At 42.2% G+C, this 72,089-nt stretch overlaps 1 protein-coding gene across 1 annotated transcript; it reads left to right on the top strand.

The window, feature by feature from the left end:
- Nucleotides 1-17,840: 17,840 nt before the first annotated feature.
- On the top strand, nt 17,841-67,888 carry vipr1b (vasoactive intestinal peptide receptor 1b; the record flags this gene model as incomplete). The annotated part of the gene is made up of 13 exons (XM_080855697.1): nt 17,841-17,897; nt 28,562-28,652; nt 32,045-32,155; nt 45,880-45,983; nt 48,224-48,321; nt 54,367-54,502; nt 59,369-59,522; nt 59,755-59,815; nt 59,967-60,039; nt 61,969-62,060; nt 63,098-63,227; nt 65,737-65,778; nt 67,700-67,888. The coding sequence occupies 13 exons, from the start codon at nt 17,841-17,843 to the stop codon at nt 67,886-67,888; spliced, it is 1,338 nt and encodes a 445-aa protein (XP_080711823.1).
- Nucleotides 67,889-72,089: the final 4,201 nt, after the last annotated feature.

Raw genomic sequence — 72,089 nt, 5'->3', positions numbered from 1 at the left:
CACTACCTAAACAGTGCAGCACTACCGAAACACAGGATGTTTTGTAAAAAATTAAGTATATTGAGTAATCAACTAAAATGTTATGATACTGATTGGATTAATGTATGTTCAATTTCATCAATGAACAACTCTGGAATCAATATGATCAGTATTTAGCATTTTACAAAGAAATATTGCACTTAGATTTTGATGAATTGTATAAATTGAACTTGAAAATTTGGTAAAAAATTCATTTTTATGGATTTCATTGTGAAAACCTTCAAGAAATATTTGTAAAAATACTCTTCAGAGAAGGGAAGGAAACACAATCTGAACAGGTCAATAATAATACTTTTTTACTATAGTAAATGTGATGTTTCGGTAGTGACAATTTTTGGAAGAGGAAAAACATTCCAACACATTCTGAAAATACAATATAAAAATTGACTGTTCTTTTACTAGATAAGTGTACTTTAGATATGGTACAATATACATACGGACAAAGTTTTGGGAATAAAACATAAAAAAAATCCAAATATTTCCGACCTGACTTTGCACCAATTCGGTAGAATGGCCCATATATATATAGATATACTGTATGTGTGGGTGTGTGTGTTTGTGTGAGTGTTTGTGTGTGTTTTCAAACCCCTGAAAAGCTAATGACCTTGGTAGTTAGCACCTTTCTCTACCAGCTGAGGAAAGCTGTCAAAGGTTTTCTTTATTCCACAGGTAACTGACATGAAGCAGGCAAACACTGGGACACGTGTAAGTAATCAACAAAATAAAAAGATCATTCCAACCATATTGTAGTATTGTTTCTATTGTGTCATGTAATGACTGTCTAAATTATACATCCATCACAGCCCAAAATGACAATACTACATTGCCATTATGTGTTCGGACATTTTATATTTTTACATATATGTGTGTGTGTGTGTGCATGTGTGTTTTCAACCAAAATTCTTCTTGTTCATTCCCTGTGGATAAGTGCCATGGAGCAGTCAAACAATGGGGCACGTTTAAGCAGGCTAAGGCCACTTTATCACTGCAATTACTCAAAATAAGAACAACAAAACATCACGTTGAAGTATTGATTCTACTGTGTCAGGTAATGACTTTACAAAACGTACACATCCATTATAGCCCAAAATGACAAGACAACACATTTTTTGCTCTCTACTCCAAGCACTGACTATCTGATACAGCAACATCAACCACCAAAGCTGATCACAACCTAGTATTTTCTTCGACACCACAGTCAGTCACCCCCTCTGACTTGATTGAGGCTGACATGTTGCTCAGAAGATGATATAGATTGGGAGAACCACAACCACGAGAAGTGCACAGCATCATCCTGCTTCCCATTATCAGGTTGACAAGCAGCATGAGCAATCTCCCAGCCTAACAGCCAAGCCCCGGGACCGGTCACTCCATCAGAGCGCTCGTTCGCTCGCCGCGTGCGCGCTGTGACAAACAAGCATATGATGAAGACCGCTTCACCACCGGCGAAGTGCTTAACTCCACTCCTTTTGCCACTTCACTAGCCTCGCTTCAAACACTAAAGAGCATCACCCAAAGAGAGGGCCGCAGTAATAGAAAGATGTATTTACGGGGGGTAAGTTTCATAAGAGTGTTCCATGAGAAAAACACACGTAATGTAAATTATAATGGAACCCTGGGCTCCTGAAGATATGGCAGTAGAATGATAAAATAAAGATAAAGAGGTTTTTTTTATTGTTTTTTTTAAATATTTTTCAATATTGGTCCACAACTCCATAAAGCCATCTCCTCAAACTGTAGGCAAGAAGAATTAGTATTCATGCCTTATAGAAGTGTTTCCCGAACTACGGAGTTACAGCAAGGGAGGCACAAGTTGAGGGAGACAAAAAACATAACGAGAAACGTAAACAACCAACTACAGGTCAATTTTCTTTCATAGTCAAAGGGCGGCCTGTCATAAATCGTTTGGGAACTACACTCTTATGCCATTATATTCATTACTTTAACATGACCTAGCATGCCAAAGATCATTATTATCATCATTTTTCGTGATAGCTTTTACCAGAAGTACCAATTTAAAACATCTGCATCGTAACAACAGTAAGTAAGGTGAGGTAACACCTCTCTGAAAAAGCGGTTACTACATCCTTGTCGAAACATTAACGTTTCAATGCTTTTCACAAATCAAGTTCGACCGCTTACAGTGTCAATCGCATCATGGATTTCTCCTAATTGTGAGGTAAGTTTGGGTCACCTCGCCTGGTGAGCGGATGCACACACAATAGACACGCGTGTCCTTTAAGAGGATCCTCATCGGGGACACACACAATAGACACGCGTGTCCTTTAAGAGGATCCTCATCGGGGACACACACAATAGACACGCGTGTCCTTTAAGAGGATCCTCATCGGGGACACACACAATAGACACGCGTGTCCTTTAAGAGGATCCTCATCGGGGACACACACAATAGACACGCGTGTCCTTTAAGAGGATCCTCATCGGGGACACACACAATAGACACGCGTGTCCTTTAAGAGGATCCTCATCGGGGACACACACAATAGACACGCGTGTTCCTTAAGAGGATCCTCATCTGGGACACACACAATAGACACGCGTGTTCCTTAAGAGGATCCTCATCTGGGACACACACAGTAGACACATCCTTGTAGGGAGCATCAGTATGTGGGAGTGGGACAGTGTTTCAGTAATGTACCCTGTTGCCTTCGCAGATGGTGACTTTTGAAGGTAACCTGCTGGCCCCCAACCCTAACCTAAGCTCCAACACCCCAGTCTCTTGTGTGGCCATTGCTCTATCCTGTAGTGCCGTGTGATAGCTGGAATGGATATCCTACACGCCGCCTTTAGCAGTAATCACCCGCAATTTTCCACCTCATAGGGATCAAAGAATGAGGCGTCCATGCTGTTTTCAAGCTGTGACTCTTGGAGGGCTGAAGGTGCATAAACTCCTGTGAAATTGCTGATGAACAAATTAATTCTGGGTTTATCTATACGTTTATTTAAACACCTTTGAGCAATGTATCTGTATCTTCCACGAGGGCTCTTGCAGGAAGCTTGTGGTAAGGGACATCCTGTGCTCTCAACATACAGTCTGCAAAACCTATGTAAATATGCAGTCTCCAGGAAATGTTTTTGTAAATGTAAACACATCTGAACAGAAACTTTGCAAAACAACTCACTGTTCAGGTGAGCTATAGCTTCCGCAGGTCTTACATGAGCTTGCAAATAAGCTTTCAAGATATAAACTTATAAGTTCATTTCATCCAACGAATCGAAGTCATTCATGCCATTCAATGGTGTAATTTCCTGTGTATGGTGTGCACACAGCACAGTGAGCTACATTCCCCTGCACAGCAGGAGGTGTTAAGACCCCCCACCAAGTCAAATTGCACTAGGACATAGTTGACACAAAATGTCTGGCTCTTCCATTGCCGCAACATACCCACACGCAATGACCGCATTAAAGCTAATATCAGACTACTCTCTTTTCAAATCAAAAATATGCTGAACGTAATAAGAATGTGTCCCTCTGAATCCCTGTGTATTACCTGGACAGGTTATGATGCCTGAATTATCTTCACGAGAGCTGTAGTGGATGCTTGGCACATTATTAAGCCTACCGAGCAAAGGGCGCAGGGGACCTGGAAGTGAAAGGCAGTGTGGCATACTGCTTAGCTATATAGTCTGGAGCCCAGAAACCTCTTTGCACTGACGTACTGTTCTGAAGCGCACTGCCAAATACTCTGGTCTTAATTTGGATTGACACAGGACAGCGAGTCATCTTTCCTTACGATAAATCTTTTGCTTGCTGAACCAATAATGCAAAAGTCAAGTCGGAAAGTACCTCTTGACAGTTTGATGGAGTTCACCTCCCAAGAACAATTTATATAAAAGCTTTCCTTGGCCAGACATCCAAACAAATCACATGATGTGAATCCCAACCTTTAAGCCCCGCACTTACTTTTCTATTTCATTCAGGACAGAAAGTGGGTTACAGGTTAATGTGACCTGCAGACTAAAGTAATGTCAAATATATATTTTAAAACGGAGAGCATCTGGAGTTTGGATTCCATCGGTTTGGTCTGCATGATGACGCCTGAGCACATCGATGTGGGTTTTTATTTTGTATTTCTATGGTAACATGAAAAGAGGATTCCAGACATCTTTCTGAATACACTTCCAGGTGGGGAATGGAGGCACTTCTTAATTTCATGCAATTTAGGACATGTCCATGTGTTCGGTGTCTCTAGCTCTCCAGACCATACCTTCAGATGGCGTTTTTCTCATTTAAATACTGATAACTGTGTCCTTAGATGAATTTTAATTTAATTCAAATTGCTGTTGAGAGTTGGAGGGCATGAATGTATGCATACTGCAACTGGAAGTCATGCTACACACAATCTCATTAAGCTAATGTATGTCTCTATAACAACATGATGCACTTAGTATTTCGTAGAATTGTTTTAATTAACCTAGCCATCATCTTAATTTACCAACTTAATTAACCAAAAGGTGTCACCCTAAGATAAAGCCATCTTGAGTGTTTGTTTGGTACAGTGGGATTTTCCAATTTCTTGAAATGTTTTAATTTTATGAGGCCCATACAAAGTAGACAACAGTGTGAAATGACCCATGAAATGTCACAACGTTTTAATGCTCAAATCCTATAGCTGTTTATTCTATCATGTGGTCAGATAAAGAAGAGAATCCTCTCATCCTTGTTGCTCCACATTCTCCAAAAGTAGAAACACTGAACCATATAACAGTGGGTTGAGAGCACCTGAGTATATACTGAATAATGCATATTTACATTTACATGTATTCAGATACTCTTCTACAAAGTGACTTACAAGTGAGGTAAAACAGTTAAAATAAGTTAAAAGAGACCCATTTAGAATAAGCAGAACAATCCTAATTCCAGCCAGTCAGTCTGACACAGCTGGCACATAGCCTACCCATTTTTTATACTCTGTTCTATTTCTTTTCTCCCTATTTCACCTTATAAAGCACTTTTCTATTCATAGAGTACTCAAAGCGCTTTACATATTAATGACTCAGACATCTATCCATTCACACACCAATGGCGGAGGCTGCTGTGGCACTAGGGGTTCAGTGTCTTGCTCAAGGACACTTCGGCACTTGGTGAGGAGGATTCAGGATCCAACTAACAACGCTGTGATTGCTGAACAACTCCTCTACCTCCTAAACCACTGTTGCGCATATACCCATACAAGCATACATACTATGCATTTTAAAGTCAATAAAACCCCAACTTTTCTTCATTTTGTGGCTGAGAAACCAGGATGCCAGTGCATGTTATAGGGGAGAGACCCTTTTCCATCACATCTTTTCTGTATCACAGAACCAATGCAGTTCCTGCACAGTGAAGGCATTTGTCCCCCAGTAACTGCTGTGGCCTTCATTATGCATTTCATTGGGCAACCACTGCCAAACAAATGATGATGAAAGGAGGTCTAGCAGGCTATTTCTACAAATCACAATAAACAATGAACAAAAAAGCCTATCTGTAATATTCAGAATTGTCCTCCCCACCATTACTATAATGTACTTTGTGTTTCAGGGACAACAAATGTTTTTGTTAAATTTCCTCTAGCAAAAGTTTTAAAGCGAAACTGATCCAGACCTCGCTTGTTTGATGTCACAAGTCTCCATATGGGTCAGGTCTGCTGGGATTGCTGGAAGGCCAAAAAATTTAAATGCTACAGAAAGAGTCGACGGGGACCACCTGCCTGGTCAGTGCATTTTGTCTGGTCAAAGCTACGGACGGTATGGCGTGTTTTTTCTGTGGTTCCAGGCCATCCTCGGCATGCGGAGTTCAGAGGTAGTTCAGAGAAGCGGAGGGCTGCTATCAAGAGCATCGCTCTCTTGAGATCTCCTCCGCCTTCAGACAGCAACTCTAACTGATCCGAGTCGCTTTTGGCGCTGCACGTGGCAATGTCAAAATGTGTCTTTATCTCTCTGCTTATTTCCTCTTTTTCTATCCCTCTCTGTCACAGACACACACACAGACACACAGACTGTCTTTCCTTCTCTCCCTCTCTCTCTGTCGCACACACACACACACACACACACACACACACACACACACACACACACACACACAAAGAAACACAAACGCGCTTTCCTTCTCTCTCTTGCTGTCCTTTGATGTGACAAAATTGCCAAAAATGACTAATTTCCCCTTTGCATTATAGATCTTTCATAGACCCTGACTGAACTGACTGATACTTACAGGTTTGGGAGGAAGATAAAGACAATCTGTGCCTCTGTAGCATCAGCTGAAAGTGTTTCAGAAATCTGTACTCTGCATTATCACAGGTGGCCATCGAACACTCTGTACCTTCTGCCTGGGTAATATCAAATGCACCTGAAACAGACCTCGAATCCTCTTGTCATTCAAATTGTTTGCGAAGATTTATTTTTTTACGACTTTATGTGCAACCTTTACGATCTCTCAAGCCCTAAAGTGCTATGGTTCCCGCTGGCAGAGAATTTTGTATTCGTGCAAATGAGCAAGGAGAGCCCTACCCTGACCTCCATGGCTAGACAACGATACAGACGTGTTCCGTGATGGGAACACCTCCTACTTCACTCCTCGGCGTGGGAAAACAGAATATTTACACCGTAAACTATGGATAATTTGCTTTTATAGTTTCCTCTTACGGTGTCTGTGAGTTTGTGGAAAACTGGCTGTCCAAGCAAAACCAGTAGTCTGGCTTAACTCGCCCCCTACTCCCACTTGTTTTATTAGACAGCATACTTAATGAGTTACTCTCCCTCTGAATACAGATTCCCACCAACCTCATCAGAAGTCCTTTAGCACACTTTTAGGGGTGATTATCTCTCTACGTAGAGCTGGAAGGGGATACAAGTTTAATGGTGAAAGGGGATATATAGTATATAGTATAATGATGGGCATAATGACCACAGTAAACTGCGTGCTGCACACGTTCTGTTTGACTGGAGTCCAGTAAACAGTCATAGGCGTAAAAAGCAGCTTGAAACTGACCATTTGGCACTAGTGATAGTTTATAGTTTGAAGTGTGTTTCTTTGACATGGACATAACAGTAGCATTGGAACAATTATGCTGGAGCACCAGATGCACTTTGTTTAGTGTTTGTAGTGCAACACTGATGTGCAACACCTGTCCACGGGAGGCTTTTAAAAAGTGAAATATATTGTTTCTTTGGAAGAGATTGTTGGGCTTCATGCTTGCTTGCTGCTATATTGCAGGTTCATTAATGCTTAGAGCAAATTAATTATTGCAGTCACCATTAAAAAACAATTTAGCAATTTTTGGGGGGATGAGCAATTGCTGTGTCATCCTTACCGTATGTCATAGTAGAGTTGCTATAACACCTCTTTAACAGCTACTAGAAGCTTCCTTACACCATAACGACCTCCTATACAATTACTGGTACTATTTTAACTGGAACCACTGTTTTAGTCTCAGTGTGTGTTTATACAGCAAGCTTTTCCCAACATCCTCTTTCAATGTCTTCAAGCGTGTGAAATTCATAATGTCTCGCCTCTCTCTAAATATGTCGCAGAACAGCAATGACGTATTGTCTCTGATGTCTAAAGATAGCACAATTGATTGTGATTGTTGAAACACATACCAGACATACACTCAATCTCTGCTATGCTTTCAGAATAGCCTATTATGTGAGATCAGAGCTTGCGGGAAAGAGGATTTCATGATTTATTGTCTCAGTTGAAGTACTTTAGATCTGACCACAAAGCCATTTTTTCTGGCAGGCTTGGCCAATTTTTCCCCTCTATGGGATATTCCTGACATCAGTAATACCTTATCTCCATGTCATCACTACCAAAATTTACGGATTTACCTTATTTTAACTGTGTTTATTAATACGGCGTCATTTTATTAAAAAAGGCCTCGAATACTGTGAAGACTGTGTTATTGTCATGACGTTATACAATAAAAAAAAAACTGAATTGAGTTGAATTGAATGACAAAAGGATATTATCTCTCATGTCCTTTCCACCACAAAAAGGCCTACAGATATACGATTCAGCTGAACATAAATATTCATGCATGCATTGATCTACAGTGTACACATGAAGAGGAACTTGTGTGCGCACTGCGAACGGAATCCGACTTGCTATTTACAACAGACTACCGATGCGAGAGCTGCCAAGAACCACAGGTGTGAGGATTTACCTGTCAGTTGTGTGTGTTGCTCAAGAAGCCTCTCTGTGTCCGCTGCCCCCAACCACCGCCCCCCGACCCCACACCACACACATACACACATACACACATACACACACTCCTCCCTTTCCTCCACACCTGTTGAGAGGATGATCTGAGCGAGAGGGAAGGAAGCCGTGACTAAAACCCTGCGGTCCCTGGACTTTTCCCAGCACTGAGCCACCCCAGCAGGACGGCACGGCGCTGCTTCATCTATCCGACGCTGCCTATACGCAGGCTCCTGTGCCCTTTATGAAGGCCATCTTCAGCTCGTCAGAATACCAATTGCCCATCAACAGTCCTTTCAGGTGTTTTTTGCACATATTCAAAGGCAGACAAATACCAGGGGTGTTTGATCAGTGTAATGTGATTTTAGGATAAACACAATACGAATAACGACGAGTGAACTGGCTTGATTATCAAGTTAACTACTCTTGTGTTGTGTCCAACCTAAGACCTAACCTAACCTAGGCCTTCAGTCCTGCTGTTGGCTATAATAGGCTGTGATGGACCGTGAGTTGAGTCCTCCTAGCAATGCATCTGAAATCAAACACAGGAAAGACAAGTGACAAAATATGGTTATTTTACTCGTGTCTTTTTACTTCCCGACAGAGACTTGTTCCTCTGCATGCTCAGTGAACACTGCCACCTTAGCAGGTAGTTGTCAGTTACGGGAGCTGGAGGTGCAGAGTTGATCATGGCACGACATCACACCTCCGCTGACACGGCTCTGCCGAGCGAGTGCTAACACTCCATCTGCCATTTTCCTGGAAATTCCCGAGCATGAAGTGGCACCCAATGACAGCACTGTCAGAACACTCGCACATCACCTGCTTTTTCCCCTAGCCTCTCTGCAGCCAAGTCCCATATTTATGTGCGATCTGTGTGACCTTGCAGTCTTCATTACACAGGTGGCAGTTGGCTCTGGGAACTGTTTGACTCTGATCCTACCTGGCAATGATCCGTCCCTGATCTGGCAATTATCAGGCACTAATTTGCCCGAATCAGCGGGACCAGATCCTGCTGTTTCAGAGTCAGCCTGCTGTAAAGTAATCTAATAAATCCTACATCTAAGGTGACACTTTTGCCCCAGACAAGCCATTTCCCATCATTATTAGAGACCACCATCCTCCACCATCGGCTCACATGCAGATTGATACTGATTAAAAACAAAAACACCTTGGCAAAAACCTTCAGCGCATTAGAGCCAGGGTATGCGACACTACAGAAACCACCAACAGTAAAATACATTTTGAAAGTACATAACTTTTCTTCAGACCCCTTCAAAGCCATTCTTCCAAAACAGATTAATGCACACTGACACTGCCAGATTAGTCCATGAGAGAGAAGTGCAGTGAAAATGTGTCATTTTACATATCCAACAAACGTTAGTTCAAGTCTCATTCACATGTCTCATTCTCACAACTACAAAAACACGCAACTGAGCTACATCACCACATTTGTGAAATGTCCTGTTCAAAGTCAATAAAGTCTAACATTTGTCTTTAGTTATACACAGAAAAAGATGTTTAATTCCTTGTGCTATTCACTGGGGACTTCCCACAGTGGCCATTTCTCTCACTGTCACATGCAAATAGTCATAGGAAGACAGGCAGGTACACCATCCGATTCTGATTGCACAGGCTTTTTACTGCTCTGCCACTGCCACAGATGACGGATTTTTATCTTTCACCGCCAGAGCATTTGATTTATCCATCTCTGTCAGAATGTTAAGAACATTTCAAGAAATATGACAAAAAATGCTTCTAAAAGAAATCGCCGACTCTACCTTTAAAGTTCCTCACTCAAATTACCCGGGGGCCGATGAGCGTCCAGTCTGGTAAGTGTAGGGCCAGATTTTTTGCTCTGTTGGCTTACCTAACACAATACTGTAGATACCACTTTTGAGTGTGGCAAATGTACCATGTGTGATCAGTGGTACAATGGTAAGTGTTTTTGACTAACAAGTAGTTGACCTGAGTTTCAATTCCTGGGCATTGCAAGATGCTCTTTGGATAAAGGTGTTTGTTAAAGTTGCATTTTTGGATCACTTTGTCTTATGAATAGCCCACGACTTACATATACAGCAGTAATTGTTGGAAAATGTCAACATTGTATATTTTGCCTTCATACATGCACATTTCAAAGCAAAGGCTGTACTGCACCACTTTTACATAGTTTGTAACAAGGCTGCAAACAAACAAATAAAGCAGAAAACTGAATAAAGTTTCAGCATCAATCAGAATTATTTTATTATATAAAATAAATGTGTTCATAATAAATATATTTCAAGTGTATAATTTAATTTGTCAAAATACAGCATCTTTCCATCTATAGTGATCTTAAATGAATAGTTTACTGATATGATGATCATTGATGGTGCATCGTCTATCTGTTTATTTTCTCGATAATGACCGCCGGACTATACATTATCCCGCTTATTATTCGGTTACTTGTCAAAACGATAGAAGATATTCCTCTAAAATACAGATTTTTAATGATTTTGTTGCCATTCCTTGACTTCCGCTAAGAAAAAATAGTTCTTCACGCAAATAGAACTTCAAAGTCTCAGGTTTTGCGTAGCAACCCATTACTTGTTGATGTTAAATGACTGAATTACTTGCGGAATGATATGAACGATGTAAATATGAAGCACAAAACCCGTTGCCAATAGCAGCTGTGGGTGGCCCATTGAAATCAATGGAACTTCTTGCAACATTCTGGGCCGGATCTGGCCCGTGGGCCGGGAGTCTGAGACCTGCTCTACTGGCATTGATTAAACCCTTAAAAACTCATATCTGTTTCTCAAAACTATATATTTAGAAGCTTTATTCATGAACAAAATCCTTTCATGGCCTTAAAATGGCTTGGGTGCAAAGTGCCTCTTTAAGTTTGTGCATAATTAGAACTATGCAAATAAGCCATACCTCGTCTGAAGGCTCTGATTTTGGTGTAGCCTTATGCTAATGGTAAGTAAAGCCCCACTCCCACAGGTTGAAGGGACTGGTTCCTTAGGTTTGTGACGTATTAAACCCAGGCTGTCTGATTCTGTGTCATTGGTATACCATAATATCATTGATTTATACACTGCAGTTCCAAGCTGGAAATACTCAGCCATGGCGCTGACTACATATTTCGCACATGATATGTTGTGTATCATATAAAAACACCATATGTTAACGAGGTCAACTTGATTTTCACTGGAGCTGGTCTTTAAGCATGACTTGGCAGCATGTTGTGTTTTCGCCATGCTATTAAATCAACACAGATGGTGTCAGCTTCAACAAAATAAATAAATAAATAACAACGCGGAACAAACACTTCAAGGAAAAAGTGTGAGGTATGTAGGTACGTAGGTGTGCCCGCAGTAAAGGTGATGAATATCAATGCGCTGGCATGCGCGACGGGTGGGGATCAGTGTTTTGATTCCTTGCCGTGCCTCGTCCCTGGCTTTGCAGGAGATTTGGCTCTTTTGCCTCAGGCTGGAGGAATCACTTAGATAAATTCACTCACGTTCGTAGAGGAGCCTCTGCACTATGCAAAGCCCCTCTGATACCTGCAAGAAAACAAAAACAAACGAAACGAGACCACACGTTCCTTCCCATTACGCAGAACCAGAGTCTGTGTAGAGCGCGGAAACATCACAAAACTTAATTTGTTTTGGAAGAGGCATGTTTGCAATACACAGCCTACATGTTTGTCACACTACAGAGCACAGCACCTTGGACATCCGTAAATAAAATCCCCAAAACAAGATAGCAACAAAAACAACAACATGTGTAGGGCATAGCTCTATCCTGGAGGAGATGGGGGGAAAGGTTGACCTTAAGAACCTCCTACGTAGTGGAGGATGCAGGATAGCTATACCAACTGCACTGTGGACCACATGAATAACACAAAAGGAAGAAGGCAACATGTGCTGCCTTAGGGGAACCTGGTGAAAACAAAAGGCCTCACAGCTCCATACCCTTTGGGAGAGACATATATACTAACATTAATAGCTGACCCACTATAAATAAAACGTTGACATTCAACAGGAGCCTGTGTTGAATAGAAATGGGAAATCAATTAATAGCAGGCTTTCACTGCAGAAGTGTTCAGAGAGACTTAACTTCAGACAGGAACAATGTTCACAGTTTGGTTTTCCAATCCGTACTTATTTTCAGCCCATTCACTGTAGCTGGAGTTAGACTCAATAGAGAATAATAGTTTTTCTCAAACTGACCCTTTTTCTTCAGTTTCAAAAGCAATTTATGTGCCTGTATGTATGTCTGTTCCACTGCCCAATTGTTTCTTTAAACACCCGTGGTTAATACTTCTTGATTGCCCACTCAAAATGATATTTGCCAACTTCAATAAAACAGAGAATCACAGAGACCCTTTGTCCTTAGCGAAAAGTTGTTCTCCGTCACGTTTGAAAACAGCTCGCCGAAGCTCACGTCTTCACAGGGAAGCAAACATGTGCCGCTTTGATGGTTTAACGCGCAGACCGTTGCTGTGGTGAGCTTTGAATGAAGGGTAGCATGAGACACTCACAGAAAAAGCTGACAAAAGGAGGTGGCTCCACATATATTTCTCCACACTGAAAGTATCCTGCTGCTAATCAGGCATTGTGAAGGTTACGATGTTGTTCGATCTGTGTTTGCCTCCCCACCAACCCCCATACACTCGGAAGCTCCCTGCGTCCAGCCGTAATCACCAACACTTTACCCAAGCTCATTTTCTTTTGGTTGAGATTGTTTACCGCCACCACATGTCTGAGTTTGGACTCGGTGTTTATGGGTGATTCATGGTTTGGCCCACATCAGCGAGAGACCATGTGTCTGGGGCCTGTTACACGCTAGCGTTTAGTCACAGACCTGTGTTATTGCAACCCTGGGAAACTGGTCCAGGGAATAACAAGCACCAGAGTCTGATGTTACGGTAACAACAACAAATTGTCAACAATTTCCTCTCGGATTGTTTATCAACAACTTCTTGCTATTACAGCTCAACTATCTTTTCACCTTCCACTAAAGGGATATTTGCTTTGATTTTTGCTTGGAAGAGAAAGGGGCTTTGTTTCTTTAAACCCTTCCACAAAAAACACCATTCTAGCAGTGAATAGCCTTCTTATTCAAAAATCCACAAGAATTATAAAGAAAGGACTCTCTTGTGGGGGTCAATCAAGGATATTTACACTGCTAATGAAAGTATAATTCACAATTCGTACTTCCACATCGTGTGGATTAATCTTATAGCCAAAAGTTAATCTAGTCCATTGAGAACCATGCCAAATTTACACCGTGCTGTTATCCTTAATTAACCTAATGAGATTACATGAAATTCCTCATGATCAGGTTGAAAACTCATGCCTTCCAGCTGCAGTGTGATACATTTTTCAGTGGAGAGGAAACACTATTTGAACTGTAGCTAGTGGCTGGATATTTCAGCTCCATCTTTTAATCTTCAAATATGGCTCTTCTGTTATTATCATATAGGATGCCTGATGTTTAATTGAGATATTCTATGAGTACATTTTAATAAACGCATTTAGTTTATCTGAGATAAACAAATTGAACCCACAACCTTTGTAACACTGACACTATAATCCAAAAGGTGATTCATAAAAAAACAACCATTAATTTTGAAGCACTCACTTTCAATTAAAATGGTTTTAATTCAAATCTATTTTGTGAAATGGCACCCTGTTGAAGAGATTACACAGTGGTCAGGTGTCAGCTTGATTTACTGATCAGTTTCTGCTTCCTCCTAGTTGCTTCAAAGTTTAAGACAGCTAAGAACATAAAGAAATGTCTCAATTACTGTCATTTGAAGAGATTTAAAGTGTCAAAGAATTTGCTGTCTTGAGAGTGATGTTCCCAACCCTCCAGACAGTTAGGAAAGCACTTTTCTCCCCGCTCCGAGGGACAGTCGAGCTGAGAACTCATCAAAAGTTTCCCCAATGACTCTGAATGTATTTTTGTCACAACTCAAAGTGGCACCGTATTGGATCCAAGTGTGGTGCGGAAAACTAAAAAAGTGAGGAATTGTTTCCACTGTGGAGTGTGAATGAGCTGGCAGATGACCTTAACCCTTCAATACCATGTACCTGACACTGAGAAGTGAAGGGGTGGACAGACATACTGATACATCCACCTCTACAGGGCAAAGGGTAGAGGTATAGCCATTACGATTATTCTCTCTGACCGAGTGACACAATGTGCAAGGACAAGGGGAAAAGGCGGCAAGGTGATGGCTAGTGGCTATGTAGAAGGTGATTCTAGAATTGACCCGGTTCCAGATCAGGCCCTCAGCATAACCTAAAGCTTATTTTATTAACTTCTCAATTTTTTAATAATCTACTCAATTAAACCGTGTGAGTACTAAGTCACATGCGATTACACCAGTAAAACTACCCACATTATCCAGAAATAGAACAATTTAAGCAGAGGCAAAATAATTTAGCTTATTTCATTACATGACCAATATTTAAAAGGGGGTGTATCTGCCAACAGACGTTGGAGTTCTATGTTTAATTGAGTTCCTTCAAAGCAACACCTATTCTGGTGAAACTTCCAAATTATTTCATGTTGGCCATCCCTCCCGTGCAAGAACCTCTGTCTCCTTGGGTTTAAACCGTTCTGTTTGGGACCGAAATTAGTTGTTTGCTCTATTGTAGAACAATTACTGAGCTCCATGTGACAGTTTATAAGATAAGGTCAAATCATTGTGATTGGCTAATCAAGAATGACTTAATTGCTACATCCACTAATTACTGAACCCATTTATACTTAATTGTGCCCTGCTTTGTGTCAATGAACTAAGCAAGAATAGGTATGCTCGTCTATTACATAATGTGCAGTTGCTGATGCGTGAAACACGTTTGCGCTGCTATGAAATTAGGGTCCTTCATCAACAACTTCATTGTGTGTGTTCCTGATTGCTCTCTGGCATTAAAAACCACAATGTGGATTTATGTCTAAACATGAATACTCAAGCAAGCTGCGTGGTACCTCAACTGTATGGTATGCAATGTCTACTGACAAGGAGTGGATTTAGCCAGACAATCCCTTTGATTTGCTTTTTAAATGCACTCCACCTACCACTGTACTGTAGAAGTTGTTATCATATAGCTTATTTTTGCTGTGCTCAACTTGAGGCTTGTTCATGTCATCTTGATGAAAGAATGGATATGGAGGAGTAGAGAGGGAGGAGAAGGAGGAATACAAAGCAAGCACTGGGGGAGAAAAAAGAGAGAGAAAAAGAGAGAGAGATCTTGTTTAAAAGGCATTTTAAACTATTAGCAATGCCTTTTGTACAATGCTCATGCAAAGGAACAAAATGTCATGGCTGAACTGGGAATTTTGCTATAATTTAACTAGAAGAGTCTTGAGCAGGGGCATTTTAGCAGCCAGCACTGCTTAACTAAATGGATGTCTTGTCTCCTTGATGATGTTTTCTATTTTAAATCTATTTTAAATTTTAAAAAGGTGAACGGCCTCCATGAACACAAAGAGAATGCAAAAAGATAATAAAAACAATGCTGCCTTACATTGCCTTGACCAGCCCTGCTTTGTTTTGTCTTGGAAGGCCTTTTCAAGACCTGTTTTGGATAAGAGAGAGGGTGTGCATAAGGACTGTATTGAGAGACAGGGACTGCACACTAGTATGCAGAACAATGTTATATTTCTCCCTCTTTCCCTTAAATGGTTAAAGTTGAGATAGCCCCTGCTCCTGTCCAAGCAGTAGTCAGCCAAAACATGATGGGGGTGGAGTGTGGGGGAGGTGGGCAGCAGGTGCATCTCTGATTGCAAATCAATTGCACGTATTACTCTGCTGAAGACATGTCATTTACTGTGACATTGCACAACAGCTACAGTCCAGTATGAAATACCCAATATGTCAATAGGAATCATTGATTTCTATACCACAGAGGCATGTCATATTGCCAGAATTCCAAAACAGACACAGGAAACTGCATTATTTTAATCTTCAGCAAAACAATCAGTTTGATGTGTACATGTCTAATACGTGGACACAACACAGTAGGTAGGAGTGTGCAACAGAGAATCACATACACTCGATTACCGATAGCACACAGACTCAAAAACAGAAAGAAAACACATGCTAAAATACATTACATTCGAAAAGCGAAAATGAAGCATAGAATTAAACACTGACATTCTCCCCACCCCAACACAGACACACACTGCATCATGGGGCGAAACACACCACATACAACATTAAGAAGTGCACCATCCCTTTACGCGCCGTAATATGCTCTACTTTTCATGTGATCTCTGAATGTAATTTTCGGAAAGAATACATTAGTTTGTGAGGCATTATATACTACCCAGAAGAAACATGCCAAATCCTCGAACGCTCCTAAAATGAGAAGAAAAAAATATATCCCATATTTGTATCTGGAATATCAAATCATGGATGCAGTACATTTAGAGACCAATATGAGAGCATCACGTTACAAGCAAGTTAAGGCCTTTTTATGTTTTATTTAGTCTTGCCGCTTCCGATGAAGAGTTTTCTTATATCCAACTAACCATAGAGAAACTGGAGGATTTACATTATAAAGGATTGTTTAGCATTATTCTGATTAATTCTTGAACTTCTAAGAATCATTTAAACTGTAGACTACTCATCGTCATGCATGCAACATTGTTTAAAGCCATAACTTATTATCAACCGAAATGACAGCGGAATGGAAAACTGCACCTGTGTGAATTAGGTAGGCATTTATACTTGAAGTATTTATTAGACTGAAGGATAACGTTGAAATGTTGTGATTACACAAAGGGTTGAAGTTAGGTGATGCTATCCATTTTAAGCAGACTATGCTAAACCATAGCAGTAAGAGTTAAAAACATGTAATTTACGGTCATTGTTTTGCAAAGACAAATGGCGACACTAGCCTTCTCATTATTCCTTGCGCTAAACCGGTATTATGATAGAAAACGCAATGGTGCAATCGCTGATTTGAACGACGGTTAAAACTGATATTCTAAATATACTGATATGCTGGCTAGACACTATTTTTTAGAAGGCTAAATCTTAGGCCTAGCGAAGATGCTGCGCAGTCCCCTATCTCACTGTTTGCTTCATTTAACTTGGTCTTCCCCGACTTCAAACTCCAAAAAGCCCAAAGGAAATGTTAAGTAAAAGTTAATAAAATAGACTGCTATTACGGATTCGTCATTAGGAAAACATAACCTGGGAGTAAAAATGAGCGACGAACTGAGAACAAACATACAATGCACATGCTACTAACCTCAAATGTATTCCCAACTCTACGCTCTAATTTGGAGATGAGTGTGCACTATGGAGCGAAGTGATTGGTTAGCAAGCTGTCATCTTGAACATGCCCACTGGATTTCTGAATGGGGAGGGTATGGTAAACGGAACATACCACGTTCGCGTGAGAGACGCGCTAGAGCACAACTTCTGATGCTCACGAAGGTGTGAGGCAGATTCTCACGAGAAAAACAGACTTCGTGTAACCTTCAAAAAGTACTTGCTCGACAACTCACTATAGCTTGAAACTTTGGCCACGCTATTACATGGTCCCTCAGTCTACGGTTGGCGGCGCGCTCATCCCGAAAACACGCTGATATGGATGCTTCAAAACTGATGATAATTGTTGCCACCTTAAGCAGCATACTCTCTGTCGTAAGTACAATACTAGTCTGTGATCTTCTGCCTGGGATACATTTCAGTACTTAATGGACTTTTATCGCTCGGTACCTTTGTGTTTTAGCAGACTTTCATAGGATAACGTGAGAGCGCACAGCTTTTTGCACCGCGATCTTTGCATTTGAATATGAATCAAATATATCGTTGGAGGAAAGTCTATTTAGGATTTCTAACATCGTTTTCAAATGTGGTGGTTCTATGAAGATATGTTGTTGAAGTAACTAACTCATCCTGAAATATGGCTCTGTTGTTCGATGTCAATGTTTTATACTAGTATAGCCTATATATATAACAACTATATATAGCTCATGCTTACTTGAATTGCTTTTGCAAAGCATTTCAGTGTATGTTTAAATGTATTCTTGGGACCAGATCACAGTACTAGAGACACTGAATCAGGTTGTTCTTAAGAAAGCGTTGTGCACTGGCGCATTCACTACCAACACCTCCAATAGGTGTGTCGGTATAAACTTATAGTCTAGGAGGTACATAAAACAGTTGAGTATTGTCCAAATACATTATAACGGCGTTTTTTATTGCCCCAGTGAATACTTGCGACTCTGGTCTGCGTCATTTGGTGAGTCATGAATTTTCATGAGGTGCCACACGTTTCCAAATGGTTTAATTCGTCCGAGTCTCATTTGATGTAATACAAATTGATCGCATGTCAGGGTAGGTGATGTTAAGAATTTCTGACCCTAATGCTTGACCTCAACAGTGAGCCTTAGGGCCAGTGGCACAGGTTGTCTCTCTGAAATAACCAGCTGCAGTTCAGTTACCCGTCTTAACGACTCTTCGGAGGCGTTGTGCTTCTGCTGAAATGACTTCTACTGCCTGAACGCCTCATTGTTATCTATAAATGCGCTTACGATTAATTTTCCTATTGTCTCAAATACGCATATTAAATGTTTCACCTAATGCGTGCAGTTGTTGATTAAGTCAGCCAAGTCGTGCGTTTTGTTGTAGTCCCTCTGTACACAATTTTCTGTTGTGAGATATGAAAATGGCGCTGAAATACTCAGTCAATCCAGATGACAGTAAAAAGTTTGAAAAAGACTATGAAATGTTCACTATGTTACACGCTGGTGCACACTGGGATATTCTCTGCACATAAATGCATTATGAATAGAAAATGTGCTTACACTTCTCCAGGAATCTTAACTTCTTTTGTGTGTGGTTAAGATCAGCCACTTATTAAAATCAAATGTTATGCACATAGAATATGCGTGAGCAAACTGTGTCTGATAGATTGAAATGCATAGAGATGAATCAATTTTAATGTCAGTCTCTCATGGCTCATTCCTATGACCTGTTGCAGTGCAGAATGTTCTCTGTCCTCTGGTATTTTTTTATTCTTCTTCCTCAGGATGTATCGGTATTGACTAAACTCCATCCATCACACAGCACATGATGTCTTCTCGGGAATAGTTAATGCCTTGAGTATTTCACACCTCTCAAGCTTCTCCAATCTCCATCTGTGAGGCAAAAAAAAAAGCCACATTAGTCTCTGCCCCTAGGGGAGACAGACATGCTATTCCCAGTAAGCCGAGCGAGGGGGACTATTTTCTGAAATTCCCTAGATTGAATCCATTTCCCTCAGACACCCTAATGCTACTAATCCCAGGCATAATTTACAATTAAGTGCGATGATGAGACTAGATGGGTTTGCAGTCGGAGTCGAGCATTTGCAGTGAGGGCATACGTTGCTGTCTTAAGAGAGTGGCATGGTGTGTGTAACACACGCTGCAGCGAGTTTGAGACTGACAATAGATTAAACAGCGAAAGGTGGACCAATAAAAGCAGTCAGCAGTGGCATGACGTCCCTCGCCCTCACCTTGTTATTTCCGCTCGAGTCCAGATCATTCTTGACATCTGTGGCATGAGGCACAGGAGGACTTCATCAGTGAGTGAATGATTGATACTGTGCTTGCTGTGGCTCAATTTGTCAGAAATACGTTGGCTCACGTCGCCTTCCAAGGTTTTTCCACTGACAGGATTTTCCTTTTTTAGGGGAAAAATCTAATTTTTGTAAAGAGACTCCCACGGGGTCATAGGATATTCATTGACCTCACTGGATTTATGTGTATGTATGTCAGTGGCGGCTCTTGTTTTGTTTGGCGCCCTGGGCATACCTTGAGCCGCCACTTATTTATGTGCATTTATGCACATTTCATTTATTGACACATCTCAGAGAGTTTACTTTAAACAAATGTAGTAAGAATTTCACACAGTAGGAGCTGTCCATTCAAGGTGATTTAGGATTCTGCAGGGCATGGACATGACCAGAATCCCACCAGTCAGGTAGCTCAAGTTATAAATAACTATACCCAAGACCTTAGGCTACTAATACATTTTTATGAATTACACATTTCTCAAGCTGGTTTGGTGATTTTATGCTGCATTCAATATGTATTTAGGCCACTTAAATTATACATTCGAGATGGCTGGATTGAAAAGCACTTGTTCCCACTTGTCGCACCCTTTGTGCTATAGTATGACCTTTTGAACTCTGACCACTTCATAGATAGTCTCAAAACAGAAAACAACAGTATGTTGAATTTGAGGCACATGACATCATTTTCTCATCTTAGATATATATGGTATGGTGGGTAATCTTTTGTTGGAGCAGAAAGCCGTAACCTTTTGTTAGACATCCGGTATTTAACTGTCCTCTGAAGATATTTAATTGTATAAGTTTGTGTTTGTGTGCTTGTGTTATCGAGTGGTATCGAGTAAATAAAAAAAAATAAAAAAATGTATTCCTTTGGCATGCCATCCATTGTTGAAGTACCATGACAATGTCCTTCAAGAGTTCTGCCTCCAGACGAAGTCACTGCTTATATTGAACTGCAGTAGTTGGATAAAACTGTAACTCACCCTGCTGAAAGGCAGCATTCCCTTAAGTGGTGTTTTCTAATTGTGTAAGTACAGTGTGAAGTAGGGCCAGCAACCTCCTCTCATCGACGTTCCTCTATCCTCTATTTACATTTTAGAGGGGGCTAAGCCATAGAAAACACATCCTAATCTCCATAAAATGAAAAATGTATGTGAACAATGTGGATTGTTACATAAAGTAGAACAAAAACAGAACAGGACAACAGGAGTGCCTCTAGGTGTGCCAGATTAGTGGTAATTATCTGCAGACTTACCCTCCTTTCCAAACTGAACATCCATCCGGAAAATTCAATTTTTGAACAGAAGGTTGATTTTAAATGTTTGTTGATGGTGTTGGCTGAGGTTGTCAGACCATCCCTCCCAGCAAGCTGACTGGCACAGCCCAGACTCCTAAGCCCCCCACCCCCTTTTTTTGTGTTATCATAACTCAGTGGCTATCAGAGGCATTTGTGTGAAAGACTTTTAAACAGCTGCGTTTGGAACACTCAAACATCTGTAGCGTGCTCCCGCCATGCGCGGCCCGTTTCACCATAACAAACCCTGACATGTTTTGTGATGTATCGCGGGATGCAGCCTCAATATTCTTGGGGGCTGCAGAGGCCCGCCAAAGTGCTCGAATGTGCACACCACAAGTGAGATGTCAGTGTTATTTGTGTGACGAAGAGCAGACAGAGGACAGAGGAAGTGGTTGATGGTTGTGGGGGTGGTCATTATTTCCCAAGTGTTGCACCAGGCCTGTGAAATATGCATCCAACTCTGCTTCTCATCTAAAAAACAGAAAATGTTTTGCATGCCACAGATGTTTAAGCTTGTCCAGTCTCTTCCTGCTAACAGCAGTCCTGCAAAAGGTCTGCCGTTGTCTTCCCTTTCTTGATTAGTTTCCAAGTTTTCAGTTATGATAACGAATTTACAGTCTATATCACCATGTCAGAATAGAATAACAGAATAATGTAGCAACACATACAGTATGCTGAGTGGGTTGTGTCAGGAAGCCACAGCTCTTCCTATACATATAGTACATATAGCACATGCTGGAGCCTGCACAGGGGAATGACAGGGCACCAAAACCATCTGAATGCTTCTTAGCACCAAACTGCTATGTGGAGTCAAAGCACAATTTTCTGAAAATACAAATGCTGCTTACTCCATCTCAATCTCGGAAGGGTTGTTGTGGGTATGGGATGTGACAATGTATCATGTGACATAAGGGTGAGCGTTTTTGCCAGGAACAACCCAGCAAAAAGCACAAGATCAGGACTTGGCTGTTTCATTCTGTGGGAGGTCGACTGTGCCTAGCCCGCCACTGTGACTGCGATAAGTCTGTCCTGTATAGCACAGGTGTGCAGCTGCTGGATTGTAATATCAGGCTCCATGACTCATCACAGAACAGGGCAATTTCTCTTGGCAAATAACACTGAAAAATCACCCACCCTCCACGTTCCTCTCTTGGGGGACCCGTCACGCGAGACTTTTTTTCTAATCATCCACCACCTGTGTGTGTGTCTGTGCGTTAGTATGCAGCATCCTTGCTCTGCTCCTTCTTGGTGGACTAATTATCTCCCTGCCTTCCTGATGAAAAATTAGGTGCTGTAATTAGTCCAGACAGTTGGCTCTCAGTGCTTAGTGACACCCCCCCCCCCTCCCCCCCCAAAAAAGGTATGGCTCTGAGAGGAAGCACACTGGCCTTCAACAGGCTTTCGACTCCTGTTCGAGTTGACTGGCTTCTTTCACAAACAACATGTGGAGGGCTTAATAATAAGTAAGGAGGCTAGATGGGCCTTGACAAGTATAGAGAGCAGGAGGCTACCTGGGGTACGTTTGAAAGAGGCGGTTGCCTCATTGCCGTATACATACAAAACACGGCCATCAGCGGAGTTTGGTCTGCCATTTTTGTTAAGAATTTGCAGTTGCTGCCGCACAGAATTATGGGTAATGGACAGCATTCATCGATGTTGCCTTCAAAAACGACCATTCCGGGGGAAGTTTGAAGTCATCTTATCAGACAGGACAAGAGAGTACAATCAGGTTCGAATGGTCCTTGATGCCTCGCTGTCCTGTTAGACACCCAGTTTTGAATGCACCCCCAGGCCCAGAGTAAGAGCTAGGCAAGGCTACTTTGAGATTCAGAGGCTAAAGAGTACATTTCCTTTTCAGTAACCTGTCTACATTCCAACGGTTAATAAGCAGTCACCACATAAGCCCTTGTGTTGAGCTCTTGAGCTTGCTGACAGGACGGTCACAAGTGACCACAACACTTCAAACTCGTCAGAGGCAGGAGAAGATACCCAGTCGTGTTTCCACTGATAACTTGACATTGATGTCTGTGGCTGCCGGCCTCCTGACAGCTGTCCTCAGCTCATCTGCCAACTCTAGAGGCTGCCTACACCTGAGAAGCTCATCTCGTCACTGAGAAGTACAGCTCATACAGAAGTTCATCTTACTCCCACCCCCCGACCCCCACTCCGCTCATGTCAATTTTTTTTCATAGAAACCAATCTCCCTGCGGCCCTGCATGGTAATTTTGCATGCATAAGGTTAACCTGATGATAGAGTCTGACTGCACTGCCTCCACCCAAACAATTTTTTATGGGTGATTTTCTCTTGCACATTTTGGTATCATTTAGGTTTCCTTGTGAGTGCATTGAGCTTCTCACTAACATTTATTTTTAGCAGCAATTTCCTCTCATTGGGTGTTCTTGTCTTAGCACGTTAATTGGTCCACTGATTAATAACATCATTTTACAGAGGGTTCTTTTCATGTTTACATACAAGATGAGTAATACATCATATCACGCTTAGCATGTTGTGGCCAGTTATTGGAATATATTTATATAAGTGCTGTAGCTAGTTTTACTTGAAATACTGTAACTTGCACAATGTGGAGCGAGGCACTCTCACAGTCTGAAGTTTATTCAGGCCAAGTGCACTAAATTAAACACAAAACAGTAAACAAAACATTAGTATGCAGGGAGTGGTATATCATGTCAGCGCTCTCTCCCAAAAAGTTCTTAAAAGTCCAAAATTAGACATTGACAGAAATAAATAAACAAATTTGTGGATCCACTCAACCTCCTTATCTCTCTCTTCAGCCTGGTCCCTGGGAAGGTGAGGAAATGCCCTGGGCCCTAATTGACGATTTGTAGTAATTAAAAATGAAGCTGTGTGTTCGTTTTTTGACACTGTACTGTCTCCGCAGACGGGGGGTGAGGAGGGGGATTGAAAGTGTCCTTTCAGTAAGTGTGATCAATCGTCCCTAAGTGAGACATGCGAATCCTGTAGTTAACATCATGCCACCGGCTCAAGATGGGAGCTTTCTCTTAGGCTTTTCAAAGAAGCTTTTAAAGAATGCCCCAAAGCAATGTTCCCTCCTGCGAGGAGAGGAGAGCTGCGTTAGGTTTCATGGTTTTCACGCCTGTCTGAGGGGGTGAGGTAGGTGGGAAAAACAATTGTCTTCCAAAACGAGAGTGAGAGGCCATCCAGGCCTTTCGTGCTTTACTCCGCCATCCCAGCTCAGTCACAGGCTGTCACCAGAAAGCCTCCTGCCCTCCAGGCATCCGTTCGTCACCGTTGATGCCTATTGGGCTTTGACTTTGACAACTTTGACTTTGACAACTTGCCAGATTTTAAATCTACTTATTCATTTACCTTTCAATATTTGTATTTGTTTATTTATTTTTGTTGTTGTCGGTGTTTTCCCTCTTGACGGCTAGGTGTCTTGGCGCGTGGGGCTGAATCCAGTCCTCTCGCTTATATCCCAGGGGCCTGTGCGTTTTGCTCGTGAGAGTTGGCTGGATTACGGGGGTAATCACTGGCTCATCTGCTTCCGCCATCCTTCAGATGTGCAGCAAGTGTGTTTATGTCTGCGCTCTTCCATTTCAGCGTGGGTCCAGAGGGTATTCGTTCGTTTTTTTTTTGTTTTGTTTTTGTTTTGAGTAAAGTGTCTCACACAAAACACTGAGGGGAATTGAATGCCTGCACACATGGCGGCTTTTGTATTTAAAGGTGAGCGGTATCCCAAAGTCCCTAAATGATTAAGGCGGGTAGGGCCTTCCCACCCACTTTGTGTATTTGCAGATAGATCACCTTTCGCGTGGGTTGATGTGTCATTTGCAGTGCCAATACTTTATCTGGGGAGGCTGCGGCGTTCTGTGTTGATGAATAACTTTGAGCTATAAATTAGGTCCATGAATTCTTGTGCAAATCCTTGGGCCGACAGGGATTTAGAATGAGTGATGGCACAGGAACTAAATACTGAGAAGCACACAGAGGCCTAAGATGCCCTTTGTATAAGGCAACCTGATACTCAGGCCTCAAATGACAGACCTACACTATTTACCGTGGGCATGATCTTGAGAGTATTGTGCTGCCAACATTTTTCTCATGATATGAATTAGATGTCGGACCAATAATGCGATGTAACGATGAATGTATGATGTTTGGCATGTTACTTGTATATCTTACCTCTGCACAAAGCTTTGGCGCAGTATCAAAGGTTATGGTTGGGTTTGGGCAGTGTTGTGGTCAAAGACACATCAAAGGTCATTAGATGACAAGATTGTATATGTACAGTCTGAACAAGACTCTAGCTCTGTAATTTTATTAAAGGAAATACGCTTTTAGTCATCAGGCCTGTGATTACATAAGCATGATCCACCTCTGAATAACATCTAAATTAGACCATGTAGAACAAATCCTGTTACCTATTCTGGGCAAAAGCAAATTTGGATGTTGTCTGAGAGCTACCTGTTGTTTCCTGCTTCTGCAGTTTGAAAATCCAAGTTTGAGGAAATTATTTGTGTAATTACACTGTGAATTTGCATTTTAGTAAACAACAAGTGAAACAAAATGCCATGTCTGTTTGCCTTAAGCCTCCCTCTCTCTCTTTTTCGGTGTGTGTGCGTGTGTTCGTGTGTGTGTGTGTGTGTGTGTGTGTGTGTGTGTGTGGGTGTGTGTCTTTGAGTTTGTGTGTGTGCGTGCTTGAGTTTGTGTGTGTACTTGCTTGTGGATGATTTGATCACATGAATACAAATAGGCATGGAATAATGCATTCTATCCTTGTCCTGACATTATTAACAAACAAAGACACCAGCTTACTGAATTAACTGGTGATACTTAACTGGTAATAACACTCTGTATTTCCCCTGTTACTTCGATAGTCAAATTATTTTCTTCAATATTCAACTCCTATACTTTAATGCTGCAGTCAGGTGTGCTCAAGCTCCTGAATAACTTTGCTGCTACTGCCTGTGTTCACAACCCAGATAAAAACTAACTCTGGCCCTGATCTGGCAAATCTGAGTCAGATGAGGACCTGAGCCTTTCCAGGTCATATTCCAGTATTCATATTCCAGGTCATATTCCAGTATTCATATTCTAGATCCTTCTCTTTAGTCCATCTAACAGGGTGGTCAATCCCAGGAGCAGTTTTTTCTCTAAGCCTCTCTGCGTGTGCTATGAATAGACTAAACATCAAGGCTAGATACAGATCTTAGCCTAATAGCTGTCTGACCACAACAGTGTCTCCTAATTTGTCATAAGACATGACAGGTCATTATGCCATCATTAACTGCATTCATTACAGCATCACTTATATGTACCAGTGGGAGTTATGCACTTGCACAATGTACTGTAGATGTGGTGACAACATGCCACCAACACAATGTCATTAACAGAGAGTGCCACAGCAGGTACTCGGGCACACTGCACAGCGTACTAAATCACCTTCTGCCTCGTCGTCCATTTTGATGCTGTGCATGCCTCAGCTGCCCAGCAAGGTCGTGGACCAGTAATGACGCCATTCTTACGTCCAGCTGGGGAATGGGCGTGAGGGGAAGACTTTTGGATCTCTCTTTTTTTTTTTCTCCTCCTCCACCACCACCTTCTTCACATTCATTGGAAGCATGGGTGCACCTCATGCCAGGGGAAGACCTTTTCTTCCTCGTCATCATCCTCCTCTTCATCTTCTTCCTCGTCATCATCCTCCTCTTCATCTTCCTCCTCTACCATCTTAACTGATGGGCTTATCCCGCACACTGAGGCAAGGTGAGATCGGAGACTGGCAGCTGAGTGTACTGAGATCAGCCCTTAGTGTTTATGGCAGCGGTAAAGAAAAGAACACATACACACACACACACACACACACACACACACACACACACACACACACACACACACACACACACACACATACACACACACACACACACACAGCTGCCAGCCAGCTGTGAACCTTCTCTCTAAATGTCGCTATAAAGTAAGTTATGTAAATAAAGCTAGGAGCACGGACAACAAGGCACCAGAAAGTTTATGGCGGACACTGTTTTTTTTGTCCATCCTCCTCCTAATCTTGCTTATCTCTTATTGCCATCACTGCCGGGAAGGGCCTCTGGACCTGACTGAGGTTGTGTCTTCAACTTTCTTTCCCAGTTTTTACTTCCCACTGTTTTCACAGACTTACTCTGAAGAGGACTGATATCAAGTTCTACTTTCTGTATAAACAGCCTAACAGTAATACTTGTTAAAGGAATTATACACAAAAGAACAAAAAACTAATATTGAAAGATGTGGACATCCCTTGAGATTTCCACAGTGATGCTGACTTGAGATTATCACCACTTTGGCAAAGACCCCCTGAAATAATTAGTCATCTCAGTTGTTAGCCCTCGTTAGTTGTGAGGCATGTTATACAGTGTCACCATGAACAGCCTTTAAAGTTTAAATCTGCCTTAGAGCAGGGGTATGGCAGTGCAGGGACGGTAAAACACTCTTGGCAAAGAGCAGAATTATAAAAGTGAAGTTGTAATATCTGCTCATACAACTTTACGTAATAGCCAACTCAACAATGCTACTCAGGCATGTGCAGATAGAAGTTTGTGTGTTTCCCTCGAGTGTCAAACTAGAACAAAGTGTGTGCGATCCAGAACAAAAACCCTTAAGGGGGGGAGGGGGTCTCAACCCTTCTCCTTTCCCAGGATATAAAAAGCTGAATCTCCCCCCTGTAAGCACACCTGTTTCCCCTAGAGCTCCACAGCCTCCCGAACCTCTACAACCCCACCCGCCCCACGCTGCCTGCTTCTCATCTTCCCATATCCCCTGACCTTCTCAAGTCGCTTGTCCTCGGCCGCCTCGTATGGCTTTAACTGACCCACGGCTGCTCTGCCGGTGACTGTCAGCTCAGGTTTGTCGTGGCTGGTTGAGGACGCTGAGCAATTCCCCGCTCTTACTCAGAAGCCCCCATCTCCATGTCTGTGATCCCACCCCAAGACCCAGGCACGGGTGGGTTTTGTCCTCTATAGCCAGCAGGGGAGAGTGGCCTCTTTTCTTGTCCACTTGTCCTCACTGCTCAAATTTTCAATCGTCTTTCGAGAGACACTTGGGCTGGGCTGGGCAATGTGAAATGCAATGTTATGTAAAGAATGTCAAAACAGTGTAAGAAATCACGGATGTGCCGTGAAGGTCGAGATGCTCAGATGGAAATGCATTTTTTTGGTTGTGATGTCACTGAACCTTCTTCACTTTTTGTCTCTCTCTCTCCTCTTTCTGTCTTTTTTCTATTTTCTCTGTCTCTCACTTTCTATCACTCTCTCTCTCTCTCTCTATTCTCTATCCGCTCTCTCTCTCTGTCTTCTCTCTCACTCTCTTTATTCCCTATTCCCTCCCTCTCTCTGCTTCTCTCTCTCTCTACTCTCTATTTTCTCCTGTTCTCTCTATTCTCTCCCTCTCTCCTCTCTCTCCTATTTCCACAGGCCTACTGCGTGCAGATGTGTGATATTATAAATGAAATTGCGCAGGAACGAGAGCACTGTGAGATCAGAGCGGCTGAAAATGTCACATCAGGTAACGTTCAGGACTCCAACCATGCATGCTGTCCATGCTCACCTTTCCATCTTAAAGACACACTAGGCAGCCATATCCTGCACTGATGGCCAAGATAAACGCACCAATAGGGATTGTTTTTTTTCCATAACAAAGGTCCAGTGTGAACCATCTTGTTAGATTAATGAACGACTTTGGAAAGTGTGCTCAAGTGTTAGACACTGTAGTGTTTATTTTCAGGGATTTTGCGGTTAAGGGCGAAACTTTCACACTTTCTTTCATTCAATCCCACTATTTATCCATCCCGTACACTTCTTCTCCCCCTCTTATGCAATGCTGGCTGTCATACCCATGACTATTACAATTTGTCAGGGGAGAGTTTAAGGCACTGGATGTAAAATGGCAACTTTGTATATACACTGCCTGCCTTGTAATCGGTCGTGAAGGAAAACCAATAGCATTAGTGACAAAGGACTGACCTTTGCCTCGGAATACAACCAAGATGGTGAGGGAAGAAATATGTCTTGTTGAACAGCTTCTCTTCTGGGCTTCGGGGTCCCAGAGTTGAATGCTTGTACAAATGACTGTACAGAAACGCCATCGGTGCATTAAATAGGATATCCGGGGTGAGTCATTCTTTTTGATAGACCGCTGCTTTGGACATCACTGAGGCACAGCAATTCTTTCGATGTGGAAGTATGTTTTCAAAGTCAAATCGGTCACAGCGATCGAATAAAAGAGGAGTGAAGTTGAATAGCATTTGTTAGGTCCACAGGCAAGCAGGCAGCTCACTCACTTGTTTGACGATGTGAAGGCCGCAAATTTGCCTCAGCATATTGTTCCGACTTAGAGTACAACAGTGCTTTGAATGACTCACAACTTCTCAAAGACTAATCCATTCAGCAGCTTTGCCTCAAGGACACAATACTACGGCTAAACCTTAGACAGACTTGCAGAACTATCTCCTTTACCCTTCTGAAATTGAAATAAGAGTTTAAAAAGTACACGTAGATGAAAGTAAAAGAAATGTGGCAACCAGAGTATCAACCGAATCATTTCAACTGTGCCCTTACTATCTACCGGTGTTTCCCACTACATCTGAAACTCAGAGTAGATCAAATTGACACAACGTGAGGTCTCACATTTGGAATATCCTCCACAGACTCCAGGGGTGCCTTTACAGGGCAGTCAACAGGGGGTCCCTCCACACATCAAACAGACAGAGGATTATGTGCGCCCTATCTGTTGGACCTGACATTTGTGACTGAAATCACAAGTAGCCTCTTTAGCAGATATCAGGAGATGAGCCAAGAGATGAGAAGTTACAGCTGTCACACAGCCACTGATGGGAGCGGCTTATAGTTAAACTCCACTGATGAAGAAGAATGATATTCAGTTGTATTAGGTTTTGAGTCAGACCTCTTATCATACGATAATTGTATAATCTAAATCATTTAATAGCCTATATGCATTCTAAAACGTACTCCTGTACTCTCATTTGGCACACTCATAGAGATTTAACAAAGAAGTCACAGGACTGTCATGCCTGATTAAATATTAAAATTGTCAGGATATGTTTATCCTTAAAGGGGCTCCTAGGTGAAAAAAGCCTACTGGTGGGTGTCATTGGCAGGGTCTGCCTAGAGTCGAGTGTAATCTGTTCAGAGGCTGGCCCCAGCTCTCCCCTCTGCTGCTCTGAGCTTTGCACTCTTACTCTCTCCTCACACCCACGGCAGCTCTTCCTGCCGCCAGCACTCAGGCGCTGCCATCATCACATCTCTCACATTTTCCCTCTGGGATTCAGAGGTCTCCATATCCCATTCACATGCACAAACGTGTTAACTGTACAAACACACCTCAGTCTTTATGTCACAGGGATGATGACTCTTATACAACCACTGATCTCCCAGCCTTCCCTCATTGAAGACCTGAAGAGTAAGAGAAACAGAACCCTCACAGATCTAATGGTTGCTCACGCCTACGTATATATACGTGTTTTTTTTTTCATACATTTCTTTGAGGCTGGAATTGACATGGCATTAATGGATTAAGTCAACACTATTGAATTGGTCATAATAGTAGCCAGAAGTAAAATAGAAAAATAGCGAATCCAGTCCTTGACACAACATCAAGGTTCTTACCCGCCAATGGGAAGAATGAATGAGAGATTGAATAGCTGCGTAGCGTTTGTTAATGGGCAAATGATTCACACGATAATTTTAGACTAGGTCTATCGCTGGAACAGAATGAAAAAGATTTTTCCAGATCCCCTTGAGCTATAAGCATGCTTTCATTTCAAAGCCTGCTATTAAGTAATGCCCCCACAAATGAATCCCCCATTGCTTCAATTGACATACTAATTGCAGCCTAAGTAATGCACTTAAACAGTATGAAGTGGGAATCAAACTTCATGTATGGTTATCAACAGTCTAGAGCCAGATGCTTTCTATGGTAGTGACTATGAAGCTTGTTAAGTAAGGGATAATGGACAAGGTTTATATAGCAGAAAATAATGCGTGTTTGAGGTGATAATGTTGCCACCATGCAAAGCAGAGTCCTTAGCCCAAATGTAGTGTAACGGTACTAAAAGCTAGTTCAGACATATGTAACATGTTGCTAATCTCTGTACTTCCGTCAGTCCACATATTTGTAACTCTGTCACCAAGCAACTGTTAATTTAAACATCACAACGAATTTAGCTAATTGAAATGCTATGATATGCTAAGTGTAATACGATTGAAAAGCTGGAACTACTTCATAGCTGTGCAAATATCAGAAGTGAACTGATGCTCATAAAACACGTCACAATTCAACCAAGCCGGTATGAAGAGTATGTATGCATTCCTGGGTCCTGAATTAAGAGATAGGAAGCTACAGCTACCACAATGTTTTCTACTGATGGATGCAGCCTTTAGTTAAACTGCCCTGATCCCACAAGTCTTGTTATGATATTTAGATTATAATATTAATATAATCATGTTTATTGCATTCTAAAATGGCAAACATGGTAACATCATGTATGTCATGTCTGGTCCTATATTTAAATCGTCAGGAAATGTTTTGCTGTTGAAAGAGCCTTCCATTCCTGCCTGGGTTGCATCTTTTCAGCCATCTGACTGGCACGCCATTACATTTTTGAACATAGTTATTAAGTGCTTCTTGCTACTAAAGCAACCAAGCTAGCCTTTTAAATATAGGCTAGGAGTTTGACACAACTCAGCCTTTACTTTCTTGTTACATTGTTATATGAAACAAAACAGTTTTCTAGTTTGAATGCAGTGACAAGATGATTAAAATGTGGTTGATCATGTGAATAGCTAATGTATAGGTTTCAGTATGCTTCTCATAGGATTTTATGGCATGCTTTAAGGCATGTGACATCCCCCATTAATCAGCTTTTCTCCTTGGGTCAGGGTGTCAAGGAACGTGGGAAATGTTAGCCTGCTGGCCAACAGCCAAGTTGGGAGAAGTTGTCACCATCCCATGTCCAATTTACTTCAGTCACTTCAATAATGAACACAAAGGTAGGTGTTACCGCCGTCATTACATTTGTCTTTTCAAACACCACAAAGAGGGAGGTGGGTAAATATTGATTTTAATGTCTTTGTGAATGATGGTCCAAGGCCTTACTGATAAAATGCACACCTTACTTGTACCGTAGGTCTTCTAAGTGAATAAATGCAAATGGTAATATTGTGACAAAGATGGATGATCTTCTTCAGCACTGCTGTGTTTTAGAAGCAGTTTGGGCCCTCAAAGCATGTCGGCAATCTTATCTGCCTCTTGATAACAATGACGGTTATGTAATCCAATGATTAACGGGCACAGCACTAAGTCTGTGTTGTCACCTAATAAATCATATGAATAAATGTGAATCCAAAGTGTTTGTCTTTTCAACCGTTGGCATAGAATAAACAAATTCAAACTTTCAGCTCACTAAAGTGATTGTTTAGTATCAACAATTACTTAATAAACCAGTCTATATACACACAGAGTTCTCACAGAATTTTTTTTCATTAAGTTTAGGAATTGTGTGCAACTAGTCTTCTGTGAAATGCAACCTGTTTGCAGGCCCCTGTTGCTCCAAGTAACCTGTGACATTCAATGGTGTCCATCAGAATCTAGTATAACACGGCTTTGTTAAATACTGTATACGGTAAAAAAGTGTATGGGAAGGTCAGTGGTGACAAAGGACAAAGGTCAAATCTCTGACTGTGAGCAGATGACATGCCTGGTGTAGTTATTGATCAGGGAGGGTGTAGGCTGTGGGAGGAGTCTGCCGGTGATCCGTCTGAGTGGATGGGCTGACATATTGACAGAGTGAGGTCAGGACAGTGTACATAACGATTAGGGTTGCACTCTTTATTTGAGAATCTGTCGTTACCCGCCTTTGTATATGTGTTCCTGCTGTGGGCAAGAACAGGAACCTGTTTGTCATTCATCCATTCAGTGATGGCACACACGCAGCATTCGGAGTGCAGTTCGCAAAATTCTGTGTGTGTGTGTGTGTGTGTTGTTCATGCTGTCAACTTTTCTCCTCCATCATGACCAGATCACCACGTACTTCAGTTACATGTTTGCACCGAACAAGTTGAAAAATTCATCCATAGAAATATAAAAACTTTTATTTTCTGCAATTAACCAAATATTAAGGTGGGTTTGTAAATTGCCTTGCTGTGATCGTACGAACTTGAAAAGTCATTCTTGAGTCAGCTCAAGGCTCACCATGACCGCCCACAGCCCGACCAACCCCACGCCTAGGGCTGTTCAGTAACTGGTTTCAAAGTGTCAACACCAAACGGGGAAAAACTGGAGATTCAGCAAACTGCACTTCAATCGCTAGCTGAACATTACACACAGTCATGGAATATCACTTCACACACGGTTAAACAGTGGCTGTTCGGCACTGGAACAGCACTGGAACTAGGAGGCAGGTCACTGCCCGTAGGGGTAGCAGCCAAAGACGAAATATTACTAGAGTCTTTAGAAAGGGCATGCTTCAAACCAAATAATAAACAAGTCTTTGGTGAGAGCAGGCTTCTAGAAAGGTGGAGAGGTGCAGGTGGAGTACACGTGTAAACTGAAACAAAGGGAGAGGGCTAAAAACCGCTGGGTTTTTGCTCTCTCAAGGTGGGTTATATACAGTCAGCATCGCAGGACAAAATGAGTACTTAACTCGATGAGGGGTGAGTGACCTGACCTCTGACCTCTGACAGGACCACGTTCCACAGAAACGAGTGGGATACAGCCGGGGGATTTGTTGTGTACACATCTGGCAACATGCCTTCCCAGCCTCGACCTCTCGTCACCATCAGTCAGAGCTCTCAGCCGTCCAGTACATGGTCCAGCTATCAAGTCCTGGTCTCTCTACAGTACACGGTCCAGCTATCACATCCTGGTCACTCTACTGCTGCTGTGTGCTCCCTTCTCCCCCAACAAGCTCTCTCTCATGACTGGAGACCTATAGTATAAAAGCCGGAAGAGGCCCCCAGACTGCGCTTAGTGCACTTTTCACAGTCCCCCTTATTTCCCTCTTCACACCTGTGAGTAATTTTTGCTAAATAACTCGACAGTGTGCGATTGTCATGGGCCCAATCCCAATGTCCTGAGGCCTAAAGCCTCACAGACTTAAAAGGCTAGAAATAGGAACAGGAACAGGAAATAGAAATGAGTCAGCACGTTGCGATCACGTTACCCTGACAACATCAAAACATTTGGTTTTGGGACTTTTTTATTTTACATATTTTACATTTTTCATAGCCAAGCCACTTAGACCGGCTGTCTGATTTGAACGTGCTTCGGGGTCTTGCATTAAACAGTGGACAAGAGGAAATTGTCAAATTATGAATTACTCTTTTTTGTCAAAACAGCATAATTTGGCAAAAAATAAAAGGCTTGATGAATATATGCATTCATGTCATTCCATGTGTTTTTTATGTAACCTGATAAATAATGTATTTATGGCGGCTGTTTACTTTTTTTAGCTTCCCCTTGTAACCCGTGTTTTATATCACAACAAGGTGAACTGTGGGTAATTCCCTCTGGCAAAGTCTGCAGAAATGCGGACTTACGGAAACTCTGCATAAAGAGGCTCAAGATGTCTGTAAGAGAGGCCTCATGCACTTGACAATTTGATATTGGAACAGCCCTAATCCCTCATGGATTTAGCAGGAATGCGCATGAAAGCCTGAGTCCGTTAGTATGGGTATTGGGATTGGGGCATGTTGTCTAGAGGCAACCATCTTGGTCCCACCTCGAAAGTTTTCCCCTGTGGGAACCAAGCCCCCACCACTTTAGTTCCTCCCTCTAAGTTTCCCTATCTACTGGGATAACCCAGTGATACACACACATATTGAAGGACCTAAGCTTCTTCAAGAAGTACAGTTTGCTCTGTAGACAGCCTTGGTCTTGCATTTCTAGTCCAGTCTGTTGTCAAGGTGAACACCCAGGTATTTGTCCCTCGACCACCTAAACCTGGATGGAAATGGTGTTCATCTTAATCTTGGTAACATTCAAGAAGAGATGGTTGTCCCCACACCACACCACACCACACCACAAAGGCATCCACCAGTTCCCAGTACTCTGTCTCCTGACCACCGCTGGCACACATCACAACTGCAAATGAGTCATAATAACATTTTCTACTGATGACAGGAGCTGTACTAAAAGTCTGAGGCGTACAGGTGAAGAGGAAAGGGGAAAGTACAGTCTCCTGCGACACTCCTGTGCTACTAACCACCTAATTGGACACGCATAAACTGTGGTCGGCCTGTCAGGTAGCCGATGCTCCAGGAGGCTGTGGTGGAGTGTACCTGCATCTGTGGGACCTTCTCTCGTAGGCTGGGTGGGTGTTAAAGGCACTGAAATCAAAGATCATGGTCCTCGCAGTGCTGTCTGCTCTGTCCAGGTGAGAGTGTGTGCAGTGCAGCAGGTAAATGATGGCATCTTCATCTCCTACTGCCTGAAGGTTCACTTATCGCTGGATTATCACACCGTGAATATCCAAGTCTAGACTCCTGTTATCTTGCTCTCTGTCTCTTCTGGCTTTTCTTGTGCCCTCTCAAGCCTGACTGTGCTGGATCTCGAGTTTTTGAGATTCTGATCTTTTGGATGGCTGTTACTCAGCCTGCCTGGTTTGTGAATCTTACCTTGCTCTTGTGCAGCTAGTGTCCACTTATCGCCCACTCTTATTGGACTGTGCCTGTCTCTGTGTGTCACTGTTTGGACTGAGCTCTGTTATACGAGGTTTGGACTGTTTTTTTGACGAATTATTTTGCCTGGCAGCTTGAATCTGTTCTATTTCTATTAAATCTAAATCCTATTCATAGCTCTGGTCTACTGTGTCTGCTTCTGGGTCCCAGTTTTTCTTACTCTGGCCTCACTGGCCATCACCGGATGTCTTCCACAGCACCAAAACCTTTTTCTGAAGAAGTGCTGTAGAATCCCACATAGCTGGTCCGCAAAGGCTTTCAGGACCCTGGGGCTGATACCCTTTGGACCTGCAGCCTTGCTGTGACGCAGTCTCTCTAGCTGCCTCTTAATCTTACCACTGGAATCAGTCAGGCAAGTGGGGGAGGTAGAGGGGGGGTCAGCGACTGGGGGAGGTAGAGAGGGGGTCAGGCGACTGGGGGAGGTAGAGGCTGGGGTCAGGTGGGTGGGGGAGGTAGAGGGGGGGTCAGGTGAGTGGGGGAGGTAGAGGGGGGGTCAGGTGAGTGGGGGAGGTAGAGGGGGGGTCAGGTGGGTGGGGGAGGTAGAGAGGGGGTCAGGTGAGTGGGGGAGGTAGAGAGGGGGTCAGGTGAGTGTGGGGGGTATAGGGGGGCTCAAAGTTCCTTGGTGTGGGTGAAGGTGTGAGGGTTTTGGGGTGTGTGGATGTGCCTGTCAGGACTGAAGTATGCATCTGCGGGGACACGGCATTATGCAATGTATGTGCATGGGTGTCTCTCTGTGTGTGTGTGTGTGTGTGTGTGTGTGTGTGTGTGTGCATGGGTTTCTCTGTGTGTGCGTGTGTGTGTGTGTGTGTGCATGGGTGTCTCTGTGTGTGTGTGTGTGTGTGTGTATGTGTGTGTGTGCATGGGTGTCTCTGTGTGTGTGTGTGTGTGTGTGTGTGTATGTGCATGGGTGTCTCCAAGCACACTAGTTTTGCCGATGCGGACACATCTCACACAGTGTTTGAAATACCTCCACGTTGTGTGAATCTATAGGTCGATTGGCCCCTTCATAACCGTTAACTTCTCTTTCTAAATGGCAATAGCTACCTACCTTGTAATACCATTGCTGGTGATTTAATCATGAAATAGACAAACTCTCATTTTATCAGTAAGTCTCCAGGAGCAGGGAGCAAAGATACTAATGAAAATGTGCATCTGCATTGTAAGACGCTTTGGATAAAAGTGTCTGCTAAATAGTGTCTTATCTAGAGTCCAATAAATAGTGTGAATAGATTTAGTTCTCTCTTGACCCTGAGCCAATGCTTTATAACATACAACGTTTGTATGGACACAAAATGTTTCTGCAGATCTATACTTTCTCTTTAACATGCCAGAGTCTATTTTCACTGAACCACTTTATCAGCTCAGTTCCATTTTTTTCTTCTCTTTTTCAATCCAAGGCTCCTCTTTGAGCTTTTCAGTGAAGTCTGAAAGGCTTTGCATCTCAGGTTTTTCTAGCAAGTCTAAAAAACATGCAAGCTGTCACTGTTAAGCGGCAGCAGCTCTAATAATTGGATAGGTCGGAGTTAAGTTGAGCAGCTCGTCAGATTCGCTTGGCACAGGCAGTTAGGGTGAACCTCGGAATGTGAAAGGAGAACACACACTTCACACACTCACACTTCATCTCAAAAACTATTTTTGCCCATATTCACATTTGGGGGGAAATCCATTCATTATTGTATATCAAGAAGCCTGGCAATAATTAGACTTTTTTCAGTTTTATTCATTATTCATATACTGTCTCACTGTGAAAATTGTAGTATTATTAAACGTGAACTCTGCGAGTTGTAATTAACTGCTCTCCTTTATAATAGAGGTCTATAAAGTTTGCAAAATTTTGGTCCTTGCTTGTTGAAATAAAAAATGCCTAGCATAGTAGTAGAGTATAACCTTTCTACACTGCAAAAAATGCTTTTCTAACCTAGTGTTATTACTCTTATATTGAGATTAAACATCTAGTTGGTCTTGTTTCTAGCTAAATTGTACTTACCTAGTGCTTTCTTGGTAAGGTTATTTTTACCTATTTCAAGCAAATATTACTTATTTTAAGAAATCTTAACAAGCCAATTTTGCTTAATGCACTGGCAGCCAAATTTGCTTGTTTTAAGCAAAATCCTGCTTAAATATGTAATTATTTGTCTTAAATCTAGAGGGGCATTTTTTGCAGTGTATCCAGTGCATGAAATGGAGCTGACATATGCTAATTTGTTTCTTTGATAGCCTATAATGCAGAATGAGTGATGCCATAATCATTTAATGCATCCTATGAATCACAGAGACAGAGAATATATTTTTGCTTAGGAAAAAAGCAGACGTGACATTTGGTTTTCATGAAGATAAGTGATGTATGCATAATATGTAAAGCAACTGCCACCTGTACCAGGAAGCAAACTGTTTGGTTGAAGACTAGTCCTTGACTATTTGGATCTTATCCCTTAAGCGTGATGCAGCTACCAGTCCTTCCCTTGTGAATTTTTTAAATGTGAAGCCAGATTTGATATGTGGTTCAGGTCTTCCTTTATTGCAGATACGGCCCTCATGATTAGCCATTTATTTAATTCACCTCAATAATGCATGGCTCTAATCTGATCTCTCATAGGTCCTTGTAGTGGATAGTAGTGTGGGTTGAGCTTTTTACTCGTGTGAAGGTGATAGAGCACAGACATGTAGCTCGCTATCCCTGCTGCAGTGAGAGGGGAGAAGCGAGGCTGATCCATTGGGAGTACAATGTCAAGTTGTTTGATGGACTAGTCCTTGGAGTGAATTACCGCTGAAGTGGTGTGGTGCTTAATTGAGTTCCAGCCAGAATGCTGTTGCTCCAAGTTAAGACAAAATTAGACCCATGGTTTATCTCAATAATTAAAGATATGTATTTTTCAATTTGGCTAACTGGCTATTTTCTGCAAAGAAACTGAAACATTGCTCTGGTAAAAAAAGAGCGAGAAAATATATATATATATATATATATTTTTTTTTGCTGCTGCTCTAAGTCTACTCGACTGGCTGCTCTAGTTTGACCCCTACCCGGACATGCCTTCCCTCGGCAGAGTCTGTATTGGAAAGGAGGACATGAATGTTCATGGCTGGGGACCATATGTGGGGGCAAAGAGTGTGTAGCAGAGGGGGCAATTAAGCATCTGATTTTTTGAGCACTGTCTGTTCCCTGGAACAGCCCACAGGTTGATCTTAAGCCTGCAGCTGGGCCAATGACATGACAATGCTGGTTTTGTTTTTTGTATTTTTTGTCCCAATCTCTAATTCATTTAGTGTGTTTTAGGGCACTGTGTGTGTTATATCGCCTTGCTTAAAACGACAGCAACTTGATCAGAGAACACAGTGATCCCGGGGGCCCTTTCCTGTGCTGTTCACCACACTTCCCGAAGAACAGGGGAAGGAAAGCACGCTGCCCGCCAGAAGCTGGAGATTTTAAAACAAGAAATAAAATGTAAAAAACATAGGAAGAGAAAGCAGCTTTAGCTGTAAGGGGGTGTCTGTCTCATACTAAGTACACTGTGTCTTCACAAACAGCAGCTGAACCCCCTCTGTATTCTTCTCTGTGAGCCTCTAGGGGAACTTATGCATGATGAAAGAAATCCGGCAGCCGTCCCTCCGCTCATTTGACACACACACACACACACACACACACATACACACAGAAAGACTGACAAGAAAAACATGCTAATTAGCGCGGCCGATTCACACACTGAGAACTAATCCTTCCTCCAGCGCTGTGTGATAGCCCTGTGAACACAGGGAAGCATATCTCGCCCATGTGCACACATTCATGTCAATCAGACAGGAAAGCAGTTTTCCTTTCTTTGTTCCTTCCCTCTTTCCTCACCCTGCTACTGGTGAAAGACTGAGTCTTTACCCCACTGTCTGGGTGTGTTAGACAGCAAGGCTCTCACTTTGCTGAGGTCCTGGTTTGTATGCCTGAGGATGTGTTCTCTTCCACACGTGTCGTGTTCCACACCAGTGCCTCCACCCCTCGCTGACACTGCACCCCCCCCCCCCCCCCCACCCCCTCACCCCTGCCCATATCCTGGCCCCTACCCCGGCGCTGCCCACGGCGGAACTCTGCCAGTCCGCTACGCATTTCACCACGGACTGCTGCATGGTTCTGTGTGCAACCCCCATCAGTCCATCTACGCAGGATATGGCCATGCGTGTATAGACCACTGCAGTGTAATGGGCACACTGTCTCACAGGGCTCTGCAATATATGTACATATTTACAAATACACACACTTATGCACACAGACAGACAGACACACACACACACACACACACACACACACACACACACACACACACACACACACACACACACACACACACACACACACACACACACACACTCACACACTTCACTGCGGATTCTGTGGAAGCATATTTTTGCTGTCAGAGTGAAACCACACATGTGCCACCGGTGACATAACATGTGGATTCATGTCATGCATCATTGATTTGTGTAAAATGCAAACAGTGATATAAGCTAAAGGGATAAGTGTTCTTCTTTTCTTTCTCTTTACATTAGTTTCATGCTGTGAGCTATAATATGCCAACGTTGATGTCCTCTGCTATATGCTGTGAATACCAACTCACTGCAATGTTTACTATTTAACTACAATGCCTCTTCTCAGGCCTCTCCATTCCGTAGCTACTGACAACCTGCTATAAAATCATAACACAGTGTGATCACTACAAGGTGATTCTGCTCACAAGAACAATAGTCATATAGTCCCGCCCTTATAAACGTATATTACACTAAGCTACACATCCCTATGTGCAGGTCTACACATTTAAATACAAAACCTTCTGCATCACAACGGCAGTTCTCATTATGTTTCTGAGCACATACTTTTCGACTCTATTCCACGGGATATCACAGTTGGACAATCACACCCACAAATTCCATTGTTTCCCTCTGACTGCAACATGCTAATGTCCTTTAGCCCATGCCTGTGCCATGTCAGTACTGCATCAGTGGAACCAGATAAAGCTAGACTGTTTCCAGTGCTGATTAGGATGGGCTGTATGGATCTGCTGCTTGGCCATGAACCAGATCATAAATCAGGCATTGGACCTCATATAGTAATGCCATCCCAGTGATGTATAATGTGTGCCTGTTTCCCTTATTGCCCTTGATGGAAAGGCAGCCTCACAGCATTCTCCTGTCATAACACTTTGTGAGGGTCTTCGCACAGTTGACGCAATAAATCTGATAAGTCGCGACACACACCACAGCACGTCGTAAGTGCCAAGATCAGTGGTGTCACAATTATTTGATGCATCTCGCGTAGAGGGAGCAGTAAGTGCTTCACATCTTTCATTTAGCAAACACCCTTATCCAAAGTGACTTACAATCCGATAAAGTGTGTTTAATGCGTTTATGTCAGTATGTGCTCTTCCTAAAAAGTGACACCCTGATCTTGGTGTTGTTAGCACCTTTCTCTACAGCCCCAGGTGCAGAAATAGCACATTTTATTTCAGAGAAAAAGCAGTTGACCAGGAAACATCATCGAGTGTAAGACGTGACAGTATTTTTGATACATGTATTTAAAATATGTATTTGAAATACAACATATTATTCTGTCATTATTATTTGATGAGCCTGGTTTTGAAATTTGCATCAAAATGATTTAGTGTTCTCTATTTTGGCAGAATGGTGTGCTGAGTACTTGCTTCTTTAAGACACATAACAAATGACGAGTGAAAGGCTGATGTCTCATTTGTCATCTTTGATTAAGTGTGAAGGCCAATTTAAAGTCCAGGCGACAAGAGAACAACAAAAACTGAAGTACAAGTGACAACATCTGCTTTTGCTAGGGGAGGCGCAGGCCATGTCACCTGCATGGGAAATTTTAAACATTTTTGTTGTTCTCACTCATGACGAGAGATTTAACATGACTTCTTGACATGGCCACAGTGATCTAACTGGCTTGAACACTCTGTCATGATAAAGTGCTTCTCAAAACAGATTTATAACATGCCCTTCGAAGCGGTGAAAAGCTGTCAGATATTATCCCATGATCAAATATGCCTTTGTAGAGTGGAGGTTTGTGATGTCATGTTTCTTTGGAAATACATTTTTATATTTTTAAAATACGAAATACTGTGATTTATTTTGATACATGTCATGGTTGCTCTATTTTGTATTTTATTTTGATACATTTACCCATTGAGTATTTTCTATCTCCCTGTGTGTAAATGTGCATCATCCCAATGCACCACCCACAGGCTTACAGGAAGTGAAGGTGATTTTATGAGACCAAACTGCTTTGACATGTGCTGAGTGACCTGATGCATGGCAGGTAGTGAACAGAGCAGGGAATGACAGATGGAGGGAGCGGTTGCAGAGGTGGACATTCATCCACTTTCAGAGAGAGAGAGAGAGAGAGAGAGAGAGAGAGAGAGAGAGAGAGAGAAAAAACAGCTACACGCTAGGCTTAAGTCAGTGTTGTACTCCAGCTTTGCCTCAGAACCGACCTTTCAGGGATCCTTTGGCCTGTCACAAAAGAACCCAAACCCTTCAAACTGTTTGGTAAACAATTCAGCACATCGATGGAGCCCAAGGTACACTGGCTACTCAGCTTTAGAAGGCTTCTAACTGGGAAAAAAGTGCAAATAAATTCCCAATACCTTCTGTTTTCTTTTTCTCCATTTGGAGCATTAAGCTTTCCTAGAACCCATTAGAGCCCCTGAGGAGTTCATTTGTGGTCGTGGACGTGAGCACTATATAAATAAATGAGATTCATGCTGAGGAAGAGTCAGAGTAATGACTTTAATATGCTGTGTAACAGAGGACGCATGGCTGTGAAATACAGGAATACAATACTGTTATCAGCAGCTAAAGAGCCGAGCAAGGTGCAGCTCCTTAGCAGGTATTGATTGGGAATTACTGTTTAGAAATGCAAGCTCAAAAAGCGAGATTCTGAATGGCCCCGGAATGCGATTGAACTAAGTCTGATGTGAAAGTGAAAATGAACCGTTCTCATCCGTTTAAAAAGCAGTGTTTTCACGATTTGATCCATCACATTGTAATTTCTGAATGTAATCGTCTGCGTTTGTCATCTGTGATTTTCCTGTCTTGGTCATTTAATGATCTTTTTATGTTTGTGCGTGATAGATGAGGCTGAACAATATGAGATTACAATGAATGGCAGCTAATAATACCATCTGGATGTGATAAAGAGTACAGCTTTCTTAAGCATTTTGTTGAAGAACACAAGGGTCAGGGAGCCCTTTCTATAGAGACTGGATATTACCCCAACATGTACTTATCCCTCTGGATATAACCCCAACATGTACTTATCCCTCTGGATATAACCCCAACATATGCTTGATGTCTGGGGATTCATCAAAAAAAAATGTCCCTGAACTCGAGGGGGAAGGTGGGGGGGTTGTGGGTAGTTCTAAACTGAAGGGAAGATGATAAAATGCCTTGTGACAGAAAGAGCCTACGCCGGATGCTATCAAATATTCCTCCCCCTCAGATGTAGTTATTGAGCATGAATGGCTCCGGCTTTTAGTAGCTCCAGATCTTCTCACCTAGCTTGTTTGTTTGAAACCTCGCCGGTTCAATGGGTCAAGAACCGCCCCAACAATTGTCCCGTTCTGCAAACAGGATTTACCCATCACTCTCACCCAGCACTTATGTGTCTGGGTGCATTGATGATGACTTTCAGTCCCCTTAATCTTCAGCAGTGACATCTAACCAACTTCTGTACTGTGTGCATTTCTATATATCTAAATGTACACCCTTGAATCGCAATGAAAAGATTATGCCATTAAGTGTGACAAAAAGCTATTCAACCCTCTGCGCATGTAATAGCTCTCGCTGCGCTCTGAAAGACCTCAAAAGGCCACCGACAGCAGACATGGGCTGGCTGCAGAGGGTTGGTGTGGTAAGATATAACATAGTTTATTTGGCCATGACAGTGAAGTATTGAGGAAGGCGTTGTGGCAAACATGCATGCTTTCAGAGAGTTAAAGGGAAATTAAATATTATACAGCGGCGATGCCAGATGCAATACATTCTGGTTATTTTTACTTTTCAATCCTGTGTGGCCATTGGAAGGTAAGCACCTCTCTGCATATAGCCTACACTTCCAGTGGCGTGGTCTGCCCCTTTACAGGAGCAGTGTAATTGGTTTAAACTCCAGAGTGCTGCATATCTTTATTTCTTAATTGAGCCATAACGTGTCAGGAAAGAGATACACCTCTGCTTCAATAAAAGACAAAAGCACATCTGAAGCAAACATCTGTTGGAAGGTCCCTGTGAGAATTGGTAATAGAGTGGGCAGGAATACAGACATGCACCTCCATATTGACAGAAGTTGATTAGGTTTTTTTCACTTGACAGTTCTCAAATTGCTTTCGATAGCATCATCCTGAGCGTTTGCCTCCTCTAGCCAGAAAAGCAGGTCTCGAGAAGTATTCCCTGGCTGGTGTTTCGTTGCACAGTAACTCTGTGAAAATTGAACCATGCTTTACAAAACATTGTGATTCTTATCTGCAGTCTGTGATCACAAAAGAACTTCATTATCAAACACATTTCCAACTTAAGAGAGGACTGTTTGGCATTACACGTGGGTGTGAAAGAAACCCACCCTAACAGTAATAGGATTCAGGCTATGAGATGCAACAATACAAGTTCCCAAGCCTTAATCACTCTTCCCAACAGACTCGGATGATGAAAATAATTGATTATCTAATGTCTTTTGAGGTGTTGTATGCCTAAAGTTAGGTTCCCACTTGAGGAAGATTACCATCACTGCAAACGCTTTTGTTATGGTTATAACCTTATTAGGTTAATTGCCTTTTCAAATTATACTGCATACATTCCCAGTACTCCATACTGATGTGATTGCTCTTACAAAACAACACAAAATCATAAAACACTGAAAACTGAAAAACGTGTTGCTCTTACACTCAGTAGTGCACCCTTCAAAATCTAGTTTGATGTGTTTAGAGACTCTATAGAAAGGGACTTATGAGGTTGATATAGCACACCTAATGAGAACTCAATTACTGTTCTTTTTGAGTCTCTATGGAGCCCAGGCTGGATGTGTATTCATACGGTTTATCCTGAGCCAGGCTTACCTCGTTAATGACTTGTACCTCATTAATGACTTTAGTGCATTAGAGACCTAAGCTCCAAACTGTTTTAATCCATCCTTGAGGTAGACTGCTTAATTATCCAGGTGTACTGTAGCGTTAGGTCTGATATGGCCTTGATGAAATGGTAAGATTTGATTAATGACTTTACTAAAACCATAGCATATTAGTTGGCACTTACGGTGTCATCCAACACGAGAGCTGATGTGACATGACAGGGACTGCTGACATGACATTTTGCATCATTAGACATTGCCATGGTGAAAAAATGACAGGATGTGACACGGTTAAGTCTGTCCTTCGATGTGAAGATGAAGTGAAGCGTTACCAGTGAGGCCTCTACAAAGTGCTGCATGACGATCCCTCAACCTCTCGTAAAAGTAGTATGAAGAAGGAGACTGTGTGCTGTGTGCTTGCCTGGCCCAGTTTACAATGAAGAACAGACCCCCAGAGGCTCCTTCCCCACTGCGTGCCTCACGCTGGCCTGGGAAATATTAGTCTGCCTCTCAGGTCGCCGGTCCTCTCTTTATAATTCACTGTCAGGGTTTCTGTGCAGGATGGTGGCCTGTAAGGGTCACCTAGGAAAAAAGCGTCCCCGCATGGAGTCCTGTGGGGCCCCTTTCCAATGTCTCCTCTAGGGACAGAAGTAATTTATTTAGAAACACAACAGCGTGTGTGTGTGTGTGTGTGTGTGTGTGCGTGTGTGTGTGTGTGTGTGTGTGTGTGGCAGCCGTATCTGTACCCCCCTATGCCTTTTCACCTCACAGGGTGCTGCCTGGACTCTCAATTATAGTACAATGTGGGAAATGAAATCAACAGGTGTTTTGTTGTTGTTGTTGTTGTTGTGTTGTTGTAGTTACCCATTTGTTTGCATTTGGTGATAGCAGAGGGCTAACCTTAGCTTGTTTTCATGCTGTCCAGGTAACCTCTCGAAGACCTGCACTGCGGACGGTTGGACGGAATTGCACCGCATGGCTATTGCCGTGAACTGTGGCTACAACATGAACAGCACAACTGAGGATGATGTATGCATGCTTATTTGTTTGTTTGTTTATTATTTGTTTGTTCGCTCTTTCTGTCCGTGTTCCTGAAGTTTCCTCAACATTATTTCCTTCTTCCTTCTTTCTCTTTCGTGCCTTCTTTCATACTACCTTTCTCCCTTGCTCTTCATCTTTCTTTCTTTCATTTATCCTTCTACCTATTTCTTTCATTCTTGAATCAATTTCTCAAAGTGTGTGTCCACCTACTCTGCCCTTCTGGCTTAACAATACTATTGAACACTCGGGGCCGACATATACAAAAAAAAAAGCTATGGCACCTGAATTGAATGAATGCATGAATTAGATATTTTCCCCGGGTACTTCTGCCTGAAAATCACCCATGTCATTGTCAGAGTGGTTGCTTGTATATACTCCATCTAATTTCAACCAGCCTGGCTGTCAAGCAGTCCGCTCCGCCGCCAATGTCTCACCAACCAGTCCCAAGGGCCTGATCAGAATGCTGAATGCAAAGGCACCATCACTCTCTCCATCTCTCCTCCAAGAGAAATCAATCAAAGGGCTTAATGCTCAGCTTCAGAGAGGTCTCCCATGAAATAGGGCACCTTTTGATTTAATAAAGACAGTGGGAATTTCATAAAGATATTATAAATGAGTTATTCCTAGTTCTTAAGCGCTTGATTGGTTTTAAACTTTTATTGAAGAAAATGATAAGTGGACTGGTAGAGCATTCCTTTGATATAGCTTCATATGTGATTCATTAGGGATGTGGAACTATAGAAAAATAGACATAAATTCATAACAATGAGCAAATAAGGAAGTGAAGCAACTGGAATCCAATACAACTGTAGAGGCAAAAGGACCATAAATGTTATTAGAACCCTGAAATAAAATAGGAACGATAATAACGTGGAGAATCAATGAAGACACATAAATAAGTAATAAATAAATATTTGAAGGGCAAAAACTGGCAATTAAACCAAATGGCCAAACTATAAATCCATATTTAGCCACAACATTTCTTAATAGGTGCCTTGATTTATATAAAAGATTAATATATTTGCTATGACAGTCGAGGCTGAAATGCACTCAGTCCTAGTATGGGCTGGGGGAAAAAAGAATAGCCGTAACAAGGTGGTAAAAGCTTTTCCAGCATGGAACTCCAGCTGCGAAACAGTGGGCAGCTCATTTATATGACAAGTAGCTAATCCAGAAGGGACGTGAAAAGGTTGGGTCTTTAAAAGGAATTTGATGTTGAGGGTGACAACCCATCAGGAAGTGATTTGGTTGGCTTAAGTTGGCTTTTAATCACGGAGTGGACAGGGTGGTAGGTGGTCCTGAAATTACACGTCCACTCATTACTTTGACTGCAACTTTTGTGCTTTTGTAAATGTGTCTGAAGTCATGTCTTTAGAAAGTCCGATACTTGTTTGACATGACGGGCTGGTGTGCATATGGTTCTGTGCAATAGTAACTATTAGCGTCTAGTGAATAATTACTGCCTATGAAAAAGTGTAGTTGCGTACAGGTTTGTTCATCAGGTCATTGACCTGTCGTCATCAGAGATTGCACTTGATTGGAAAATGGCCTTCTCTGGATGTGGCGGTCATTATTGATTTCACCTGTTAGTGTCAGCTTAGCTATGTACTGCTGAGAGAGTAGGTTATTTTAATCAATTGGGCCTTTTCAGATTGTTTCAGATAAGAACGGAAGCTCTACAGTCTCCCTTTAGAGATTGAAGGTAATATTTTAATCTTTTCAAGGACAAAAGTATACTTTTAATCATAGTGTTTCTTTTGAATAGATGGATTTACAACGATTCTTAGGCTTAATGCTCCACTAACCACAAAATCCTACAAAAACTGTTCTTCAAAAAAGATCATTTTCGAAAAGAAACCTTTTATTAGACTTCTAACAACTAATTTGTCTTCTGCCGGCTGCCAGATTTCATCCCCATTTCAAACGGTTGATGAAATGGCCGCCAGGGTATATTCAGGTTAATTCAAATGCATAATTAATAGACTAGCTTCACCCTGCATCTGTCTTTGCTCTGAGTGCGTTGGCATTTGCATTGAAGAGACATGAAAACCCTGGTTATGCCGTCTTATCCTTTAATAGCTGCTCAGTTTCAGGCGCTGGTTTGTTCATCCGTTGGTGGCCTGTTCCTAGTTGTGTAAACACTGCCTTTCAATGAGAACTTCTTTGGTTTGGAATAAAGTTCATTTTATGTCATTTTTTTTCTAATGTTCTTTGTTTTTATCTCACAGGACTCATTCTTCCGGTCGGTGAAGATTGGCTACACCATCGGTCACAGCTTGTCTCTGATCTCCCTGACCACTGCTATAATAATACTGTGTATCTTTAGGTAAGACTCCTCCTTATTTTATTCGCTGTTGGTTAATTATGCATTACAGTAATAATTTTGTACTGCGGATACAGCCAATATCCAGTGTGTTATCATAAGGATGTAATGTTAAAATAATAGCAGGGATCTGTCCATTTCTTCTTCTATTGGAGCATGGCTTAGTGACCAAGACCCATCTTGTTTTAAAATCAATCTCTTAACCCAGATGCAGTGGCGTCCGTAACAAATCCAATCTGTTGCTCTTCGGGGGTGCATTTCATGAAAACATCGCTGTGCAACAGCCATCATGAAATGAGAGAGGTTACCATTTTGAATACTCTCTCTCTCTCTCTCTCTCTCGCTCTCTCTCTCTCTCTCGCTCTCTCTCTTGCTGTAACTTATCATGCTTGTTGCAAAACAGCGCTTTCAAGGAATGCACACCAGGTAGGGCAGAGAGTTACTCAACCCAGCCATCACTCAAGTGTACACAGTATTCAGTAATACACATAAAATATCAACTCCTACAAAGGGTTGTGGCATTTGGCAACAAAAAAAATCGCCTCATTAGATTTCTGGTCAGAACGCTTGAATGAGCCGTAGTAATTACACATTTATGTAATGAAGCCCCCCTGAAAAGATTGTCCAGAAATAAATCTGACTGAACATCTTGCTGTCAGGGAAGCGGTTTAGACAAACAGATCCATAGGCATCCCCAAGGATATGTTTGATTAGGTAATGGGGAATGTGAACTGAACTCTAAATCTCCGCTAGGGGACCCTAGTTAATGGGTCTGAATAAATCAGAGACTTGGATATTTCGTCTAATTTGGCAATTTTGATTGACTGAATATAGATGAGGTATGCTAATGGATTTTATGGAGTTCTGATTGACACAGCATTCTGATGTCTGTAGGAAAATGTTTTGCCACCAAGGAAGAATCCATTTTGGTTTTAGCTTGGGTTTTACCTGGAAATGTATTACGGTGTGAATATAAAGACTTTAAAGATTTAATAGTGTAATTTGTCAGCACTTTGACACCACAAGTGAATGATGGCAGCTTTCACCAATATAATTACAAGCTAGTGTCACAGATGAGTGCCCACACATCATCACTGACTGATCCCTCACCAATGAGGTCTTCATTTGAAATGCATAAGGATTCCAGAAACAGAAATAGGTTTTTTTCTGAATGCCGGAACCAGAACACACATTGTAATAGTCTCACTGCAGACCGATCTCACTCAGTTCTGGGTTGGGCTGGGTTGCACCAGTTGAAGTTCCATGCCTAGTTTGAACGTGAATAGCCACTACGTTGGAGTTGACGAACTACTAGAATTGAATGGTTTGCACCACGTAAACAGTTTCAGCTATTCAGTTATAACTTAAATTGTACGCCTCCTCATTCTTATGTGTAAGGTCCATTGTAAATAGGTTGCTAACATGGCTATCTAAAATAAATGTTAGGCAGATGAAATGTATCGGGGTAGCTATATTCTCCGATGAGAAGAGTGAAAACCTCATAGGCCTAGTAGATTGAATATCTACCATCCTTCATAAATGTGAACATAATGTGACTGTGATGAGCTACCACAGATTTAATGAACGTTGCTAGTGTTACACACACACACACACACCCACACACACACACACACACACACACACACACACACACACACACACAGACACACACACTTACATGCAATCCTATAAACTAGCTTACAAATAAACATTTGTCAGAAAGATATGTTGCTGTTAGCAAAATAAGTATTTTACTTGATATTGACATGCTGTGTCTAGTGTGTAGGCCTAGTCTATAAAGGACAGATTAAAATGGGAGGACAGCACGAGTGTTGACAGGTCTGATGCAGTATTGGGGGCTGCAAGATGGTTCCTATGTAGTCAGACAGTGATATTGATTGGATGTCCATGGTGAAAACGACATTCTGTGCGACAATATTTTTGATTTAAGAGCTATAAAAGATGATGTAACTTAACTAGCAGTATTGCAACCGAAAAATAATGGATCACTAGTTTAAAACTATTATACACCCAAATGTACAGTTAAGCTTACGCTCAACTGGTGCAACCGACTGCTAAATTCTATTCCATAAATACATATCTCGAAAAATTGCTTTTGTCGGACTCCCTGTTGCCATTCACATAAACTGTGGAACTTTCCATAGACACGTTCTCATATCTGATCAACCAACACTGTAAATGACCAGCTATTTAAGGTTCTAAATATTAACACAGCATAAGCCAGCCTAGTCGCATATTTAAAAATGGCCATCACCTTCCAGAGATAATGGCATAGGCAGTGTTCACACCACTCGAACACTTACACACCCCGGGGCACAATAGCTGTGATGCCCGGTGGGATTTTCTGTGTATGGAGCGAATGACTGTGTGGTGGGTGTGTAGGGGAACAGTAGCTGCCATGCCGACATATTTGCAGGGGTAAGTCAGTGAGTAGAATGAGTCTTGTAGGCCAGATGGCAGTAGAGAGAGATATATAGAGAGAGAGAGAGAGGAAGGAGAAGAGAAGGGAGAGAGAGAAAGAGAAAGAGAGAGAGAGAGAGAGGAAAGAGAAGCGAGAGAGAGAGGAGGAAAGAGAGAAGTGTCTGTCTAGTCAGGAGTGGCTGGGGCAGTTCATCTGTACTCGTCCTGTGAGGCAGTTATCTTAATCCAGTCTGTTATCCCCCTTCCCACCAAGAGTTAGAGGGCCAGCTGCCCAAGCCTTGAGCCGAAGCACCAAGTGCTCAGTAAAGCGTCTGTCATCTGGGGGTCCTTAAAGTCGAGGCATTCAGCGACTGCTGCATCGCTTGGAGAAAGGAGGCGTAGGAGAATAACCTTGCTAGTCTATTCTAGAGGAATGCTCGAAAAAGACAAAAGCATATGAGTCGAAGGCAGACACCACGTAAGCGCTGATGACCACAGTAAAATCAATGACGTGTCTGAACGGCACTTAAAAGCACTTTGCCTCTGTGCGTCACACGGAACAACACAGATGACTTATCTGCTCCTGCCAGCATCCTCCAGCCTTTAGGATAAGTCTCGGACACATTGATCCCAAAGCACAACCCTAACCACACCAACCAAAAATGAGCCTCCATGGGTTCACATGGAGTACATGAACTACATCTAAAGGTTATGTATATGTCTCATCTTGCCCACACAAAGCCCTTTGTTTAATACAAATATACTTTATGATGAAAGATATATATATATTTATACTGTATATATATATATACACGTATATGACTGTGATGAAAGATATATCCAGAAGAGCTGTTCACAACTGATCCGTCCTGTGAAGCCTTAATATGGTTTTGTGGCTGACATACTCTGCAGAGGTCTACATGGAGAAGTGTAAATGCTTCCTCTGTGAGGACAAGCAAAATAAGAGCCTTAATGCAATTTATCTGGCACCATGCTTCCTAAAGTGTTCAGGATCACCATAAGCATCTAGTTTAACATAACACACTACTCTACCAGATCTCTGTTGGTCATTTTGTTTCAGTCTGACTAATTGTTTGGTTCTCGGAATAGTTGATGACGAAGAACTCCAAGGTTGTCTCCTCTCCTCCGAGTCATCTTGAGGGCAGCGGAAGTGCTTTTTCAAAGGGCTGAATAACCAGAATATAAGCGAGTCTCTCTTGAGTGGCATAAATTGTGCAGACTCTGTGGTTGCACGTAGCGTGAAGTACTTTTCGCTGCAGTGGACAGAGTGTTTGGCCCCCCTCCATGGAACCCTTAGGCACCTGCATCTTATGGAGGCCATTTAAATGGTGACTCTCGTAGTACAGCATGTCCTCAGTGTGGAGGAGGACACTGATAATAAGCGAGTCAACGGCCAAAGTTTATTTTTTTTGTGTCTGTGATGAATTGAATTTAGCGGATTTGGAAGAACATCCTAGCTGATGTTCACAGGCTTTGCTGCACATTGTATTTGCAATCAGTGACATCAGGGAAATTAAGTCTGTCTTGTGGTGAGTCACTGAGGAAAATGAAGTCAGATACTTTCGGTAGCTCCTAAATGGAATTATATTAAACAATTAAGTCAAGTTCCATAACACTCATTCATCATTCTCAGAATATTACAACTTTGGACTTCAACACATTAATCAAACAACCGATCAAACAACGATATTGAATGACCTAACAACTTAAATACATTTTGGCAATCGATGCAGAACTGACATGAAAATGTAATTTTTCAAGGAATATCTCTGAGAGGCTGAGCGCTTGTTTGAATGAGCATAGTTATCACGGAGAGGAAAAGTGACTTGTCTTCCCACAAGTTGCCAAATGCTGATTTATTGCACTCGACTCGACTTGTTTGAATCTGACTTAGTTCAGTGACTCCTTTTTATGTTTGCGTCCTGAGGACGCCTGACTGCTCAATTCTCACTCAGACACAGTAGCTCTCTTGATCTCTCAAATCTAGACACACGGGGCTGCAGGAATGCAGTGCTGCATGGAGACAGAATGAGATCACCAAGGCTGTTGCCTAAAATACAAAGCAATAGAGACATTTTTATGAACAAGTCTCTGCTGGGCTCAGGAGCCTATTAGGAATGTATCTGGTGTCTGTACTGCTGGTAATATACCGCATGTTCTTCCTGTGGTTTTCGTTCAAGTGCATGCAAAAATAACAGCATGCGCAGTGACTTCAATATGAAACCAGCATGGGTCCTTATTGTTGTCTCTTCTGTTGCCCCAGAGGAAAATGGTCTCGTTTAGCTCCCTTTAATACCTAATCATGTAGGCCTACCTTGCGTGCTGTGTACATTTTTACGTCCCGAAGCCACTGACTTTAATGTGTGCCCATACCAAATGACCGTGTCCTCACTAACGCCAACCAAATAGAATTACGCCGGGTTCTGGCAGTTTGTCAGAGGGTAAGTGGATGGCTGTCATGGCTCTCAGAACACTGTGCTCCATTTAACCCACGGACACCCATAAGCTGGTGTTTAAACAAGCACAGCCCCACGTGTTTTTGTGTGAGCAGCAGGTTGGATAGATAGATGATGCTATCTGTGTGGTTTTCTGGCCGGCGTTTACTGGAACTGGGGAACAGTGACAGGCACAACTGGACGGGCACAACAAGTGAGCAAATCAGATCGCATCTCCAGATACATAACACTGTGTTCCCAATCGTCTCTGTTTTCTTGCCAATGGCATTGACTGACCAGGGGTGTGCAAACATTTTTTTGTATTTTTCACATTCAATATCAATATGTAAAATGTATGGATCGTACTTTTAGGCTTAGATCCATTTCTTTTAAGGTTTTCAGTTTCAGCAAATTTCATGAAACGTTCAATCAACAGGAGATTTTATGTTTTGGCACGTGTCTTTAACTGTAAGTTACCTGATCATTGAAAAACATGGCATGTGGGTTTTGGCATTTTTATTTTCCACAAAATTTTCCGAATACATGTCTAGTCATTTTTTGTGCTTTTAGAGAGACTTTTTTTTATACACCCATGAGTGCTTCAAATAAAAAGATTGTGGTGTTCAAGCCTTTGGTCTTCTCTTTAGTATTTTAATCGAATCCAATCAAATCAGATTGATTCAAATCATGAGCTTGTGACTCATTTTCAAGTCAAATCAGGACATCTGTGCCAATACCCAGCGCTAGCATTGAACCAGTGCTTGCGTTCAAACTTAATCTCTCACTTATGGGTAAATTAGGTTTTTTGAAATCCTTCCAACTTGTATAGCTATTGGAAATCCACTTGGGCAATCGGATACGAACAAAGACTTAGGGAAGGGACGAAGGGATTTAATTTGTTCTGTAATTATCCGTGATTTTACTCATTCATTTTGAGTTGAGAATGTAATTAGTATTCAGGAGGTTTCTTATCTGTCTCATGTCATATATATGCAAGACTGCATGCCTGTGTGTGTGTGTCTGTATGTATGTCCATGTGTGAGCATGTTTGTCTGTGTGTGTGGTGTGTGTGTGTGTGTGTGTGTGTGTGTGTGTGTGTGTGCGTGGGTGCGTTCATGCAGGTTTGTGCATGTCTGTTAAGACTCATCAAAGGTACCATTCTTTCCTCCAGGAAGCTCCACTGCACCAGGAACTACATCCACATCCACCTCTTCATGTCATTCATTTTCAAGGCCATCGCCGTCTTCATCAAGGATGTGGTCCTCTACACCCAAGATGACGACTACAACTGCACCTCCAACGGCTCCGTAAGTCTTCGTTGTTTGGTGGAGAGACACACTGTGCTGAGGGTCATGACCTGTCTAGGTATTCCACTGAGGTCCACCATGAAAGATTAACCACCAGAGTGTTTGGGAAGAGTGCTTGTATTCCTTTCACTGACATAATTGAGACTTGATAGCTGTTGTGATCTCTGGGAAATTATGTTTTCTTCTTCTATAACAGATGTATTTTGTCTCTCTCTGCGCATACAGAGCTCATTCCAGATATGTGTTTGAGTCTTTAAAACAGCAGCTGCTGGAGGAGAAAAGTGTCCTGCATATTTGATTGAGTGTCCACTCTTGTAATGTTCTATTTATCTTTCCCGCAGAATTGGCCAAATGAACGTGTTGCTGTTGCTCGTTATGTCTGGAGGCTAGCTCAACTTCTGTTCAAAAGCATAATGTCACATTTCATCGCTGAGTACACACTAACTTAATGTAAGGAGAGGGCCCCAACTGCCATGTTTGGCCCGGGGATGTGTGTGTGTGTGTGTGTGTGTGTGTGTGTGTGTGCGCGTGCGTGTGTGCGTGCGTGTGTGTGTGTGTGTGTGTGTGTGTGCGCGCGCGTGTGTGTGTGTGGTATAGTGTTTATGTCTTCTGATGGGGAGGTGTCCTAGGGGGAGTGGAACCAGCTGTTTCTGTGTTGGTGATGGGAAACCATGGACCACCCTGACAGCAACACACACACACACACACACACACACACACACACACACACACACACACACACACACACACACACACACACACACACACACACACACACACACACACACACACAGACACACACACACACACACGTGCGCCAGGTAGTTCATACGCACACCTTAGCATGTACATACACACTCATGCACATGCAAGACGCACAAACACACATAGATACGCACACACACACACACACGCATACACATTGTAATACAAGCAGCAATATACCGTAGATAACCCTCTGGCTGTGTATACTCACCCTTCAAACCCATGGTCTGGGTTTCATCATGTTGTAGTTCAACAGAAGATAGTGAGGGAAAGGACTGCCATAATATCCACAGGCTGCTGATTCTCCTCAGTCATTATTCTAGATGTTTGCAGGGCCTGTGGACTAGGGAACACTGCAGATGAAAAATACTTCAGCATTATTGGGCAAATTTATTTTTATATAATTTTTTATAATAAATAAAAAACTATGTATTCATTAGTGCATAGAGATATTCATGCAATGTCTTTTGATATCCAGAAATCACTCAGTTCAGCCCTGTAGTTCAGGGAGGAGCAGTGCCTCATCATAAACCAATGCATTAGCCAGCGCTCTGAAGCATCCACACATATTAAGCACATGATAGAACCCAACTGAAAACTCTGTCTTTCATGGAGTGAGGAAGTGTGTGTGTGTGTGTGTGTGTGTGTGTGTCAGACCCCTGTTCGCTGCCCCCCCCACACACACACCTACCACCAAAAAGCTTTTAATCCATTTCGCTAGCCGCGCTGTCGCACTGGACCATTTTTCTGCCTGGGTTCTCCGCAAGCAATTTTGGATGATTTGTACACATTATAAAACTACATACAGGGCCATTCTCCCTCTGCCAAGCACTTATGCAATACTTTGGTGGGCAGAAAAAATGTATAAATCACTAACTGTTTTTTTTCCAATCTTTGCTGTTTTCCTTTTTTTTTTTGAAGAAAAAAACAGATTTGCAGTGTCTTGATCAGGGCTATGAGAAATTACTTAATAAAACGACTCAGAAACGGCCTAATACCAGCCTTCAGTCAAACACAGGGCCTTTAAGATCACAAACCTTTGGATGTGTTGACAGATCACACACCTTTGGATATGTTGGATGTGTTGACAGATCACACACCTTTGGATATGTTGGATGTGTTGAAGGCGTTCATTTATTTATTTGTTTATTTATTTTTTGTGAGTGAACTGAGTTTTGTTTTTAAAAGGAACATCAAGAACTTTTCTCCATTGGGTGCAGGTCTTTTAACTCTTATTTCTGACGGAAAAAGTTTCAGTTTAATCAATTAATCATGCCACAGCTGGCACAGCTCCTGACATGGCACTTAAACCACAAAGTGTGTGTATGTGCGTGTGTCTCTGTGTGTATGTATGTGTGTGTGTTTGTGTGTGTGTGTATGTATGTGTATGTGTATGTGTATGTGTATGTGTATGTGTATGTGTATGTGTATGTGTATGTGTATGTGTATGTGTATGTGTATGTGTATGTGTATGTGTGTGTGTATGTGTATGTGTATGTGTATGTGTTTTTGTCTGTCTATGTGTGTTTGTCTCTGTCTGTCTCTGTGTGTATGTGCGTGTGTGTGTGTGTGTATGGGTATATTCAGTTCTGTCTGTGCATTTTAAAGCGTTACATTTTTAGTGTTGTGTTTTTGTCTGTGCTTGTGAGTCTGTGTGCCTGTGTGTGTCATGTGTATTCATTCGGTCAGTCTCTCTCTTTCTATGTGTGTGTGTGTGTGTGTGTGTGTGTGTTTTCAGTCTGTTTGTCCCCCTGTCCTCTGTCGTCTCTCATCTCCCACTTGAGTGACTTTGTCTCAGAGTTAGTTTGATGTCTGGACTCGTATCACCCTGCTGTCTGACCACCCGAGCTCTAAAAGCGACCCATCCCAACACCCCCCACCCATGTGCTCCCCCTCACGACTGGACCGAAGGGGAATGGTCAGCATTTATGCTCATTAACAGCCCCCCACGAGGAACCCTCATTTAGACCTGGATGAGTGACTAGTGATGGGCCTGGATTGACTTCTGAGCCACTCTGATGCCCTTGAGATATTGCTATAATGATGTTCCAAAACTGTCCAACCCCCTCCCCCCCACCCCCTCGAAAGAAAATCCTGCCCTAGTCTCCCTCTCATCATGGAAAATGTGAGTCAATGTGGTAGACTGTAGAGAAATATCCGGAGATGACATTTGAATTTATTATGTTCTTGTTCTCATCACTGACCTCTAAGAGCAAGATGTACTTACTTCTGTCACACCCACGTAAAACAAGCGAGAGAGAGAGATAGCGAGAGAGAGAGACAGAGAAAAGATTAACATATTTGCTCTAAAACATCAAATTTAATTTTGGAGACTTTTGTTGACAGTGGAAACTGAGCTTTCTGAATGCAGCCAAGCAGAATGGACATGATTGTGTTCCTACCCACCGGCACTCCAAACACACACACACACACACACACTACTCCCAGTTGTGTATGCTTTTGTACTAAGGTTACAACCATCTTCTTCTCTCATACACTACACCAAATCAGTCACCCATTAACACGAAAACATCAAAGCACCCCAAAATCACCCTTTACCTTCATAGGGCAAAAGTTAAGTTATTTTATATCCTGCTCCTGCGTTGTTTAACTTCTGTTACTGTTTGTTTGTGGTGTGGACACTAACACAGCCTTTATTGTTTACTGTGCCCTTAAAGAGGGATGACACACTAAGCCTTAAATTATTTTTTTGTTTATAACAGTTTGGTGATGTTTCAGTGGAAGTGTTTACTGTACTTTTACAGAGGGATTACACACTAATGTGCACACCGATGCGCAGGTTGGCAACTTAGATAGTAGCCTCTGCCATCAGTGTATGAATGCGAAGATGTCTGAGGCATTAGCATGTAAAGCGCTTTCAGTGCTCAATGAGTAGCAATCCATTACTAAGCAGGCATGAAGCTTAAAATGATGTTAATGTTTACATCAGTACGGTGATGTTTCAGTGGAAGTGTGTGGACTCAGTAATAATGTCTGTATCATGGTCATGGTCACGCTCCTGCTCAGCTGGGACATCCAGGGTCATTTTTCAGGGAGCACCAACACACAAACACACACACACACACACACACACACACACACACACACACACACACACACACACACACACACACACACACACACACACACACACACACCAACACACACACACATGACTTACCTAGTACATTGCTTATATGTATGATAGGCACATTATATAGCTGGCATAGCTGGCAGTAGTTGATTGTGAAGCAGATCTGGGCCGCATCTGACGTGGTTCTGGTGATATGACCATGCCTTTGGTGGCGCTGGGTCCAATCAGTCAGGGTTCAGAATGAGATTTTCATTTGTGGTGAAAAGGGATATACTGTTACTCAGCTCAAACATTTCCATATACAAACATGCATAATGTGTGAGAACAAACTGTCTTGTGTTCGTCTATCTGTGAGTGTGTGTGTGTGTTTGCATGAGAGAGAGAGAGAGAGAGAGAGAGAGAGAGAGAGAGAGAGAGAGAGACAGACATAGAAAGACAGGGAGAACGTGCGATAACCATGACTGTCTAAACTCCATTATGATTTTAGTGTCGTTCAGATTTCATTAATGTATGTCTCATGGTCTTGGCAGAGGTGATGGGTATGTCTGTAATTGCTCTCTTAATTTGAATTTGAGTGCTCTTTGATGATTTTTTTGCCATCAATGAAGAACTGAGAGGACAGATATTTATAATTGAGTACATTCTGATACGAGTTTCAGAGATTTGAATCACAGCTGAATCGAGCACCATTTACATCACACAGAGTGTCATCTCTCCTCCTATCTTCTTCTAGTGCAGAAAGTAATGTCTGCCTGTCAGCCTGCAAAAACTACAGACAATTACTCTGGGAGCTCAAACACTACAGTGGGTACGATGGGACAAACATGTTTTTCATCAAAGGAGGAGGCGAGTTCTTGCATGCTCCCATAGTTCAAATGGTAGAGGAAGATCACGGGTTTGACATCCTGGAAACACACACACTGATTTAAATGTTTATCTGTGTACACACATGTATACTAACAACTGAGTAACTCTACGTGTCTCGACTGTTTGTGTTGATCCTGCAGGTGGGTTGTAAGGTAGTGATGGTCTTCTTCCAGTACTGCATCATGGCCAGCTTTTTCTGGCTTCTAGTAGAGGGACTCTACCTCCACGCGTTACTGGCCGTGTCCTTCTTCTCCGAGAGGAAGTACTTCTGGTGTTTCATCCTGATCGGCTGGGGTAGGCATCAAAGCTTTTTTGGATTGTGTTTTCTGTTTTATTTTTTATTTTTTAGGGGACAGGGGTTATAGCTGGGATATGATTCAGGAACTTTCTCTCAACATGGGAAATGATACTTGCTGACTGGGGTCTAGTTAGATTCTATCCATGCCGCCTCAGATTCTGGTGGCTCGGTTTCCTGTGGTGATATTGATGAGAAGGTTGTTGTTCCTTTCATCTTATGTATTTATAGGTGGTCCAATGATTTTCAGCGCTGCCTGGGGCATTGCCAAGGCCTACTTTGATGACAAAGGGTAAGATAAACGCACAGAAAGCAATCTTTCTCTCCCCCAGCTCTTGGGAAAAATATCAAATACCACATCACATCAAAACTCACATACCGTACATCAGCAAACTTTGGGTGGTGCTCGGGATCTGCGGTAACGTCACATGTTTTTTTAACAGATGCTGGGACATCATTGAGAACACCGACCCGTACTGGTGGATAATTAAAACACCAATATTAGCATCGATACTGGTAAGCTTCCCTGGCGCCGGCTGTGAGCAAGATTGACCCGTTTGACAGAAATACACAATATGCATGGCTGACATGATAGCACTCATTTTGGCGGATTGAACCAAGTGGTCCATTACAAATCTGTCAGTCATGGTTGCCGTGGAGAATTAATCAATCACCATGACCTGTGCAGGTGACGACAGCGCTCCCCTGCGGCCAGGGGGCCAGCTTTCATTTAAATGGCTGTAATTGGGTTTCACGCTTCCTAACCACAAGTACAAAAAAGACTAAAGGAGCATGATTGCTTTGGCAGTGGTCCCCCATCACAATGAAGATTCATTAGCATAAGTTTCCGATTTATTCAGAGTTAATGGAACAATATTATCTTTACCTTTCTGATAGTGCTCAACATTCTAAAAAGTAGTACTATAACATCCAAATGCAACACTGTGAAATATAATATACATCAAAATGGTGTTATTTTTTCAAAAGAGAGAAGATACAGCTAAATTCATTTTGACCCGGGTCAAGTGCTGGTATATTAGTGAGCCCCTTGACTGGCAGGTTACTTATGACTCACTGGTCCTGAAAGGCCTGTCAGATGGAGATTGTGTTTTGGCAGACCCTCTCTCTCTTTCTCCCTCTCTCTCTCTCACACACTCTCTACCACCCGGGGATGAGCACACACATGAAATATCAATGATGGGCGACGGTGTGAAATAAGACTTTCACAGCCACTCAGTCTACCCACCCGCATGTCAATCACCTCTAGGAGGATGGGGGATGGGCGGATGGGTGGGTGGTAGGTGGTGGGTGGTAGGTGGTAGGTGGAGGGTGGAGGGTGGGGGCAGGAGTGGGAAGCTGTATAGGGTGAAGGGTCAAGGAAGGGAAATGTGGGAGAAAATGAAATATGCAGAACAGGAGCCATTAGGCTGGGGGAGCAACAGTGAAAATACTGAGGGAGACAGTTTGAGCCCAACCTGGAGGAGAAGGCGTGGGGCAAATATTTCACAGTTTGCAGCTGACTCAGGAATAGGTCTGGCCCTGATCTGGCTCTGATCTGGCTCTGATCTGGCCCTTATCTGACTCTGATCTGGCCCTGATCTGGCTCTGTTCTGGCGCTGATCTGGTCCTGTTCTGGCTCTGATCTGGCGCTGATCTGGCCCTGTTCTGGCTCTGATCTGGCCCTGTTCTGGCTCTGATCTGGCCCTGATCTGGCTCTGATCTGGCTCTGATCTGGCCCTGTTCTGGCTCTGATCTGGCCCTGATCTGGCCCTGATCTGGCTCTGTTCTGGCTCTGATCTGGCTGTGATCTGGCCCTGATCTGGCTCTGATCTGGCTCTGCTCTGGCCCTGATCTGGCCCTGATCTGGCTCTGTTCTGGCTCTGATCTGGCCCTGATCTAGCTCTGTTCTGAGCCAGTACTGGGCCACATCTGGCTCCACAATGCAGTGCTATCTGGACAGTGTTAGTTCAGTGATAGTGTGGGTTCATGCTTCAGTGACAGTGCGAGGTGCTGGGGACATCAGCAGGAGGACAGGCCTGGCAGGGCTTGGCGTTATTTATCTGCACAGTAAACAAGACACTTTTGGAAATAGTGGCAGTGTTTGAGATGGTTTATCAGTAGAAGTCGCAGAGTGAACCCATTCCTTCGCCTCGAGAGCAATGAACCACACCACTGAAAGACCTGACTTTATTTCTAACTCCCTTAGTAAATGTGCTGAATTCAGAAGTAATTGAAAATACATTGGTGTAGTGTTGTGCCAAATCCTTATCAACCCCTTTTTAAATGTTCAAAACCCCCAGCAGGCAGGCATCAGTTGAAGAAGACGACCTGTTAAACCAGACAAAATAATTGCCCAATCGTACAGTCAGGCCATGTGTGTTGACACAGCAAAGCACCTGCTTGATTTCCACGAAACTTGTAAGCGCTTTTTTTTTTTGCCTTTAGATGAACTTCATCCTATTCATCGACATCATTCGAATACTGCGACAGAAGATCAACTGTCCAGACATTGGAAGAAACGAATCCAACCAGTATTTGTGAGTACTCACCGATCGTCGATGAATAGACATACAGTATAATTAACGTATGACAGACTATAATTCACTCACTGGTCACATTCGGAAGGGACTTTATTCTCTGTAATTGCTGCTTGCTGGCACACTCTCAAGTGCAATGCTCTCAAAGCCATTGAACGTAGGGTGGATAACACATGTGTCACTTCCTCTCCCTGTAAGAGACCTACACAAGGCAATGTTTTGCAAATGCTGAGAGAACTTGAGTTATTTATTAATTTATTTATCCTTACTTATGAGTTTGTATTTTATTTATTTTTCCAGCATGGCCTGAGTTCAGTGCCATTACTTCAAATGAGCATAAGCATGCCTCTGTCTCTCGCCTCTCTCTCTATCTCTCGCCTCTCTCTATCTCTCGCCTCTGTATCTCTCACCATTATGAGTGTCAGCCACAGACAGGCTTGCCATTACAGTGATACATTGGCCTTTGCGCTTAAGTAGCTTTCCATGATGTGCCACTCGTAAACCAGCCCTGGTGCTTTAGTGGCAGGCAAATTTCCTCTCCGCTCCTCTCCTCACCTCTCCTCCCCTCTCCTCTCCTCTCCTCTCCTCTCCTCTCCTCTCCTCTCCTCTCCTCTCCTCTCCTCTACTCCTCTGTCCTCTCCTGCCCTCCTCATCCTTGCCTGAAAACGCTATTTCCCCGCTCTCCCTCCACAGTATTATTATTAAGGGAAATCGCACACATTATATGTAGCAGGTTAGGAGTGGCAGCCCACTGTCATTATGGGGAGCATAGGAGTAGATTATAAAGAGGTGTGTGTGTCTGTCTGTCTCTCTTTCACTCTCTCTCTCTCTCTCTCTTTCTCTCTCTCTGTGTGTGAGTGTTAATTTTACAGATATACATTTTGAGTTCTGGACTGAATGAAGGAATAATTGTGTGTGTGTACTGATTAATTATTGCTGATGTAGACCCTTATGAATGTTTATTCATAACTGCTTATTGAGTTGTGACCCAAATACAATATAAACATGTGTGTTTGTTGTCTTTATTCACTCTGCAGGAGGTTAGCCAAATCAACTCTGCTCCTGATTCCCCTCTTTGGAATTAACTTCATCATATTCGCCTTCATTCCGGATCACATAAAAACAGAGCTGCGTCTGGTGTTTGACCTCATTCTGGGGTCATTTCAGGTATGGGAGGAGTTCTCAAGTGACCGCTTTTGCGCTGTATACATTAACATTTACATTTAAGCCTTTTTCCATTGAACTGAAGCAAAATGCATTGAAAGCTAAGTTCTTTGAAAACAATGCTTAGTTTCATAGCACCTAACTGCCAAATAGGGAAGAGAAGTGTGTGTGTGTTTAACTTTAATGTATGATCACAGAAACTACCATCTCATCAATTTCCTTTGTGTTATTGTCAAAGGCTAATTTCCTCAAACCCAATGTTTCCATAGCCTTTATTCTCATACTTAGCTATGCCTTTGTCCTTAAATGTAAGGCTTATGTAAGTCGTTCTCCTCGTATGAGCTATGATGAGTATATCTTATGATCACTTCCAAAAGTTCACTCCCTTGTTCGCTGTAATGAAATATTGCACTTGTCCAAAAGTACACACTGAGTGTTTCTATTTTAGATCCCATTGGCAGTCCTCCAGAGGAATGGGAACACACACACACTTTTCTAATTTCCCTCTACTGCGTCTATTTTTTTAAAAAAGGAAAAAAGCACGGGTACTGTTTTAGTTCTTTGAGTAATGACTAATTCAGAGAAGTCGTTCACATAGGCTAAATGTGTGATCCTGATTGTGCTTTAGCTCTCTCTCTCTTTCTCTCTCTCTGTCTCACCCTCTCTCCCTCTCTCTCTCTCTCTTTTGCGCGCAGGTTTTTTTCTCTTATTCTCTCTCTGGAAGCCAATGACGAATTCCTAGAACTCTTATTCTTAGAATTCCTTATCACTTTGATAGCAGGCAAATTCCTGATGAACCCTCTCCCACTCTCTCTCCCTTAAGCAAGATCCAATCAGCTGAACTTCATAAGTGATATTTTGCCTCATGTTATTCAATAATGGACTTTTCAATATAGGATTATATAATACAATTTAATATAAATATGGGTTGAAGGATTGTATGCGTAACTTCCATCTTTCCTTCTTATGCAAAACGGGCGTCATGTTTAAAAAAAATCTCTTTTCAATTCTTATTTTATATTTCAGATACTATTATGATACAACACAGATTAATTTAGAGTTCTGTATGTTATTCAAAACATCAAAACAGGCTGTGGATTCTAAACTTTTGGGTGAGAGTGTACAAATACACTCGGTCGGGTTTCCCAATAACGATCAATCTAAGCGGTTATGAGGGTTTGCTACGAGTGATTCGATCAAAGTTTGCATTTTACAAACATGCACATAATGTGAACGCGCGTGCCCTGCTCTTGAGTAGCGCGTAATGTTCGCTGTCCATGAAAACAGTGCTGAAATACCATTTGATTATATCAGGTGATGTCACAGCTGCCTTTTGAACTTCATAAAACCCACATGCTAATTGACTTAAAGGCAAATAAACATCTGCATATCTAACTTAGGAATAAACCTTCACTGAGTAAGCCTGTGACGCACACACTCGTAAACAAACTCAAAAAATGCTAATGATTATAAAAAAGTGATAATGTTACACCGTACTCATACTTGTTTGTTGCATGACGTGTCCGTGTGCTCTTTGCCCCCAAATGTCCTACAGTGAGCATCATTCTGCCCGGGAAAGAGCTCTTTTGGGTAACCTTGAAGAAGAACTTTGAGAATGAGGAAGAGGCAGAGAAAGATAGTGAGGAAATAAGTACATAAATACAGGCCTATGGCTGATTTTGATGCAGCATAGGCTTTGTAGGCTATACGCTCATTACTCCACTCCATAAAAAAGTAGTTTCTAACTCTTACTTACTATTATGTTTTTTTATGCTTAGTTCCCCAGTCTCTTCCACTTTCTGTACTAACTTGTGAGCTGGGGCCTACTGAATGTAGCCTGCGATATTCCCACCCCCCCTTCAAAAAAGAGGAAATAAAGATAGACAAATGGAAACACGATTCTACCCATGAATCATTTCATGACTTTGCCATTTAAATGTCCATAATCTTATCCTATTTTTGTGAGCTTTAATAGCTTCATTATTTTGAAAAGCTATAAGGTGACTGACGCAAAATAAAGGATGAAAACGTACCATTGCAATAATAGCTGCTGGTGATCCAGTGGAAAAGCCCCTGTTTAGAAGCTTAGCCGTCTATGACTACTACGAAGCATACATAAATCTACAAGCGTTTTCAAACACTAGTTAAGTTACGATGCTTTTGGGAAAGATGATTCACAAGATTCGTAGATTCAAAGAACTACTTGGCAACCAGGTTTACGATGCTTTTGGTAAACCCGGCCTGTGACGAAACTGGTTGATTGTCCTGTATGGACTCTACTCTATTATCCTGCTGTGTGGTAGCACTACAGAAGTGTTTAAAAGACTCAGGAGGAAATATGCATGCTCTAATTACTTTTGTTTACTGTTTCTCTTCTGTACTGTTTCTGTGTCAAAGCACTGTTATAATAAGGAATTCACAAGTCACACTCACAAGTGTTTTTTTTCTCCCTTTCCGCCCCCCCCCCCCCTCTGCTCTCTTCTCTCTCTCTCCCTCCCTCTCTCTCTGCCAGGGCTTTGTGGTTGCTGTCCTATACTGTTTCCTAAACGGAGAGGTAATACCCTCGGCTCATCCTCCTTTACTTCTCATGTACACACCATGTCCAAACAACGTTTACCTAGCAAACACACACTGTCTCAACACACACACTGTCTCAACACACACACTATCTCAACACAAACACTGCTGATGCTTGCAGTGGCAGTCCCGAACAGTATGCTTGACCTTGGAGTGGTGCTAAACCAGGGATCCTGGCACCCTGCCTCGGAACTCATATCAGTAGATGAGTCACAGACCACACACACACACACACACACACACACACACACACACACACACACTTACACACACACACCACCCCAAGCGCAACCTTATTAGCATGTCTCTCCAACTCCCAATCTGTAGAAAGACCCATAAATAGCACCTGGCTTTCACATTGATGTATCTCCTGTTGTTCAGATTCCACTCGAAAAAGTCTCCTTCTCTTTCCCTCCCCCTTTTTGTGTGTGTGTGTGTGTGTGTGTGTGTGTGTGTGTGTGTGTGTGTGTGTGTGCGCTGTGTGTGTGTGTGTGTGTGCTGTGTGTGTGTGTGTGTGTGTGTGTGTGTGTGTGTGTGTGTGTGTGTGTGTGTGTGTGTGTGTGTGCTGTGTGCACGCCAATTCAATTGTAAAGATTTGCAGTCCTCCTGGTCTATTTTAGCAGCCAAGGCTGCGGTCCCTTCTTAATGGCATGCTGACTGTTAGTGGGAAGCGGTGGCGGGACCGCAGCACTGCAGAGAGAGCACATGTAAAAGCGAGGAGGATTATGTAAAAATCATTGATGCCAATTTGTCTCCGTAGCATTCTTTAAATAAGTTCTCGTTTCATCGGGGCTGAGACGTTTGCGACCCCGGAGCACATTAATTAGGTCGGAGTCGTGTTAACATACAGCAGACTGCTCTCTGTAATCTCTCTTGCCGCCATTGAAGCTCCCTGGGACCAATTGCTGTTATCTCCGCCCTGGCACATCAGTATTCGCGGGAGCAGACAAACATAAAGCTTTCAATTTTCAATGAGGGTTAATTATCGTGACATTTGAGATGAAAGATACAAAAGCACCTGAGACAGCTTTCCCTCATTAAGGATTGCATCTTCATATTTCACATATCATCACAACTCAACGTGTAATGTTTCTGAGACAACTGGTGTCGTACAGACCAAGCGGAGAGGTTCTATTTAAGTTTCTTAGGTTTTCTCTTGAGCAACTAAGGATGCACATATACTCTTTGCTATAGAACTAGAGTATAGAAATAGACCGGCCATGATCTTTTGATTACTTGTACAACACAAGCCTTACTACACTAGAAGATCAGCAAGGACATCTTCTATTTCAAGTTTGCACCTGTGTTTACATCAGCATAATAACCTTTAGAGAATTAGGTTTTTAAGAATTTTCAGAGAAACACTGAAATTACTACTTATTTTAATTTATTTCACAAGAGAACATGTCTATTTCTCACCTTTTCATTATGCCTTTCATTATTTATAGATTGTTTTTGATTGGTGAAGTTTACTGCCACCCTTGTTCATTTATCTCATGTATCTATCTAACTTCCTGTCCCTAGCCACTTTATTCCTATTCCTGTGTTCTCCTCATCTGTGTCCCTGCATGGGTGCAGCAGGTGCAGCTTGAGTTCTGTGTTGAGAAAATTAACACTTTTTACTCTCCATGCCACTATTAGCCACTGTGGAGAGAAGTGCCTACAGAAACACCTAACTTCAGCGTCAGAGAAAAACACCTCTCCTCTCTCTCTCACCCCTCTTCGTCTCACTCTCTATCCCCACTCTCTTTCCACTATCTTTCTCTCCCTCTCTCTCTCAATTTGTTCTGTCTGTCTGTCTGTATGTCTGTCTGTCTGTCTGTCTGTCTCTCTCTCTTTCACACACTTCTCCCCATCTGTCTCCCTCTCTCTCCCTCTTCCCCATCTGGCCTCCGCAGGTGCAGGCAGAGATCAAGAGAAAGTGGAGGCGGTGGCACCTGGAGCGCTTCCTGGGGTCTGACACCAAGTACCAGCAGCCATCCATGGGCAGCAACGGCAACAACTTCAGCACCCAGATCTCCATGCTGACCCGCTGCAGTCCCAAGACGCGACGCGCCTCCTCTTGCCAAGACAGTTCTGTCATCTGACTTTCGACCTCTCACCCCAGTGACCTCTGAGCCCCAGTTGGCATCCTCCATAGACCATTGGTCACTGTCACTTCATTCCATGTGCTCTTGGGCCCTCCAAGGCCATGTCCAGCTCAGGAAGTTCTCATAGAAGGGTCCAAAAAAGGGAATCGTGGACCCAAGGGTAGACTTTTTCCATCCAAACATTCATACTGCTGAAAATGCCGTCAACTGAATGGAATCCCCTGGTACGTTTTGATGTTGCAAAGCAGCATTCAGATACAGAGGACTGGTCTGTCGCCAGTTCAGTATTCATCATCCAGAACTCAGCTCTCTTCATTGGTCCTTTGATATATATGTGTGTTGCTCTGAACTGTCTCTGTTGCCATTGTCTGGCAGACTAGCCAAATTGCTCCCCCCCCCAACCCTATCATGTGAAGCATACAACGACATCCTGTTCAAAAGCAGGCATTTCCTTTTGTGAAAGCGTCTGAAAAAAAAACACATTTTTTACAATTTTGACATGATTCTTTCCCCGCTCCCCCGAAAGACCACAATGTCAGTGGAATATTTTGTCATATTCCATTGTCATTGGATTGAACCGCTATGTGCCACCATTGGCAGTGTAAGATTAGTTCAGTTAAGTGTCATCTCAGTGTGCCAGCACTGAACTGAAAAATACACAAATTTAACAGAGTCCATTTTGTCAGGACCACATAGAAACAGTCATCAGAGGGTACGAAGGGATTGATGTGTGAAACTGTATAGGTGCAGGTGTACGTATATATTTCCCTCTCTGGACAATACAGCCAATTAACACCTTGCAAAATGTTACTGAAACAATGGAATGTAGAGAAAAAAGACATGGAACTAGGGGAGAAATGAATGTAACAAAACAGTTTCATTTCTACAGCCAAGCGAATGTACGTCATCTTCCTATCATTTCCATATTCATCTTTAAATGTAAAACAAAATGTGAAAGAACAAAAAAAACTAAAAGAAAAACTACCAAAATAGGATCTGCAAAGATCCAAATCTGCCTGGAGATATACTGTAGAGATAAAACGCCAGCTTTCCTTCCCAAACACCTAACTCATAAATATTTTTAGCACATTATCTAAAGGCAATGATAAGAGTGAAATGATGGCATGATATGGGAATCGAATGCCCTTTTCTGCACTATCCTTCCCATTAGTTCCTCACTCTTTCTGTCACATTGGATTGTTCTGCTTTTAAGTGTTTTGGTTTCATCGCTATACCGTTTTGGGTTACCATATTGCAAATTTAACAGTGAAATCCTATTCATGCTCAACCATAAACAGCTTGAATAACATAAATGGCAGTGCGGTAATACTGTCTGAGAGAAAAGGTGACAAATTGACATATTAATTAAAACCATGAAGGAAATTACTTCATCTTAATGACAGGCCTAATGATTAAAATATAATTTCATTACACTTAATTGTTTTTTGATGCTTATCAAATGTAGGGTTTTCATTGCTCACTCATGACAGTTCTGGTAAATGACTTTTTCTTTTCTGAATCCTGAATAAAATGTCACCCATGTATGAGACACCAGGCTGTCATCTCACCCTGTATCTCCCCTTACCCCCCACCCCCCTCTCTCTCTCTCTCTCTCTCTCGCTCTCTCTCTCTCTCTCTATCTCTCTCTCTTTCTTTTCATGCCTCACTGCTCAGACATACCTCTCATTCCATCTCTCGTTACGTAAAGAAATTAATGTATAATGTGTCAATGTGTGAGTATTATATGTCAAAGAGGCATGTTGTGTTTTTTGTGCTTTTGCAAGTGTCAACAGAAACGATATGGTCACCACTTTGTAAAAAAAAAAAGCATGGAATATTGTTAGTCTTACCTAGTTATATTTTCAGTGTTCTTAGTATGCCTGTTGGAGAACAAGAGGAAAATCACCACTCCAAGCAGTGACATGCTTCTGTAAATTAATGTACATTTTGATACAGTTGTAGGCGTTCTTTTTTTACAGTTCAGTTATGTTTCGGTGGTGTGAATGTTTATGATACACGTTGGATGTCCTTCTGAGACTCCTCCAAAGGCTTAAAAACCTGAAGTTGTTCTTGCTGAAGCTTTTTCTTCTTATTATTAAGTATGAACTATAATATAATATGATGAATGGTCTGTACTTGGACCCTCCATTGTTGGATATCACAACCATGGCATAAAATGTCATGGCAGATGGACCATTCTGTTATAATGTTTTATGACAGATTTTCAATGATAAAATCATGTTACCATTGTGGGCAATTGGACAATTTGCAATTTCTCATAATGTTTGGCATGATGACTGGCGGTTAGCATGTGGCAGAAGCTGGCATGGCATCTAACATTCTGAGAGCTGTCATGACAATTACAATTGATAGTAATATAATGATGTTACATGACAACTAATGACAAGCCAAGGCATCAGCCATCACATGTTTATAACATGGTTATATCATTGTTACGACAGGGTCCAAGTGGAACGTTACCAAACGCTTGGAACAAGAGAGTGCATTCCTGTGGCACTGACAACACAGGCACACTAGTATTCGTCTCTTTAGCAGGGTGGTCCTTTGTTTATTAAGCACAACCGCTTTTGGTGTTTCGATTTTTTTCTATGTGAAGTGATGCTGTGAATGGTTCTTTGAAACATTGTGGCCATGCTCACCACTCTGCAGTGCTGTACCATTACAATCCATCCACCAGGGGAATTCTGGCCATTAGTGGGTTTTGATTCACCCATCAATATGTAGCTTCTGAACTGGACATTCCAGTCAGGCTGTGTTCAGTACCTCTTTGTTATCTAGGTAGGTGGTACGTTGTTCAGTGTCTCTGCATGCAGCACTCGTAGGCACCAGTATTGTACTGTGTGTGTATTTATAGACGTTGTATTGATATTATATATTGTCTCTCTATAAGACCCTCTCAATGTGTTCATGTTTGTCTTTGAATTACATACACACAGAAAATCAGGATTATTTTTGTATGCTGTCTGCAAAAGCTCTTTTTATTGACATGTATTTAATATATTTTTTAATATTGGCAGTAAGCTGCGGTGTTTTCCATTTACATTTGAAAGTGTTCACCATTGAAATCATTGCAATTAAAGTACTTGAAAGGAGTCCCAGCCTAAGGTATGATATGATTTTATTTCCCTCAACCAAACCGTTTATCATTCCTTTTAATATAATATAAAGAAGGTGTTCAATTATGAGTCACAAAAACTGTGAAAAAAAAACAAGGAAGAGAGGAGGGCAAGATTGACGTCCACATTTTAGTCTCAGCAAGGTCTCCGATGAATACAAAAGTTCTGTCTTCACCGGCAGGCTAGAGTCTAATTAATCTGTGCAGACCTCCTTTTTTTTCCTGGGTGGAGTCTAGAGCTGTGCCCTATGCCCTGAGGTAGCGATAGAACCCAAACTGTTCATAAAGTTGCTCTCAATAATTTGTTGGGTAGACCTAGCGGGGGCGTATTACTTTCTATTCATGAATAAAAAGCAACTGAACTGATGTCTGTCCCTACATCACATCCTTTGCTTCAGAGGGCCCTATAGCAGTGGGGCTTGATTGCCTCCTCTACAGTCTCATGAAATGGCATTCATTAGTCCCCTCGTTTCCATAACAGCTTTATAAAGACTGGTATAATGCAAAAATAAAGACAGTTATGTGGGCTATGTGTCCAGTGTTTAATGCATATTTTCAATTGGCCAGGCATCAACCCAGTGGAGTCAGACTATTTAAGTCATAAAGTCCTTTAGCTAAATCAAATCTTTTTCACATGACAGCAGTGTGATGTAATTCTTTTATCTGGGTAGTCCAGGTCTGAATCATATCCATCTAGGCTGTTACTGTCAATTAACAATAAAGCTCATCAGTTGCTTGGTTAATTAGTTTAGCTTTGTTATTTTTATTTGTTTCTCTTTTGTCTTCCTTTCCTCCTTTCTTTCTTTATTATACCCTCCTTTTAAATTTCTCTCCCCCTGCTTCTCTCTTTGAATACATCCAAGTCTGAAGTTTTCCTTGATTCGATCAGTCCAACATATCTTGAAAACTGGGTTTCTTTCCTAAGAGTCTCAGGCAACCCAGTGTTCCAGTTTTAAGTGTAATTTCCTTCCTAATGAACTCTCCTGGCAATGGTCTACACAAGCCTTCCTTTTGTGAACTTGCTGCTTCAAGGCTTTTCCCGAATCCTAATGTAGAACTGGG

Source organism: Sprattus sprattus (genome assembly GCF_963457725.1).
Source record: "Sprattus sprattus genome assembly, chromosome: 17".
NCBI classification, from domain to species: Eukaryota; Metazoa; Chordata; class Actinopteri; order Clupeiformes; family Clupeidae; genus Sprattus; species Sprattus sprattus.
The sequence above is the reverse complement of the archived record's forward strand: the minus strand, read 5'-3'. Positions and strand labels throughout refer to the sequence as shown.